Source organism: Sinohyriopsis cumingii, chromosome 9, assembly GCF_028554795.1.
Source record: "Sinohyriopsis cumingii isolate HCF-2022 chromosome 9, ASM2855479v2, whole genome shotgun sequence".
NCBI classification, from domain to species: domain Eukaryota; kingdom Metazoa; phylum Mollusca; class Bivalvia; order Unionida; family Unionidae; genus Sinohyriopsis; species Sinohyriopsis cumingii.
The window spans coordinates 85898456-85970544 of record NC_142969.1 but is presented as its reverse complement, the minus strand read 5'-3'; the positions used below and the strand labels follow the sequence as shown (position 1 = coordinate 85970544).

General features: G+C 33.6%; 2 protein-coding genes across 2 annotated transcripts; both read left to right on the top strand.

Annotated features, from left to right (window-relative positions):
- Positions 1-38150: 38150 nt before the first annotated feature.
- LOC149792166 (uncharacterized) lies at positions 38151-44138 on the top strand. The gene is made up of 3 exons (XM_089970670.1): positions 38151-38698; positions 39091-39249; positions 41639-44138. Exons 1-3 carry the CDS (start codon positions 38186-38188, stop codon positions 41972-41974), a joined length of 1008 nt encoding a protein of 335 aa, XP_089826796.1. The 5' UTR covers positions 38151-38185; the 3' UTR covers positions 41975-44138.
- A 173-nt stretch (positions 44139-44311) lies between these two features.
- Positions 44312-56959, top strand: LOC149792165 (mitogen-activated protein kinase kinase kinase 3-like). The gene is made up of 6 exons (XM_089970671.1): positions 44312-46312; positions 46848-47002; positions 48561-48692; positions 49848-49980; positions 52516-52693; positions 52986-56959. Exons 2-6 carry the CDS (start codon positions 46952-46954, stop codon positions 53209-53211), a joined length of 720 nt encoding a protein of 239 aa, XP_089826797.1. The 5' UTR covers positions 44312-46312; positions 46848-46951; the 3' UTR covers positions 53212-56959.
- The last annotated feature ends 15130 nt before the right edge of the window (positions 56960-72089 follow it).

The following is a 72089-nucleotide window of genomic DNA, read 5'->3' as shown; positions in this document are numbered from 1 at the left end:
GCTGCCATCAACTGCATCACATACAATATTGACTGCGATTGTTAAAGTTATGTTTACAATTCCTGGTGAAATATGTCTGCCGCCACCGTATGGACATTGTTATGTCTGAGAAATGCTGGTGGGGCTATTTTTTTACACGATTCAGCAATTTTAGAAAAGTTTTTATTGATTAGCTAGTTAACTGATTTTTTTAGTTCGTCAGTTCTAAATTCTAGCATTACACATTTTGGTATCTCTTCTTCTGTTAATTTATAATGATCAGCAAATAGTTTTCTTAATCTAGTACGTATTGGTGTAGGCGAATAAGTATTAGGAGAATATCCCTCAATAAGATCTTCATTAAAAAATACTTCTTCAACAATAAGAGGGCTGACATAATCAAGGGCTGATACAATTTGATTTAAATGTTGTATTGTTTCAATGATCAGTTGTTTTATATCGCTGCTCTAATCTTGTATAATACTGGGAAATAAATGTTGTAGATTATTAAGTACTCATGCATGTTCAGGTTTGATTAAGAAAATTATCATCATAAATATAATGACGATTGGATTCTTTATTTAAATAATATATTTTTCTACGAAATCTTTTAAAATTTATACAATTAGTCGTAGTAAAAGTGTCTTCAGGATTTGTACCTGTAGCAGTTTTTCTTCCTCGTCCCACATAATACCAAGGAATACATATTTCTTTGTCTGTAAGGAATTCATTATACTTTAGTTCTGACGGCCCTTGATATTCAGGTGCTATCTTAGGCCAACCTAAAACAGATCTGATTGATGATTGATAAATATCAGCAACATAATCTTGCGAATATATTTATATCGCAGCTGATAAAGTCGGTTCGTGAACAGTTATAGCTGTTTCTACGCTAAAATTCATCATTGATTTGTTCGATTTGATAATTACCTGTTTGAATACTGACACCTTGAAAATCGGGATTTCAATCATGTTTTTTTTTATTTTCAAATACAAGCGAATTATTTGCTGGTAATCCACCGATTAATTTTGATCTAATATTTAGCGAACTATGATATACTCGTAATTGTGCTAGCCCTATTTCTGTCGCTGAAATTGCTCTTGGAAAGTGAACATTAATTTCAGGGTTAGTTGAGCTTACCGATATCATAGTAGTTTCGACAAAGTTGTATTAACGACAATATGTTGTAGTAATTCGTTCGGAGTTGACATTATTATTAGCATTATTATCTAACTCAGGCGGGGATTATACCACAGTCATTGCTTCTTTGTAGATCTTAATCATCTCGGTGAACTCAAAATCTGATATTTTTCCATCATTAAGACTTGTTGATAATAACGAGGATAATCTGGAGTATTCTAACGTCACTGTGTGCAATTTTATTATATAATCGTGCAATTTTGTGTTTGTACACGTACATATTTTATTTGCGATGATATTAAGAAGGCCAGCAATTGTTGCTGCAACTCAAACAAAGTGTTACAACTGCTGGTACCATCATTAGCGATGGTGTTATTGTTGATAATATACACCGGTTCCAGCAATAGCAGCAAACGCTGAATACACAATTATGTCAACATCAACTACACGTCTGCGAATTTTTTTAACACACTTACTGTATTCGTCAAGTATATTTTTTAGTTTTGCTTGCCATTCACGTGCTTGATTACATCTAAAACGTTGAACGTTGGTCGGAATACTCGTTTTATTTTAAGTAGGTGGGAATTTAGCTATTAATTCAAGACACCAATAATAAATCAAGCCAACTTCTTTTTCTTCGGGTTCCACAGTTAATGTTTCCTCGTTGTTTTGATCCAATATCACTAGCATAGACCCAGGAGATCCACCTGTCGGAGTCAGGACTGGATAACGCCGTGAAATTGTAGTAGATACTATAAATGTTATAACACGAAGTACTGAGAGCCTGTATGTACTGGTGACCTCAGCGCGATATTTAATCTTTTTATTTACTGGTAATCATAATGCTTGTCCAGACGCTACTGTATATATTACATTGTCGGTAATATTTTTGATTTCTGAGAGTTTAATACCAACACATTTCTGGTTTTTCAAATAACTCATCAATAATTCCATTTATTCTTTTACGATAAATCAAAAATGTGTTTAAATGAGTAGCATAATCAGTTTTAAACGAAGTCATATCATTATTAACCGAAACTAACGAGTTCATCATTGAAAGGTTTTAATTCCCGATATATTTCTTCGTTACAGCGTCACTGTCTGATTCTGGTTCTCCAAGACATGTAAGTTTTTATTAGACATATTGAGAGAACCAGACATTGTATAACCGGATCATTGTACTAGACCACGGATATTATCTGATATCGTTGACATAATAAAACCAGGCTTAATATTTCCATTACTATCAAACACAGCTACGATATTTTCATTTACTCAATTAATTCTAACGATAATATCTTTTAATGAAAGATTGCTCGTTTTTTATTTTCCTTTCTTATCTTGAAATACAACAACTTCGTTTGGATCTACATTTGCAAGATTTATTAATTTAGATATTTCATCAGTAATGTGTTTACTTATTTTTCTTGAGTTATTCCGTCAGTATTTTGTTTTTGTTTAGAAGAAGATCTTCCGTAAATATATATCATTATACTTTAAGATCTGTTTAAAACAATTAACGGCTACTTGTATAATCGTGCACGTATTTATGAGGTGGTAATGTTGATGAAGATATAGCATCGAGTGTAGCAATTGCAAAACGGGCGCATATTGGCGGATCGGTTATTGTTTGTGTTGGTAACGTTGAATACCAGACTAGAGATTTTATTGATTCCACGTTATTTAAAAATTCATTTGGTGGAGGCAACTCATACGAATCATAATTAGTACTTCCACATAGATCAGTCGCGTATGCAACCCAATGAGTACCAGGGCCTGAACTATTATCAAGACTGATGATACTGGTCTCAATATTGTTTGGCTGTTTTGGTAATGGATGATGCATAAAAACACCTCTAAACCTTTGGTTATATAAGTTTTATCAACATCAGGTAAATACAAATTGGACATTGGATATTGGACGGATTAACTAAGTGTTCTCGGAATTTTCACACCTTTTCCGTATCGATAAGGGGTTCCTGGAAGTCTTAGACCCCTCTTCACAATTTTCAAATCCTGGACCTGCTGCTTTCTTTAATGCCATCCCAAACAGCGGTTCCAACAGCAACAAGTGCAGCTGCTTTTTCTACAGCTTGAGCTGCAGCGACTATTAATGCTAGTATAGCTGCAAGATGTGGAAATATTCCACCTGTTTTAACTGAGTCTATAACCGCACCAGCAGAAAGATTGTGTTTAACTCCTGTTTTTGATTGTTTGGCGCTATTGAAATGTTGAAGTTGACGTTCTAACAATGATAGTTTATTTTGACCACTTGTGATCTGATCTATTCTATTCTTAGTGATATTTTTATTCCGCAATTCTTTGCTGAACTTGATTTTCTAATCTGACTCGGAACCAGACTGACACTATCATAATGATATGTCATTAAAACTATCGTGAGCGATTTAATTACATGTTTTATTCAATAAATCTCATTCGTCTATCAGTACCCTCAAGTAACATTTCTTTATCGCTTATTATAACTGTGATTGCTCTGTAACCACCAGCATGCAGTTCTGCTACACGGCTCAAAAATGAATATCAACGATAGATTGCCTGAATAAATGTAAATGTTCCAATGAAAAGTAATAGATTGGACATAATGTTGTGAAATCCCGTTGAGATGTCTGCAAACCAGTGTCAACATTTTGATCACGCCCAATAAATGTCATCAAGCGATGATAAGCACGTGTAACATTGATGATTTGGTAACCAGCTTTATTATCTTTGGTTTTATTCTTTCTCAGTGTAAGAAAGTTAAGTCACGGCAATACATGGACTACGTGGCAAATTGCAAGTATCAATTGTTACAAACTTCTATTTTTTCTAGAAGTTTGACTCTCATTTGGGAATCAATTTTGCGTCTTATTAGTATATTACTGTTGTTTACGGTATACGTGTGTTAGTCGGGCGTAAAATACTTGATATGTTAAGTTGTATTTGTTATGACCAATATGGGCTAATTATTTTATTTTCTTCAAATTATTTGAATACAAGTGATTTTTCCCCAGCAAACACATAAGTGACCCTACAGATTCTTGGATAAAACATTTATTTGAAGAAATAATGAATTTAAAACTGGAATAATATTTTCTGTGATTCAGCAAGAGACTGCTGACACTGCAGCACTTCGCCGACTAGTAGTGACGTCCATCTTGAATTTCATCAGGATTAGAACTAAGATTCACTTAGAACTTTTTATTGCCTGGACTTCTATTATATAATTCTTGAATTGTTTAATGGGTTTATATAGATAATGAAGCAATAATTGCTTCTTTAATTAATATAAATTGCCTCTGGATTTTATACCGCTTCGAAAATATATATAAGCACGTGTTGCTCTTAACAATACAAAACCACAACAAAACTAAGCTATTCATGGATTCATAGTACCAATGTCGTCTTATTACACATATAATAAATACAACACTGCTGCAATTAATCTGAGCTAACAGAAAAAACAAATAAAACGTGTAATGTCCTAAGACGAAATGTCACTAATGACGTCGTCCCTCAAAATCTTGAGCTGAAAAGGAACTGAAAGACAATTATAAAAGTTACTTAGATGTAACATAAAGCAGACATGAATATTTCCTAAGAAAAAACGATCCTTTAAACAGACTTTCATAAAGAAATATCGTAAAACCATTACGTTTCTTAAATGAACGTTTTGAATTTAAATCACATTTCTTTATATATATATATAAACGAATATATACAATCTGCACATCATAGGCCCATCTACGTTTTCCCTAAGAATAATGCTGATCTTTGAGCTATCGGTTTTACATATGTAGTAAATATGTGGCCCTAAATAAACTGCATAATGATAAATGTAGTGTTCAAAATGTACAGATTCGATTAGGAAACAGGCCTTTAAGTTTATGTTTTTCGTTGTTTGACATTAGCCATGTTTAGAATTTATTAGAAACTCTTCAATATTGTTAGTCCTTTTATAAACAAGTGTGGGTTTGCTTTGGTGTAGCAATTTAACACTTACATTTCAGCATAATTTATAAGAAATCTTTAAAATGTTTGATAATCTTACCTATATTAGGTAAACTTGGATTATGTTCAATAACAAAATGAATGCTATCTCCGATTCATTTTTTATTTTACAGTGTAGTGACTCAAGCTGTGTAAGGGAAGATACATTTTGAAAAATAGCATTAATGATGTCAGTAGGATAATTTCAATTTAAATAATGTCGACCAGTTATGTCAAAGAGATTTAATATAGTCTCGTCCTAAATAATTATTCTATATATTTTCGCTTGACTATATAGTATTCCGTCTTAACATGATTTCAGATGACAAGAAGAACCATCAACATATTGATAGATATTTGTGTTTCAAGCAGGAAATTAATTTTTTTGTACAATTAGACTAATAGCAAATCATTCTTGAATAATCGTTCAAGGGCACATGCATCAAATTACACGCCATCATTTAACGTAGTTTACAGAACATAAAACATTTCGCAGTTACTAATTAACTACTGAAAAATAAATCGAAATGTTAAAAAAAAACTTTGAAATTTGAAATATAATTTACAATCTTCAATACTTTTATCAAGTCAAAGTATATTACAAATAATACATTATGCATAAAAAATGAATGAACTTGTTTATATTGTTTATTCATAAAATTCGAGTATGGTTATCAATAGATGATATTTATATCTTTATGATACAGTTTCTGTATTTTTACGAATCAAAATGTTATTTATCCATACTGTATGTGCATTTTCAATGTCAATTATTCATTTAGGATCATAACAATTTAATGATTGCTGTTTAGTCCTGGTGATTTATCATAATCCATCAATTTCTTTTCTAAATGTTTTAAAGGGTGGGCATCTGAAATACAATTGGTACAGTCATGAATATACTGTACTATTTTTACTTCCTTTTTGAGGTTGGTGAGTTGAATATCCTTAATATTTTTATTCATATATATTTTCATGCGGGGGTGGGGTGGGCTTATAATGCCATTACATATAAAATCATCTATAAGGGACAATCAGGCCTCGGTGTTACGTTCAATATGAAATATCTTAGTGTGTGCACCATTTATTTGTACAATCAGAATTAATATTTATATACAATTGCTTCACCCGATAACAACATATTTAACCAAAATCATATTTTAAAATTTTAAAAACTATATATATATATATATATATATATATATATATATATATATATATATATATATATATATATATATATATATGCTATATTCTATCAAAGCTCTGTTGTTGGTGCAATAAGAGTAAGCAAAGTTCCTTACTGTCCTTTAATTACCAAAAATTAAATTATTGTTTAAATGGTTACAATTATGTTTTGAATACTCCTACCCTCCTCTTCACAGCTTTGATCAATGTTAATTATTTTCCTTTAGCCTTCTTCTGTTTTTGTTTGACTTGATACTACGTTTTAGTCATTCGTTTAATTTCCTTCTTAGTTCCCAAACTGTATGATATTATGTTGTAATATTCCATACTTAAATATGGTTTCTAATATTACTGTAATTATATCCTTGTATTCCGCGTTTTCTTTAACTTTGTTTGATTTCCATAGGTCCAGACACCATCGTGCAAGGTTGCACTTTGTTAAAGGAATCAAGTAACTATTTATCTGTATAATATTTCATTTTCTTGTATTTCTTTGCAATTTTGAAAGTGGTATGAAATCTATATGAAATGCATGACATCACTTCACAAACTGATGGTTTTGAAATTCAAAGTTACCCTTATTATGGTGCAATTTTGTAACATCTGACACGAGAGTATGGTAATGACTACATATGATGCTATCGAAGTCAGGCAAGTCTAAAACTTTCATGAAACTTAAAAAGTAATATTTGTCATTAAATACTGTAAAGATAGTATGTATCGTTTGGGTCGTTCCGTTGGTGCAGAACTTTGGAAATAATTCAGGGTTTTTCTAGGTTCCAAAATCTTGGATGTGAATAGGTGATGCTTACAAAATAAAGGTATGATTCTTAACTATAAGGGATATTTGCTTCTATTCAGCGAATAACGAACATATTTCATTCTTGTGGGTATAAAACTCAACTATTCTCTATAACTCGATGAAATATATCCATAATTATCTACATACAAGCCGGTTTTATTTGTATGTTAATGCTCAAACGTATTGACGTGCAAAATGTGTAACAAAAAGAAGCTGCAGATTTCTTATTGGATAATGTCAGCTGATTTTCTGCTGTGTTTTTCTTTACATTTGCATAAAAAATAATAGTAGTAACACGATTCACTGTCCTAGCTCAACGTTAAAAAGACATACACAAAAAATGAAAAGTAAGTTGCTGGAATCGAACATGTTACCCTTGCGTCATAAGCGGGAATACTTAACATTATATTATCAATATTACACATATAGTTTTCGAATTTCTTGTTCATAAAGGTATACATGTTTACTGTCCAGAGGGCAAAAAAGCAACATTTTAATTTGTTCGCTTGGTTGATTCTTATGTGTTTAAAACCATTGTGTTTGTTATTACATGGCGGCCAGTATGTTTGGTGAAGAAATGACCCGGACAGAAACACCGACCAACAGGAAGCTACTCTCAGGCTTTCGAACCCATGTGAACGGTGATTAGCGTCACTACGATGGTAAGCACCAGATACTATTCGGCCACCCGTGACCCAACTCATAATTTACTCCAGTTAATTATAAAAATATTTTTTAATGGAAAATCCACTGATTCACGGACTATATTATTCACATACCAACCCACTTGTTTGTACCCTCAAACCGATTTTAGAAACGATGAGCATCAGTGATATAACAAAATTCACAATATTTATTCATTTCGTCCATTGATTTATAATTTCTAACCTGATTGTCACCAAGCGGTCCCCAACACTATCGATTTGTTGGCTTTTCAACGAAGAAACGGTAATAGCTGGTGTAAACCAGCACACAGACTTCTCGAAGTTCATTTCTAGTTTTTAGAATAGTCTGTGTGGTCTGCATTCAATTTTTACAATGACTAGTTGTTATATTTATAAAGCAATGACCAAACAAAATACGACTAGTTCTTGTGTACATGTTTTCAAAGAGATAAACATCCAAAATTTAAGGAATTATTATGGTGTTTTAAAAACGATGAGCAACATAACATATGATGCTTCAAAACATAAACTGGCCCCAGCAAGTATGGCGACCGTGTTGCTAAAGAAAAGTCCTTATTGATTCTAAACGTCAACAAGTTGACAGTGTTAAGGACGCAATGGCAACATTCATGTTAGACCTTGAAAATAAATGAATGAAATGACTAAGTTATGTGCATGTCTATATCATTGATGCCGACTGTTTTAAAAGTAGATGTATGGGTACAAACAAACGGGCTGGTGTGAGAATGACATATAGCATGTAATAAAAATATACTTATCTAAAAGTCATGTACATTAAGAATGCCGTATACAGTACAAAAATAGCAAAGCACCCGTCTCTCGTACAAACATATACTATAGTTATCTATGTAAAGCGAACCACATTTATCTTCAAGATAAAAGCTGTATACAGTCCGAATTAAAACCACAACGATGCTCCAGATTAGGGCCAGTTAAACCAGTCCCGTGTAATAATTGTACATTACACCGCTATTACAATCCTGTGATTGCATGAAGTGATCACATAAACAACTACTTAATGGATACCGACAGCAGAAACCCCTATATTTAGACTGCCCACTTATGCAGCCATTGTGTTTCAGTCTCTCTGGTAGTCGTAGGCCTAATGGCAAAATTTAATTTTATATAATATCATTAGGTGACACATATAAATTATATATGGGCTACACATTAACTGTTGTCGGCCGGTCGCCCAAAAGTTAGTTTTATGCATGAACGTATACCGTTTAACCTTCAGGTGACATTAAATGGGAGACAAAGTTATATAACTGCCATTTATTTCATTTTACCACTGTTTCGTGTCTTTTCAGATACCTTTCAGTATTTGCTACAGATATCACTATACAGGCAAAATCGTCACTCATACATATCCACATATATTCACTATAAAACCATTTTATACATATAATGTCACCTAACAGTGAAATAGGATTTTCTATTTTTTCTGTCAAAATAAATGTTCATTAGCCACATCATAATTATGAATGAAATAGTAATACGGTTAAAGCTTATTTTTTAAAGGATGAGTTGATGTTTAATTTTTGAGATTCGTATATCCTCGTTCCAATTTTTCAGCTTCTTCGGGTGATAGCGTATATATTTATATTACAAACGAAGGTTTTGAAATACATTATCTTCATCATCATTGTTACATATCAAAACGTTATCACATGCGTGAAATGTTTTAATCCCACATGATAGCTAGAAGTTCACCCAACTTCAATGTTTAAAACAAGGAGTCAAATTGTCTAATATGTTTGCTTGCTTCCTATGCTCTCCGCGTTGCATTTCGCTATATGATAATAATAAAAATAATAATGAGGACTTTGTATAGCGCCTAATCTTTAGAAGCTCTAAGCGCTTTACAACATTAGACAACACCTATAAGATAAAAAACATATAATGATATGATTACAAAAACAAACACCATGAAATTAGGAAACATTAAAAACCATGCTGAGAATATTTAAGGTAGGAAACATTATTAGGTCTTTAAGTTTGTTCTTGTAGCCGAAATAAGTGCGTTTTGAGAGCCTAGTTGAATGTGATCACTGTGTAAATGTGTCTAAGTTCAGTGGGCAATTCATTGCACGTTGTTGGGCCCTGGTATGCAAAAGAACGTTGTCCATATGACTTTGTTTTCATAGCTGGAATAATGAGTATACGATTGTCAGAAGAGGAGCGAAATTATCTTGCTGGTGTGTACACATGGGTGAGGTCGGATAGGTATGTTGGACTAGAGTCCGACAGTGAAACGTAGCACAGAGAACAACTTTTGTGTTTGATTCTGGATCGAATGGATAGCCAGTGTAGGGTACAGAGCAGAGGGGAGGAGTGCTCTGATCGTGGTACTCTAAGTTTGATCCGAGCAGCTGTGTTTTGAACTTTTTGAAGTTTCTGGAGCAGATACTGAGTTGAACCAGACAGAATTGAGTTACAATAGTCCAGTCTTGAAAGTACTAATGAACATACAAGTGTTTTAGTGGCATCAACTGAAAGATATTTGCGAATTGAGCTGGTGCATCTCAGTTCAAGATATGCAGCCTTGCCTATGTTCATTACATGTTGGTGCAATGTGAGAGTACTGTCCAGAGTAGCACCTAGATTTCGTACTGATTGTGTGAATTTAATGTTGGTGCTGCTGATATTTATTGTTTGAGGTAAAGGATATGAATGAGAAAGTCTTTGTGCTGTGATCAGAATGGCCTCAGTTTTATCGTCATTCATCTGCAGCTTGTTACATGTCATTCATTATTTCACTTCAAAAATGCAACTCTCTACACCTTGGATGGTAGCATCAACTTCAGTTGGGTGGCTAGATTTGTATATTTGGGTGTCATCAGCGTACAATTGTTGAGACACTGGATGATGATATATGACATTTAAGAGCGACTGAGTGTACCGAATGAAGAGAACAGGTCCAAGAACAGACCCCTGTGGAATGCCACAACATATATCATCTGGGCTGGAGTGTATTCCGTTTGCAGATACAATTTGTGTCCTGTTGACCAAGTAGGACTTGAACCACAGTAAGGCTGTATCATGAATGCCAAGTACATGCTGGAGACGGTGAGGTAATATATAATGGTCTATTGTGTCAAATGCTGCAGACAAATCAAGGAGGATGAGGACTGTAATCTTTTTGCTATCCAACGCAGAGATAATGTCATTAACTACATTTAGAAGTGTAGTTTCAGTAATGTGGCAAGGGCGATATGCAGATTGTACATTGCAAGCTGCGAAAGAACAACCTTTTTTAAGGTGTTTGATATGAATGGGAGATTAGAAACTGTGCGGTAGTTCTTTAAATCGTTATGGTCTAGTGTTGGTTTCCTCAGCAGAGGCTTTACAATGGCAGTTTGGAAAAATGATGGGAATTCCCCGGATGAGAGAGAGGTATTTATAACATCAGCTAGTGAAGGCAATACTGGATCTAAGCACTCAAGCAGCAGTGATGTTGGAATTGGATCAAATTCACATGACTTTGGTGCACTCTTCATCACGATTGTACGTACGAAATCCATAGAGACAGGATCAAATGCTGCTAATGGTTGCCGCTCAAATTATGTATCCCAGCTGTATGGTGTCGACGAGTCAATTGAAATTGTATTGTCAAGCTTATCTCTAACGGTTTGTACTTTGTCACGGAAGCAATTTGCAAACATGTCCGGAAGGTCGACTGGAGAGAAGGTAGTTGGAAGTGGTGTAGATATGTTCATTGATATTAGCTTGTTAGTAATCTCGAAGAGCTCTTTGCAGCTGGAACTTTCCATGATCTTAGTAGTGTAGTGGGCTGATTTCGCTGCATGGACTATATATAGATACAGCAGTTCAACGTAGCAAGAATACAAAGCAGGGAACCAGGATATCATTGTCTTTCATACTCGGTTATATTTGCTTACAATAACGCTTTCTCCATCTTCATTTCGTTGGTCTTGCGTCCTCTTTGGTTCATTTAAATGATTTCAGCCTTTTAGCTGCTGGTATACAAGTGTTTTTTTTTTTAAATAAAAAAAATCTAAATAAAATTTTATTACTCGCAAAAAAATCAAATCAAATTGATATTACGTATTTGATTTTGTATGTAACTATATATACATTGTGATGTTTTTATATGTTATTATATATACAAATGTAGTTTGCAGTTGTATTTATATACATAGACAGTTGTTAATTATAAATTTAGAATGCTGTCTTTTCATGTAATTATATTTACATAATGCTGTTTTCATGTATGTGGTTATATGTATAGAGGATCTCAAATGGGTAACTATTTAATATTGAATTATGAAACGAGTGTCCAGGTTTTGCGAGCCATGGTGAGCATAAGCTGGACATTATTTAACGAATTTTATAAATCTGATATTAAATCATTATCCATCTGATATTTTTTTGTCACATAGTTTCATTCAGTAGATATTATTTAAAAAGAAAGGAGAATGAATAATTTCGTTCATTCTGACAAACGCAAAAATAGTCCCCCAAAAAGCTAAAGCAGTAAACGTATATTATACAGTTTTGCTAACTATAAATCAACGAAGAAGCATCCGTCCAAATAAACATAACATTTTGCAAGAGATACAATATTTGTCAACATAAGCAGTCCAATGATTTTGACTTTAGATTCTTTGATATCACATGTATGAGTTGGCACACACAACACAGTGCCAGTTTATACGTAGAAATTCTACATCACAACTAAACATTACATTGTTGGGAAATGTTAGTGAAACGAAAGTTACTGGATGCAGAAATGCACATGTTTAATATAATATATTTATGACCGGATATTTGCAGTATTTGATTAAGAACATTACATTGTACCCTTGACGTAAACAAATCTCTTTTTGAGTTGGACTTGCATAACATATTTACCACGTACATATTATGTGGTTGGATAAAGTTCTCTCAGCTTGGGAGTCCGGTTTATGTTTACCTTGTTCTGTGAAATAGGTAAGTTTATTTACTCCAGTAAATTCATATTTAAACCATGCGACATCGAACCCTAACACCTCTCGCATTCCCATAAACATCTCACATCCTATTCAGTTCCTCCCTTATCAAGCAAACAGCTTACGAAACTGTGACGTGGATAAAGTCAACGCATCCTCATTAACCCTTTGAACTGGGGAGTTTCGGCGAGAAAAAAAAATGTTTCTTTTTGCAATCATAATGATTAAAAAACTTCTATGAAGAGTTTTGCAACAATGTTACTTTTGTTACTGCTATTTCTACTAATTTTGCAATTACATCTTCTACTACTACTTCTAATAATAATAATAATGTTACTACTAATATTGCTAGTACTACTACTACTATTACTACTACTACTGTTTGCTACTCATACTTATACCACTAACAACACTAATACAACTGTTAATAGTGCTACCAATCTTGCTACTGCTAATAACACACGTATTACCACTACTTACGTTGCTTCTAATGATGCTGCTACTAGTTATACTAATATTATTTATATTTACTTTGTTACTAATAATGTTATTACTAATAATACTCATGTTACTAATACTTATGTTTCTATTAATAATGCCACTACTACTAATACTCATACTAATACTACTTATGTTTCTACTAATAATGCTGCTACCAATAACACTCATATTACTACTACTTACGTTTCTACTAGTAATGCTACTACTACTAATACTCATATTGCTACTACTTATGTTTCTACTAATAATGCTACTACTAATAATAATGACAATAATACTACTTATGTTTCTACTAATAATGCTACTACTAATAATAATCATAATAATACTACTTACCTTGCTACTAATAATGCTACTACTAATAATAATGATAATAATACTACTTATGTTTCTACTAATAATGCTACTACTAATAATAATGATAATAATACTACTTATGTTTCTACTAATAATGCTACTACTAATAATAATCATAATAATACTACTTGCCATGCTACTAATAATGCTACTACTAATAATATTCATATTAATATTACTTCTGTTGATACTAATAATGTTACTACAAATAATTTTATTATTACTACCAATGTTACTACTAACAATGATGCTAATAATAATACAAATACTACTTATGTTGCTACTACTGCTTCTACCACTACCACTACTACTGTTTATGCTAATTTTATGTATCGTGAAACGTATGGAACAGGCATGTAAGTTTGTGTTCCTGCAGTTCTGATTTGTAAAGAAGAAAATATTTTTTTCTATGGGTGTAAATTCTATTTTAAGATTCTGAGCTATGAATAGGTGTTTAGAATTTATATCCAACTCTATATTGGACAGCTTGCCAGGTTTCGAGCAATTTATCAATGGCTAGTATGGTTGCGTGGTTTCGTGGACAAATTAACATATTTCGCATAGCAATGTTTGATCAGGTGGTTTCTTTTATGTCCTCGGATGTTGTGAGATGTCACGTATCTAGTAGGATATAAAATTGAGTTTCAGAGCTCTGTGAGTGCATATATATAAATTTGGTATCGATGTTTCATTCTTTATTCGTCTGAGAAACAAATACGATTAGTATTTAGCATCATCGTAGCGTGTACATTCGCTATTTACACAGGTTTAATACACACCCAGATCCGTAGATATATAACGAAGTGCAAGACAATGGTATATAATTTCGTTGCAATAAGAAATGCGCGCAAAGTGCACAAATCCTGGCTTAAACACGTGCAGCCACTGTAGATACAGGTTCAATGCGTCACGTTAAGTTTTGTTTTGGATTGTTTTTCTTGTTTTGTTTTGCTTTTTTAAGTGATATAAACGGTGTTTTGACGACCTGTAGTAACGCAGATTCGTCGTGAAACAGAATTGTCCTAAATATGCCGTTAATTCCAGTGCATAAGTTGCCGTACACAGCGTAGCCTCAGATGTGCGTTGTATAATCGACCACTGTAATCAAACCTATTAGAAATTATTTGTAGAACGAAAAGAGTAAAGCATGATGTGCAGAGGCAAAATGATCTGGTCTTGTTAGAATTTTGATGGAAGGGTACACAATTACCTACACGAACATTTCAGGCGGGAACGTATGCACGGTTTGACCTGAGTTTTAACTTATTATACCTAATAATATAAACACTTGTTTCTATTTTTGACATAGTTCCTGGCCTTGATTGAGGGTCAAGTAAACAACTCTTTTCTAGGAGTAAAATGATTGGTTCTTATCAAGGACATACAGGAGAGATGTGACGTTTGATTGCAAACATGATCACGGCATCCTCTATTTCATAATATATTTCGCAATTAGGCAGTTCCGAAATGGCGAAATGCTTAGCATTAATAGCGATGTTTGGAGAGAGAGAGAGAGAGAGAGAGAGAGAGAGAGAGAGAGAGAGATCTGAGAGTCCAGGGCTTTTTAACACTTGATGTCAAGTTGTTTTCTTCTGTTGTGACCAGAAATTAATATTTGAGTTTTTGAGTTATTTGTTAAGTTTGTTCAGATTATTTGGACTCTAGAAGATTAATTTGTTTCTCTGGAAATATTATTGTATTCATAAAAAAAGTTTGAGCAAAGACTTTACTTGAAATTGTTATTGAGATTTCCAAGACAGGAGGATCTATTAGGTTTCTACAAGGAACTGTATACTCAACACAGTACAAGCTACATCATACCTCATTGCCTTCCATCTTGGAATTAACGTCGGGACCCAACCTTGGAATCATTAGAACATTTCAATATTAGGACTTAACAAATTTTATTCGTGGATTATGCTTGTATTATTTTTGGATTGTATTATGGAAACCGTAAGTCCTCACATTTTTTCTTTTCTACAGTATGTTTTTTCCAGGGAAACTAATGTTTGTTATATTTTTTTAAAGTTTGTTATATTCACTATTTCTCGTGGTACTGTTTATTCGAGCCTAAACACGTAAAATAAAATTGTACAATGGGACTGTAAGTGAGCATACGTTCTAAAGATTATATATATATATATATATATATATATATATATATATATATATATATATATATATATATATATATATATATATATATATATAAGATGATGAGGAAGGGCCTTTACAATTTTAATATATGCTGAAGAGAAAACAATATCGTTTTTCCTATCTGCTCAGGAAAAAACTGGAAATTCGCATGATATTTTCGTCGACGGCTGCTGGAGAATTACATTTGTGTTTTGATTTCTAGCGTAGCTTTAACACTTTTATTTATATGCTACAATGTCTGCAGTATGGCACTTTATAATAATGTCTACCTTAGAAACGTGGCATGATATCCTACCCTGTCACATTATCCTGATACAAAGCCGATCAGTCCTAACACTTATCTCATAATGCTGAGCGCCAATATTTTTCCAAGATGACCATACATTTTCGCAGCCATTTCTCTATTCCTCAGGTACCAAAACCACGTTTGATTAGAACCTTACAAAAGCGATGACCCCCAGGTGATACGATCTATTTTAAAGTTCAACTATCTGGAACACAATACTATACTTATGCCAATCTATTGCTGGTGCCAATGGTGTAACTGTTGGTCGATGATCTTAGGCAAAAGTTTAAACGTTCTCAAGTTCTGGTTAAGATTTTGTAACACGTGAGTATCACTATATCTATTCGCCTTTATTTATTTATTTATTTATTTAAATGAAACTGAGTGACCTTTGATGAAATGCCATTAAGCATTTTTCCTTGATCAACGTTTTATATTGACAAAAAATAGAAGATATGTTACATTTACAATTCTCAATAGATATATACTACAATGAAAAGTATCCAAACATACTGAACACTTTTGTTTCTCGTTTCTAGCTCGTTATCTAGGAATCAATGTCTTTTTATGGGAAACACCGGCCTGGAAATTTCCTGGTGTTCTTTTCGTATTCAACGATGGAGATTATCGACATGTAAAATTCATTATTATGTTGTCAAACACACTATTATAAATCTCATGGAAATAGTTTTACAATAATATATTGGAATTCAAAAGTAAAAAGAGTGACGAACATTCTGCTCTCAAAATTTTGAAACAATGAGCGCATCAAAAGTATTGCCACGAAGACAGAGTTAGGTGGGTTACTAGATACTGAGATTTTAATAGGCAAAAAATATTCTTTAACGCCATAACAAAATGCTGTATAGAAGCAGGTTTATACAGCCCGCACCACCTAAGTCCAGACACATGTAAAGATTTATCATTTCTAGTGCCTGAATTTGAAGTCAAATTGCAAAAGCATTGAAACATTTTTGTCAACATAGTTTCTAGAGTATATTGATTAAATATCCCATCTTTGATTATATTGAATAATGTTCTACTCCAAAATGATATTTTCTTTACAGCGAATATACATTTATCGTGCCAATTAATTGGTATTATGCTTATTAATTGGCAATACATTGATGGGAATTTTTATGTAGAATAAATCATATTCCGTTTAATTATTCACAAACATTAAACATACACTCAGTCATTGTCTATATGTAGACAATTTTCATTATGAATCTAAACATACATTTTCGACTGGATAATGTTTAAAATAAGGAGATATAAAAATGTATTCCTATGGAATACGACTAAAATTGTGCACTGACACCCACCTCTCGCCTGATCTCTTCTCTTTTGTAATTGCTGAGAATAATTGTCAATGAAATTTCCTTAAAAGATACTACATGTGAATATACTAACAGATAGGAAACATAGAAGACCAGTGCATATCATCAGTTAATTTATTTGCATTGAATTTTCAGATCTTAATACTACTGATTATATTTCATATTTCTCATTGTTTTAATTCGTTTTAAGGATAATAAGTACACTTGCATAGACCAATAACTTTCAAGAAAGGCAGGGCCATGATAAGCATGCATTCGTTATGTAGTAAAGCCACCATCTTTTGTCGACATAGGTACTATATAACAAGCAATAATGTTTCAAGAATAAATAAAGTATATCCGACAGTTCGCCTTTTTGAGAATTTTAAGATTGTTTATAAATCAATCTAACTGGACATGTAGTGGTGAAAACAATAATGCTGGCAACGTTGCAAGTATGATTATAATTCACGTTAGCTTACTTTAACATACAACAATCCAAACATACTAAAACCCTTGGCGTGCACATAGCCCTATGACAGGCACGTTGAGAAATTAAAGATACATTTCTTATTTGGGGGAAAGTGTTTGATTTGTCGTAGATAAACAACTGAATTTCATCAATCATACAATAATAAATTCGTTCTTTTAAATACTGGATAAGACAATTAAAATATATTTCTAAAGTACGTTGAGTCTACTATAACACAATTAGAGATCTGCATCACTTTGCCTCCTAAAATCAGATTAGCCATTATTCACATATTGAATAACCTTTGCCTATATTGTGTGCAGTTTGATATTTATGTTATTAGAACATATTAACATATCACTTTATATCATTCTGATTGGTCCAAATAAGACCATGACATCTTTTTGCAGTATTCCCTTTAGTAATTGGCTGAGGTAGTGAGAAAACGTGTTTAATCACGCCTTCTGGAATTATTTGATTTCAAAGAACATTTTGACGACCATTTTTAGATTCCAGGCACAAAAAGAATTACGGAAAAATGATCTCGTCTGTCAGATTATGACCAATTTACGCCCACAGGAGCTTGGCATGTCATGTGTAACATCTCATAACCTGAAAAATGGCTAAACCCTAAACCAAGGACAAGAATAAATAAATATAAAGCTATTACTCCGTTAAGATAGTGTGTGGCGGTGGAGTGGAGGTGGAGGCCAGTACACCGGTAGCATGGAATCCATCCTATATACAATCAAGGTTTAAATGTTCACTTAATAACCTCGCCTTTGTTCACAGAAGAATGTGGACAATAACCGGTCTCGCAGCTGATAGATGAGAACCCAACCAAAGCATATCTACGTGATAAATATGAAATACAATACCGACTAAAACCCAAATCTGTTTACATCGTCCGTAGTCTCTGTTCAAAATCAAATTCTGCAAATATCCGGTCACAGATACATTACAGCAAGTATCGGAATTTCTGCATCAAGGGGTCTTTTTTCACATGAATATCACAATAATGCATTGTTTAGTTTTGAAAGCGAAACTTTGGGTTACGTAATCATGGATCGTCAACTGTACTCTAACGTGTACTGCATCAAACCGAGTGACATCACATGCATGTGACATTCTGTGTCGAACAATTATCTTTTCTGTGTAAAATGTTGTTTATTCGGAATGACTCGTGTTTGTTGATTTACAGCTTGCGCCACATCCGTGATATAGTATCAGGACTAATAAATTTTGTATGACCCATGATCTCCATTTAGCAGCCTAAATACATGAACTACTCAATATATATATATATAATAAGTGAAGTAATATCAATAATAGAGAACAATAGTCATGTAATTCTGGATATAAATCCTCGAATTATACTACACACATTAATTTCTACTTTTAGTGGACAGTTAACAAATGGCTTTCTTCATTTCATCAAACGGGCGTTAATGTAAGAGAGTATCTTTCAGAATGTTGTTCCTTGTACTGATCTTTATTCGTTTTCTCTTCTGTTCTCTCTTCTTCTGTCCTACACTTTCCTGCGCGGCTATTTGGACTATTTCTCCTTTTTTGCGCCCTTCCTGAGCTAATTCTTGTACTTAATCCTATATTAGGAGTTCATAGCCTTCTCGTACGTGCATCATGTGAAAGCTTTTCATTTCTTTCTGAATTCAGCTAGTCTTTACCTTTTAATGAGTCTCGTTTGCTCCGAGTGGTCTTTTCTTTCATAGGATATTGATAAGTAAAATCTTACATTGATATGATCACCCATTAAAGAGAAGTAGTAAAAGCAAGATTTATAAGCTATACAATGTTGTGTCAGTATTGGGTATCAGATCAACAAGTTTTCCATTTCAATCCTGCTATAGATCATAACGCGTGTTGTGGTTAAAATAGGATTAGCAAGAACAAGATTTTTCAGATGTTTACCGCAGTTTCTATATCAGAGGTCAGATCGGCACCATTTTGATTTGGGAGCATTTCGACATCACAAGAAGTCTTCTGGTGAAAACCACATGGGAATATTAAGTTTTATGCAGAGATGTTGTTTTAATTGACGTGCGCATTACGAAAGCTATAGTCCGTTGTTATTTTTTTCAAGGTTTTTCCGAACCATAAAGGATGTTAGATTTTAAAAGAAAAAACAAATGAGTTTGACACCTTTTCAATTAGAATAAAGTTCCTCCGGATTGTATCCGATCTGTTCGATACAAAGTAGAACATGATTAGATTCTGTTCTTTCATTTGCCTCTTAGATTTCAAACCAAATCAGCAACACGTATTATTGTGTTAGTCACAGTACATATCAGTGAAAAAAGAACGAAAGAAAAGACAACAAAAGAGTGTTTTACCCCTTCATTTACCACCCGCAGACACATACCCTAAGTGGCCATCACTAAGATTATCATCATGCATATCATCTACAATCAGGGTTACGATTTGCGAATATCGGCCAAAACATGGTAAGTGGTGGAATCCGGTTGGAGGGAGGCAAATGCCCTCACCAGCCCCGACCATTATGTGCGGGCTCCATGGCTTCAATGGTGATAGCGATTATTATTATTATTATAATTATTATTATTATTATTATTATTATTATTATTATTATTATTTACATAAATGGCAGTCGAAAATATAAATGTGCTAGGTGATGGGTTTCTTTTGTTTCGCTTTGTTTTTCTTCTTATTACTAGCAGAGTTATTTTAACGGATTCATCTCGAGGGAAAGCACAGACAGTGGAAATACACAAACATTTGAAATAATTAATGAAAGAACTTTCTTTGCAAACAAATGGTAACATGTAAGTTTGTAAAACATAAAATTGCGAATACTCACTGTAGCATTCCCGTTGTCTAACTCGCCAATTTCAGAAATAAATAGTTCTTGCAGGTTAACCAACTCTTCACTTTCGGAGGTAATTATTCCCTGTAAATAGTTCACAAATCCTAAATCGATGTGATCTATGTTTTAAAAAGGTCTAACATTTAAATACTGGTTGCTGAATATAAATGTAAATAGTAATCCTCGAATAATTAGAATGGCATCCATCTTGAATGGTTTATATTGCTACTTTGGAATAAATGGTTGAGGTGTTTAGTTGTTATTTTGTTACTAAATTTCACTATGGAGTTGTTTTAAATGGACAATGTTCTGTTATGGCAACGAACACGCTGCCATCTTAAAAAGCTTAAGCTTTCTGATCAAATTTTGTCTGTAAGAACATGACATCTATTTATTTATTTAATCTGCACAAATATTATTAGTTAGAGAGTCAAAACAACACGGTTTCAATAATTGGAGATTTGCTAAGACATTTTTGTCCTAAGGTTACTAATTTAGATTCCTGATACTCACAGTAACATACATAAGGAAATAATTTAATTAAATGTATAAGAAAAATACCTTTGTCTACTTCGGCTGTGTTTTTAAAAAAATCTTGCAGATTATATAATTACAAGAGGAATCGAACACTAATTTTAACAACCTCTTGATCCTATCATGAAACGGTATATTTAATACAAACGCATGTGAATGTTTCGTGGGGTATGCGATGGTGTGTTATTCTTGCAGACCAAGATACTATTTGATATTATCCAACCCTAGAGTGAATGTCACTTTTATTTTTGAGTATGTTCCAAAATATCCATTGCTAATATTGTATGGTGCTTGTTTGTCTTGGTTCACTTTCTTCCCAAGGGACTGTTTTGTTGCTCAAGATTTCATATGCTTATTAAATGATAACTGTTTAACTTGATATGTAATTACTGTACACTTATGTTGTAAAATGTATTCATCTCATTCATTATCAAACCAATTCAAGATCCTGAAGATATATGGATGTGTTTCATTTGTGATGAAAATTGGTTACAAAATAAATCCAGCCAATCAGAAAGATTACCTCTTCAATATATGTTGATCCAACTCTTTGCTGAATTTGAACTTAACCAGGGGCAAATCATTGTCAAACAGAAGTAAACAAAATAACAGCTATGTTTCCAAGAGTCAGTTTAGTTTCCTTGCAGTTAGTTGAAATATATGCCAAAGACATGTGTCACCCCATTTTCTCCTACTATTATTACCATGTAACAAATATAATGCCTGTCAGTGTATGCTCCTCTATAATAATTGTTATGCATCTGGCTCTCCCCACGACTAAGATCTTAATAAGTAAAGCATATTGTTATGACGACATAGTTTTAATCTAGGTAACATGAAGGAGCAAAAACCAACAAATTTTGTAACATTTAGCAAATAATTTATTTCCTATAAAACGAAGTCAAAATTTAAAGCTACTTACAATATTGTTAACTAAATTTCAGTTAGTTCAAAAGTGTTATCACATCTCTTGATCCATAACAATTAAATTAAAATACGGTTACTTTAAAAATTAGATCTTTGCTGAAAGTTTTGATGTGCCTGCAGTCTCGAATTTACTGATGTACATAAGCTATACGTCTGATGATATGCTAATAATGAAATACAAGCAGTCTTTGTCTGAATTCACTATAACTCAAAATTAATTTTCTGTACAATAATAATATTGAGCACCTTCTACTCCCAGAGAATAATTATTTGAACAAATAATTATAATCAAATACAAAACTGAACACAACAATAAGCATAATTATACTGTAAAATATTAAGGCAATACTGAGTATTTTTCTACTAAACAATACTTAATAACTCTCTATTTGACCTAAGTCGCAATTACTATTTTCAGGAAAAGTCTGTCAACGTAGTTGAATTTTCTATTCTAGAAGTCTATAAGATCAGAATCAAGACTAAATATGCTCACCATTAATAATGATCTGAATATTTAATCCACAATCATTGGGGCTATTTAACAATGTATTATGTTGTTTGCATGAAAGATCTTCCTGGTCACATGTACAACTTGAACTTGATTTTGAGCAATGTCATGTGCAAAACACAATTACCCATAACACAAAATCATTAAACAGAGCCAACAAATAATACAAATTAAATATACATAACAAGCTTATCAAAGTCAGAGCTGAAATGTAGCCGCAAGAGTGGTACAATTGTTAGGTTATTGGCTGTACAATTGCATGAAAACCAAGATTCCAAGTTTTACTGAATTGAACCCAAATATGGTCTCCACATAGGTTACAAGCAATTGTTCACACATTGACAAATTGATGCACGAAATTACCAATCAAATGCTAGATCATCTTATTTATATGCACAGATCTTGCTCATATCTACATTTTCTGAGAGAGTTATACTGTTATTGGCTATTCTAAGATTAATCTAAATTCGATTAAACACAGGACTTCTGGAGAGGTGAAATACATTCATGTTGACTTAAAACTTGCATAATGGACACAATGCCATATTATAAGTTTACTAGACCTTACAATCATGTAACGTAGCGAAGCCTCTAAGATGCAACTGCCACCAAAACAGATACTGCTATGTATAACATCCCAGTAACAAAAAATGTATTATAGATTCACTTAACAATAGTATTGTATATCCCTTTATTAAAAACTTAATTCTCAATTAAAAGGAACACTTACTGCCTCGAAAAAGCACACGATCTACATTCACAATATGCCAAATTTGTAATTTCTAAAACATCTTTATAAATGTTATATTTTACAATGAATGTCAGAATGTCAGCATTAGTAACAACGAGACATCATAAACAGTTTAGTAAAACCCATGTGTGAGTGACCATCAAATCGAGGGAGAAGTGATACTTTATTTAAATTGGCTAATGTATTGTCCATACGTGACATCAGTTTGCCACCATTTTCATTGTGGACCACATAGACAGTGTCAAATGTCTTCTGATGACTACTCTTCATTTAGAAGGATCAGGAATAAAACGATTTTGAAACAGGCCATTGTTGAAGCCATTATATACATTAGATCAGTAGCCTTTCATTAAAGACAAATTAGACATCATAAGAAATCATCTGCTATGAACCTCATGACAATATTAGTTTTCAGTTCGGATGATTAGCAAAACACATTTCCAAGCTGGACAATATCTACCATATTCGACATCGGACCTGTGTCACTGTCAGTTAGAACCAACTGGATGTCTAATTATTCTTCCTGTAGAATTCATATGTTGAAGGACCATCCATTCACGAAGGTTACACGATCTTCAAGATGGTCTACACTACAGCCATGATGGACATCACATTGAACTCATTCAAGAAGAGTAGAAGCAAGAAAAGTTACAAAATCACCATAGTTGACATTATATCAGCACAATTTTCATTCAGGACCAACTAGACACCATAAACTAATTTCTGGTAAAACCCTATGGCACTATTACATTTCATTCGGGTGAAGCAAAGACCAATTTTTTTAAAAAATGGCTACTATGATAATTTTCATTTAAGACCAACTAGACATCATAAGAAGTCTTTTCATGACAAACCTATGTGATATAACCATCTATTTAGGAGTAGTAGATATAAACAAATTCTCTAAAGATGACCACCCTGGGAGATACATTGATCATCAGATCAGTACCGTTTTCATGTAACCAACTAGACATCATAGATGTTTTCTAGCAAAAATCAAATCTCAGTATTACTTCTGTTCAGGAGAAGTAGCTGTAAGATCTTTTCAAGATGGCTGCTGTCAAGGCTATAATAGACATCAGATAAACTCATTTTTTTATGTACCAAATAGGCACCATAACAAGTCTTTAGTGAAAACCCCATGTTGATATGATCAGCCTTTCAGAAGGAGTTGTGATAAAACGAGTAGAAAGATGGCGACCGTAGGCATATTGGATGCCTAAACTGCACCTTTTCTTTTCTAACCACTTAGACCATGGAAAAAATGTGAGTGCAGAGTATCATGGTAATCCTCCAAGAAGGTTAGGCGGAGTACCTATAACAATAATGTGCTAATGGATAGACGGTTGACGGGAAACATACATTTATTCTTCTAGCCTCTGACCAGTAGAACTAACAGCTCCAGCTTCAAGCGTGGGCTAACTTAAATGTAATATGTTCTGGGTGCTTCCCAATGATAACAACAAATGTATTTTAATGACGCCAGCAAAATGCTTGTCTTGTGTCGTATGCATGTTCTTCGTGTCTTCAGTGAATACTGAATATTTATTTACAATCACGACTTTGTTTAAGGAAAATATAGTTTTTGTTGCTTTCGTTCATTTTACTGTTTTAGAGTTTGCACTCTTAAATATTTACCTCACAGCTGATAACTAAATCTGTAACATTGTTTAGAATTGTGTAAAGTATTTTACAATAATGCATAATATATATGTATGGCGCCTGTAGAGTGAGTTATAGGCAGATTGTTCATCATGCGAGAACGCTCACAATAATCACTGGCGGACAGTTTAAAAAAATATAACTTCCGTGTCATTATATGCCACGAAACAAGTAACTTTAGCAAACAATGGGAGCTAACTCAAGGTAGGTTATACGATTCAACTCAATACTGAAAAATGCATAAATGAAACGGACAAACGCACCATGTGATGCAGATAAACGTTTATCAAACATTTAAGATTCAGCAGATTATATGTGTTTATTTTATCAATTATTTGTTGAAACATGTGCAGAACAATATGGCATGCTTCATGGGAAGGGTTCGATCTGCCCACCAATGTTTCATCTGTCGAAGGACAACAAAAATGACTACAGCCCACCCTTAATAGTACTATATAATAGTTAGTCAAAGTGAGCACAACCTAGTAAAATAACAGATATTAAGTCGCAAGTGCGAGATGACGCTTTATTATGATTAGGATTCATCGGAATTCGAGTCCTGTTAATGTCACAACAACTATATTGATATACTAACACTCAGTGATTCGTACTTACCGATAGCTGAAGAAATATGGCTGTGTCTTACTGAATATGCGTATGGTGCGTGAATTATTAATTTAGGTAGAATATCGTTATGTCTACACAACTTACACACCATGCTCATTGTATCATCCTGATGTATTGTAAGTGAGAAATTACGTAGTTTGGCGATGGTAACATCTGCCATATGTACGTAAGACTACTTCAGGTACAATGTTGGAAAGATCTGTTTATTTAATTGTGATACCGATGCCAAAATATCTTTGTTCAAACATCGTTGTTTTCGTTAGTTCCCTCTCTCACTTTCTTTATCTCTCTCCCTCTCAATCGGATGTGTTATTTATTTCCACTCATACAGTTATTTTGAGTTATTTATGAACCGTGTATGTAGTACGTAATGGTCCAGTTTTGTTAGTCCGAGTTCGTCGTGGGCCGAGAACGTTAGTTGACCGACTTTGATATGGTCCGACTTGTCTAGCAGTCACGGTGTTGTGCACTAGTGGCCAATTTTAAGCAATATATAAAATACTTGTGAGCCCATATTAACGCTGCTGCGTATGTCAAAGTCAAATTGCTTCAGTTGTATCAGTTACGGGTCTCGTCACACTCTGTTCAGCTAGAAGTCTCAAATTTGAAAACGTTGTTGGAGTGCTAGCATCCAGCAACACTTCTGCTTCTGTTGTTTTCTTTATGTCTACGATGTTGTTTATCCTGTGTCCGCATCCATATACGTTACGAAATTTGTTTTGGCACACTAATTTTGACAACATATAGTAGAGCAATATTTTCTAATTAAAAGACAAAAATGTTGTTTGGTTTGCTTTTGAGGAAGAACATAATACAGTGCCGATACAGGGTCAATCGAGACGTTTTGTTGTTTGAAAAACAAATGGATTTGCAACTGTGTTTGGTAGTTATGGCTAGTGTGTTTGTTAGGTTGCCCTTATCTTGTTCTGGCTCGTATAATAACGATTATCAAAATGTATTTAGTAGGTATCGACTATAAATAATTAGTACGTCGGAGATCATTATTTTTTGGCATCAATGGATAATACAGACAACTCCCAGCTACGTGGTGGTACAAACACTAAATGTCGATTTTTGTTTCTTTGTTTGTTCGTTTGTTTGTTTTGTTGTTTGTTTGTTCGTTTGTTTTGTTTTGTTTTTAAAGTATGATACGAGGTGCACACTTTTGCCATTAGCGTGGTCCTAAACGTCGAGAAAAAATCTTCACATACTTTGATTATTAATCCACATGTTGTACATAGTATGTGGCTTTTATCCTAAAATGACCCAGTGTTGAGGGGAATAGAAGTTGTAACTAAATTCAAGCATAAAGAGACATAATAGATCTAATAATACCACTGAGATCTACCATGTAATGTACGCGGGGGGTTGGGGGGGGGGGGCGGGCGGGGAGAGCACATGGTAAGACGGAACGATTGAATGTTGAGTGAATGCTACGTGTCATAATGTTTATCCGAATGGGTTCAAGTTTATGTATTTGTTGGCAATTATTGTAATATGTGTTTTTTAATGGAGACGTAAAATCACTTTTGATACTTCAGAATCATTTTGACAAGGACCGAAATGTAGAATAGGAATGTGTGCGCAAGTTTCATGCCCTATGAGGAGACATCCTGTTTCGTTATCTCAATAGCCAGCCTCCGTTTTTCATATGATCTTACACTCGAGTTTCCATAGTTTGTCTGATTCACAATAATGACTCAAACATGCAACGAAACCAAAACCATTCGATGTAATAGGCTGTTGACATATATAGGTCAAGTGGTAATAGGAGACACGTGTCGCCACAAAATTTGTCATTCTGGATGCGCAAGGGAAGGACCAAACTTAAACAGCGGGCACTCAGCGGGCACTCAGTTAAATCAATCGGAATTTTTTTAAAGCCACTTGGTCGATGTGCTCATATATGATTAAGATTATGAGATAGTACATTGCAACAAAGTTCAATTACACTAGGATACAATGAAACAAAAAGTAAAACCAAACATAATACATAAATAAATCATAGATTAGAAATACAAATAACTCGGATGTGTTGATATTTTTGCATTTCACTTGCTTGCATAATTTTTTACTGTCGTTGACATGAAATTTCTAGCTGCATAACATTATATGTACCACCATTTAAAAGTTCACTTAACAATCAATGTTTATTTTCTCAACGTATTTAGACAGTGCTCAATGGGATAATATGTTAGCCACTTGCATTATCTGAGTGTGCTAAGTCACTTATTGGAAGAAACTCGGCAAACTATATAACAATCGTGCTTAATCTAGCTATATATCCAAAATCTTATTAAATTGCTAATACACTGTAAGTTGGTTGGAATTATTAAAACTGTATTTGTTTAAATATTTAGAATTAATTGATGTTTTTAAACCAGATGGCGGCAAAATCTTTGTATTAAAACAAATTTCATATAATCGCACTGATTCGACATCATATAAATGAATCTTTATAGATTAGTATAGTCCAAACCGGTACTGCTGGAGTATTTTATAGATTATCCCGTTTTTCATCAATCATGACCCAATATACTTAAAAGAGTTTCTGTTTCCTATACGAAAACAACCAACAAAAGTCATTATATGTAGCTTTATTATTTTAATTTATTTAATGTACTTCTTTGTAGAGAAACAAAAGGCACAATGTTGATATCAAATTGAATTCTGTTCTTAATCAGCGATATTTACGTATCTTGTATTGGGAATATGTTACAAATAGCCAATATTCAAGTAAGTTTTAAATAGGATTGCTTTTCATGTCATATTTCTATAAACGGAATGTGATGTCATTATGTGGCGAACACAAGACAGGCAAACTAATTCCTATATTTATCCTATGATTAACGTGATCGTGTTTCAAACGATATTGTGCCATTGGAATCACGTGTGTCAAGCATGTCAGACACCACGTGATACGATTAGTTTAAGTTTGTCAAGTTGGATTCAAGTTTGTTTAGTTCGACATCGAAGTTAAGTACATGCGTCACTGACCAGGTAAGTCATATCTTAATAACACATGTACATCATTTTAAAAATCACCTTCATTCTGATGTTTATTAAGACACATTTAAAAAGGCAGTATTGATTAAAATGACACTGCTAGGTCAGGGCACTTTTTAAGTAATTTTACTTCCTCATTCTGAGGGCTTCTATATCAGGCATTGTATTATCTGTTTTGCAAATAAATACAGGTGGACGAATTTTATAATGAGATTATGCATCAGTTGTACTTAAACTTATGTAGTCATTATTTGCAGACGATTTGGAAAATTAACAATATGCGATATGATATTTCCATAGAGTCGTCATCTGGAAATGTAAAATCATGTATATTTCCCCCCTTTGAATGTGTAGTTGTCACACAATCTCTCTCTCTCTCTCTCTCTCTCTCTCATTTGGGTTGTCATGTATATAGAATATATGAATATGTTCCATATATACAGAATGATAGAAAAGACTTACAAGCATTTGATGTCTAACACAGGCATAGAGTAGACCATGTAAGCGAAAACAATCGATTGATTTAAATATGCGGATAAAGACAGGTCGCGGGCCGTTGGTTGTACTACCTGATCAAACATAAATGAATGTACGTGGTTATATATATATATATATATATATATATATATATATATATATATATATATATATATATATATATATATATATATATATTGATGCTATGTACGAGTTTGTGATTTAGATATGAAACTGTACGTCTTGTCTTTGTCGTTTTCGTATCTGTACCAATTATATATGTTATTATTCTCCGAAATGAGGAAATAAAGATGAAATTGTAAAATCTAAAATATTTAGTTCTTGTCGCATACCCAGAACCTGTTATCGGCAATTCGATTTCCAACTTTAGATATTTTTCCCAACGACATTCAAGACTTTTAATAATTTTTCCACCAGTGCCAACCTTATTTTAATCTCCATGTCTCTGTACTTCAACCATATAATGTTGTCTTATGACAAATGACGTGTTCAAAGTTCTCTGATATAAATTATTGATCAGAAATAGAGTGATGTGGGTTTAAATCATATTTGTAAGCTACAATAATAAAGGGTTTTAAATACAGCTGATACGTTGAATGCAAACGCACAAACTTAGTTAACATCGGGAATAGTAATAGGAAGCATAACATTTACTTGACAAGTTTAAAACATAGTTAAAACAACCTTAGCCAGACAACAAGTCTACCATTAACCAAATTAGACGACTAAACACTTGGGACGTAACCACTTACCGCTAAATGGGACTAATGTTTTCATTATCAATTTCATGAGCACATAATTTTCAAGCCTGGGAGGAACAGGTTGGTTAAAGCTGTGTGACAATAATTATTTCCATGGCATAAAGATAGTTTGCCAAAGTAACATCAGTGTCAAATTTACTTAATGATGAACTAACAAAACAATAGGGGAAACTAAGAATAGGCCTCTTTATGTAGCATGTATTTGGGTGAAGTGTACGTGTTTGAAGATATCAAGAAAACCTTAATAAATTAAATAGGTCTGAACACTTTTGTTCATCAAAACGATGACATTATATCAATGTGTCCGTTGATGTAGCATTGTTTGACATTCCTTACATTCATATTTTGAAAGAAAACATTTTTTTTACATTTGCTGCAGTATGCAAACTTTTAAAATCTACAATCATATTATAACTGAATTATGTCATATCAATTGAAATATTACAAAATGCTAATTAAGAGTTTTTTAAAATTCATTTGAAGAAAATTAAATCATTTAATTTGTTACAAGCCACGTACGTCTTCAAAGCACACATACTGCTTCTTGCCAGCTTTCTGAAATTTTTTATGACTTATTGTTTGTTGTCGTTTCATGATTGTACACTGTAAAACCATTAAGATATTTATTTCAACTGATCAATAGTACACTTTTCACTTCCTTTTAAAATGTACAATAAATAGTATCGCAATATATGATTTCTACAGGAAGACATGCCACTCGAAGCCCCGTTTCTTAAATGGCGAGGCATGTCTTTGGATTATTTCGGGTACGTTTTCCGCTGCAGATAATCTGTCTAAACGGCGTGAGTCTATATATCTGTCTAGCTATCTGATTGTGTTACTGATAGATAACATGTATTCAATGATGACATTCTTTTGTTGTGATTGGGGCTGGCGACGTTTATTTATATTGTTAGCACGAACATTGATTCTAACGTCCAATGTAGGTTTGTTTAAGTACTGCATCGCGTATATGTCGTACCTTTTCATTTGCATTGAAACAACCATGTATATGTATATGATCCATCTACCCTAAGGCAAGAAACAAGTATTGATGGAGCAGGGAGATCGTTTTCATAAGCTTTCTATTGAATCCCCAGTTATTTCAATGCTTTGTACTTTGACTGTAGATGATTATTTGATTAAATATTCTTAAAACTATAAGCCTACCAACCTTACAAGTTGTAATACATAAATTAATTATATGCTATCGTGATAATCTAAATCAAACTACTAACATCGATGCTGCTATACAGTCGGAGACAAATAAAGAAAATGGCTTTCTTAGAAAGAAAGACAGGGAAATGTTTTGAAGATATTTCATTGTAGACACTTTGGGCAAAGGAAATCATTACTGTTACTAACAGCTATACATACATACATACATACATACATACATACATATATATATATATATATATATATATATATATATATATATATATATATATATATATATATATATATATATATATATATATGATATCTATTATGTAGGGCTTATTTTCGATTATCGTTGAATACGATATAGCTGTTAGTAACAGTAATGATTTCCTTTGCCCAAAGTGTCTACATATATATATATATATATATATATATATATATATATATATATATATATATATATATATATATATATATATGTATAAGAGCATTGAAGAATGGGAAGGCAGCAGGAGTAGACAACATCCCAGCTGAACTTATCAAGAATGGGAGGGGGGAACCAGTGATAGAGCTACTAACACAAATCTACAACAAGATCTGGCAGACAGGTGAATGGCCAACTCAGTGGACCCAGTCACTGATTATAACACTCCCACAGAAAGGCAATCTCCAGCTCTGCCAAAATTACAGAACTATCAGTTTGGTCAGCCATGCTAGTAAGGTGATGCTGAAGATCATCTTGAACATACTGAAATCACATGCAGAAGAAATAATCGCTGAAGAACAGGCCGGGTTGTGGAAGAAGCACAACAGAACAAATATTCAACATCAGTGTTCTGTGTGAAAAGTACTCGCAACATCAACAAGACATCTATTATGTGTTCATAGATTTCAAAAAGGTTTTTGACAGAGTGTGACATGAGGTATTGTGGGCCACAATGAAGAAGTACCACATACGTCAATAGTTGACCAATATCATCAAGCAGCTGTACGCCAAGGCTACCAGTGCAGTAATTGCCCAAGGATCAGTGGGGGAATGGTTCCAGCCAACAGTCGGAGTACGTCAAGGCTGTCTCCTGCCATCTTTCTAACATGCTTTTTAACATCTACTTCGAGAGCATCATGAGCGAAGCCCTGAAAAACCACGGTGGGACTGTCAGCATTGGAGGGCGTAACATCACCAACCTCCGCTTTGCAGACGACATTGATGGGCTGGCAGGCAGTGAAGGCGAGCTTGCAACCTTAGTGAAGAACCAGGATGAAACATCTTCCAGATTTGACATGGAGTTAAGCGCTGAGAAGACAAAGCTGATAACAAATAGTGGCAAAAAAATCTCAGCCAAGATTAAAGTCAGAGGACAGGAACTGGAAACATTGAGCGAGTTCAAATATCTTGGTTCCATAATCACTGAAGAGGGATCAAGTGCAGACATTTTGTCAAGAGTAGCACAAACAACGGCAGCTATGTCAAAGCTAAGACCCATCTGGAGAGACACGAATATCTGTCTGAAAACTAAAATCAGACTATTGCGATCACTAGTCATCTCAATCTTTTTGTATTCATGTGAGGCCTGGACCCTGACAGGAGAATTATAACGAGGAATCCAGGCACTTGAAATGATGCTAGAGAACCATCCTTGGAATCTCCTACACGGACCACATCACAAATGAAGAACTGTATAATACCATCAGGCGCAAAGTAGGCCAATATGAATACCTCCTCACCACCGCCAAAAAGAGAAAGCTGAAATGGTATGGCCATGTCACTAGAGCGAACATTCTATATACAACAGTCTTGCAGGGCAGCGTCCAGGGTGGCAGAAGGAGAGGAAGACAGAGAAAAAAGTGCTCTGACAACATCACAGAATGGACCTTGAAACGTTTTGCAGAGACACAGGCATTGGCATATGATCGACACAAGTGGAGGGAACTGGTCAGATGTTCAGCAGCACAGCGCCTCGACGACAACTCTAGGTCAAGAGACTGATGATGATGATGATGGTTCTAATATGGGAATTATATTGATATTACTTTGCCAGTTCCTTTTCAAAATTGTGTACTTTTATATAGATCTTGTAAGTTTGAACTGAACATAGGAAAATGACAAACTATTCGATGGATAATTGGTTTGGTTTCAAGAAAAGAGATGCAATGACTGACGGTATTAGATTTTTACATTGTTTGAATAAAACATATTTAAGTCCAAGTAAAACGATGTACTAAACTGTTTTTTATTTTAACGTTTTAAAGGGGTATTTGATAGTTATTACATAAAAGTTGGTATCTGAGGGTATAAAGACAAATTGCAAATGCCAAAATGTTAAATGTATTTTGCTTTATCTACAGTGTAGATTAAACGTGCTTCACATTAGGGTACGTGCACCACATTATATATATATATATATATATATATATATATATATATATATATATATATATATATATATATTCATGTACATTTAGTGATTTTGATACAATGTGAATTATGTATCAGCGATAACACTTTCTTTACTTACGGGATATGAAGAACCATCATTGCAATAAGCTGGAGATAGTCTAGATAAACATATTACAATCTAGAGTCCTACGATTTGTCTTTAGCTTTCCAGCTGTTTGCTGAGAATTTGTGTTAGCTTCCGAAAAGCATAGGGTGTACAAAATAACTATTATATTTCATAGTATCTAAATATTAACTTTGATAAAACTAAGGTTGTGGTATTTATAAAGTGTATCCATTATTACAAAACGACATATAGATCAGGTTGAAAGTTTTAATTTTGTTTATCCTACTTTCTGGAAAATGCAGCAAAGCAGAGCAAACATTGGGTGATTAAACTGTGATATGCAATGACTGTGACTTTCTTTGAACTTTTACAAAGTCTTGCATAAATTATAATGAACGTTTGAAACTGTTTCGGATATAGGTTCTCTGTGTTTTGAACTACGCATCATAGGTATGTGTTTTTCGCAATGTTGACGCCATTGATTTATACGGAAAATGTGACGTAAGTACCTAACGATGGATACGTTACTTAGGTACTGGTTTAAAATTAAAATTTATGTAACTATTACACTGAGTACTTTCTATAGGCTGTATTTTTATAGTAATCAAATAAGAGTATTAACTGGGTTATTATAAAAAAAGTATAATTGAAATATATTAGGGTTTGGTGACTTGTTTAATTTGTTCGATTATGCACGTTGCTCCGAGTTAATACCAACTTTTGACAATACGGTTACGTATGATTTTCTATTAGACTGGACTAATACATTAAAATATTCTGACAAACTGACTATCGCAACATATCAAACTGACTGCGGCCGCAATATCAAACTCTTCTTTGACAGAACTTCTAGTTCTTTCTCATGATTTAATAATTGAAAATGGAAGATACCGAAGCAACCGAATCGATAGAAGGGAACGATATTTTATGCTATGTGTCAGCCATGTATGATATTAAACGTTTGTATCATTGTCTTTAATTAGGCACAGTAATGTTCTCACCTCCAAAGGTGGCAAATATAATGTTACTTGTATAATGTTGCGCCATTTAGTAAAACTTAAAAACTTAAATACTTACCGGTACTTTAAGCTTGTTCTGAATATTATTTACGATCTATATTATATAGTTCATTGTTTCATCTGGTCATTAGCTTATACAGTTAGTGATAAACAATAAACCGACTAAAATATTTTGGTTGAGTCAAGTATTTCAACGAATTGAATGTGTTTCAGTTTGCCTTAGAAATAGATAGGAGTACGAGTGGTGGCATTAGTATTCGATTAATTGTGCTGACACATAAGTAATTAATATTTTTTCAGAGAGCTAGATACGTAGCATAGCTGAGCATCGCTAAACATGCTGCAGATTTATTAATGACTCAATCCTAATTGTGTAATTCTTTCATAGCATACACAATGGTTTCACTTTAAGCACGAAGACCAAATCCGATAGCTCGGTTCTACCTTAGGCGCATTCCGTGCTTTATTATGGCGAATTCATGCATTATAATCTGTACCATTTGAGGAAAGGTCAGCCTTCTGCCTTTATTAAAGGACAACATTTAACAAAACGTAGACTACTCCTCAAATCAGTTATATACTCAAGCGAGTCCAAAATTAGTCTTGGTCACCAGGCTGCTTGTTACGCGAAGAAAAGCATGACAATGACCTGGAAAAATATACATGGGCCAATTCAAGCATATAAAGGTTCGTTTTCAATAACATAATCTAAGAAACTTGTAAGTTTCTAACATATATGACCATTTTTATTTATTTGAGCTGGGTCTCTACATGCGTGGAATGTTACATGCAATAATCATCCGCAAGTGCTAAATACGCGTATGTATTGCCTTAGATAAAATCTGGGTAAGCGCACGTTTTAAAATCAATGCAAATGAGATAAAATAGACTCCCTACAGGCAACATTCTCAATTAAAAATGTGATTATGCAATACAATCTGCGTGTCACTTGCATATATGTTGAGAGAGTGATTTATACAAAAAAATGTCACCAAACTCTCCAAGAACAATTTCTCTACCATTCTAGTTATTTGTCTCTAGTACATGATCAATTCCCTAGTTGCTTCTTGCACATTTTGTCGGGAGAGTTGTGTGACATGAAACGAAATAGAAAATAGTTTTGTCTGATCATTCTCAAAATCGGAATTGTTATTATTAATGTAATATAATTGTATTTGAATAATTCCAACACATCTGGTAGTTACAGCTTATTAATAGCTTTAGTAGAAAATCCTTTAATTGTTACACAATGTCGAGCCTCAATGGTATTAAATATCTTCTCTGTGCGGTAACTATAAGTGAGTAGCATTAACAACTTGCTTCATCCCATTTCGAGGATTATTGGGGATTTAATTCGAAAAACCTTCAGTTTCTTTTTGTTAAAATTTTCACTTTGTCTTCTAGGCAAAAAAAATATTTGTTGAATTTTACAAAACTTGTTGGTCATCGCTCTTTAATGTTACATATTTGCATACTAATGAGTCGAAATACTTGGTAAACCCTACAATTATAAACTAATTAATCAGCATGGGGGTATTTATAATTATTCATTCAGTCTGGTACCTTTCCTACCGCAAAATATTCATATTCTCTGGGCATTGCTATGTTGTGTAGCGGAACGGAACACGCGTTAAGTATTTAATGTAAATTATTTCATTCCCGAATTGATTAATTAAGGTTATACCACTCCACCTACGGAAGCATGCAAGCATAGTAACATACTTCAGAATAGGTATTACAGCTGAAGTTCTTCTAAGATTATAAAAGAAATGCTTACAATAAAACACTTAAATTTGTATCCGTTCCACAAAACAGCAATAGTCTTCTATAAAATAGCATATGAAAAGTAAGTGAGTGTGAAAAAGTTACCTATTAAACCAGAGTATTAGATACAAGTTCTAATAATTAGCGCCAAAATAGAGGTTTCTTTGCACCATTGCTAAAGACGTATGTGCTAAGAAAACTAAATTAGATCTGAATAAAATCGACACCCCACCCAACCCTAACCTATATAAAAATATTATTAACCTAGATAAGTTTACTCCGGCCACCACATATCCAACATCTGGGAACATAAATTGAATTTCAATGGAGTCAAGTTAATCAATATAACAATAATATCCTTCACATATTTATCTCCTTGCCAAAATGCCATTTTCATGACCATGTTCCATATACGCTTCTACCTGTCTTGAAAAGATTGTCTCATAGACTTGTTTTTGTTTCAAAACACATTTAGTTATAACGACATTTACGTCTAGTTTGTTCATTATTCATTCATTCACCAGTTTGTGTCCCCTCCTTTGCAAGAATGATCACCTATAAATATTATCATAGTTAGATATATCACTGTAGCATACATACATAACTACCTAACATATGCACGTACAAGCACACAAAGACACACAGTGCTTCAATACAGATTCATCATCTTGTGGGTGATATACTTTTCAGCATTACCCGATATTTTCCGTCATCGCGCCAGTCACTGCAAAAATATATGATCATCCTTCATTTAGGTATAACCCCGCGGATCAGAACAATTTTTATCGTCCTTACTAAAATGGGCATGACCATTTACAAATAATGACTTTTTATTGGTGTCCTTAAAGCAGTCTTTATAACAGATAGGTGATCATAATGCACATATGACAACTCTTCTCAAATACACGGTGTTTATGTGCTACCTATTGATCTGAAATAATTTTGGTGGTATGTAATTGCTCCTTAATAAAAAGTATTCATAGCTGACGAATATGAATGTCCTTACGGAGACCATCTTAAACAAAGCGCTATCCTTAGGCCTGACAACGGAATCGCCGTATAAATTATAATACAAATAACAGTACTCTTTGTGCTATGTAGTTGTTTCCAACATAACATCGGTGAAATTCTAATAACATTGCAAGTGATTGGTCAGACATATTGTATTGGTATAGTAATATTTCTAGACGGTTTGTCTAAAGAAATTTACACATAGCTGTACATTCAATGCAAAAAATCTGATATCCAACCTGGCTGCAATGTTCATTATGCCAAACCCATTCTAAACCCAAAGGCAACTCATATACATTTTGATTAGGTTAACAGAAACTATCGAGGTTTAATCTACATTTTCGTCTCTACTAAAAACGTGCAATTGCACGATTTAACATTTTTTATGTAAAATGTTACACCCATCACTGACGTATATCAAACCCACCTCGAGTTGTTCATAAAATTCCGTAATTGTTCCTGATATAAGGCCAAACCTGTCTGCTTCCAGTATGATACAGAAGCCATGCATAGACAATGCCCTTATGTATTTTGCCAAATATACAGGGGAACGACTTTCACGCTTTAGTAAAATAAATACTATATGGGAAAATATAAACTATCTTTGTTTGTCATATTCAGAAGTTTAATATTGTGTTTATCAATCAATGTACATTGTACTCTCTCTGTCTCTCTTGCAACGCATAACGCTGGCTTAATTCCCTACACTACGGCTAAACTTACATTTTCTTATTCAAGCAAAGAACGTGAACCCTCTCAGTGATTGCCAACTAAAAGAACATGGCAACAGGAGGACAAACGATAGTAAAGAGTAGTGGTTTCAAGAATTGGCTTAAAGTTGGTCTGGCCCTAAATTATATGAACGAAAGTCTTCATTCCTTCATCGAAGAAGAAGTGAATGCTTTACACCAATATCTGACAAATAAAGCCGTCAGTGGACCCCCCTGCGAAAACTGCAGTTCCAGAAATATTATAAGGAACAAAGAAACCGGAATATGGGATATATATCCACCTTGTCCATCTTTAATCTGTGATAGCTGGATGCGTTTGTTGCTGTCTCTTCACAAGCATCCCACGTCCGAAAACATATTCTGGGATAATTGTGATATCAAAGCATGGCCCTCAAGTCCGTGGGAGTGTGCTAAGATGTATATGTGTAGAGGCCAGCAACCTTCCAACAAAGGATCCGCCACAAGTGACCCGCAAGCCAACTTGACCTTAATGAGCCGCTGTACCTATTTTCAACAGAAGTATGGAAAAATGTCCATACAGGGTCCGTATCAGGCAGAGGTGGTAAGTGAGGAAGTCAGACATTTCTAAAGAAATAAACCTGATTTGCTAATACAGACAAAATTACAATAACACTTACTATTCGATATGATTGTGAGACAATATGTGATAGTCAGTGTGATCAAAAGGTTCAGAAAATATGCAATTATTGCTTACTGTAGCCGAGCACCAAAACAGTCAGGAAAATCACAACATTTATACTTACTTCTGAAACTTTAATTCAAGTAGATCTGATATTGTGCATCAAAATAATTATTTAATGAAATAACCAAAGTACCTCAAGATGTCCAAAGACTAAGAAAATGAAATGTACCGTTTCAGTGAGTGATGACAGTTGTACGTCTGTCCTCTTGTACAAGAATAAATGTGGTTTTATACCGTTTCTACTATTGTAGGTTTTAGGCATCAGGAACAGGTTTGCGCATGCCGAGCGCATGAGATTTACAGAGACAGAGATGAAGAATTCAATAAAGGAAATCATCCAGTTGCTGGAGGACCCAATCCATCTCTTCTACAGAAAGGAATGTGCAGCCGCCGTGAAAGACATACACAAGGTTGTTGTGATTTGAAAAACGTGTAACCTATTTGTACATTTTATTTGCGCTTACAACACATCCTCTACTTTGCAAAACTGGAAAAAAGATGCTCGAATTTAACTTCATGTAACTGGTTTATATGTGGAAATGGATGCCTTTTTTCCGTTTTAGCACACACTCTTCCAAATGACTTTTCTACTGTTATTGCCCCGTTACATGAACATCAGATGTGTCCAGTAGGTTGCTGTTTTGAATCTGAACATAGAACAATTTCGTCCCAAGCTCTGTTCAGGAAGAATATTTGAGTACCCTATTATATCTTAATTTAAATGATGTGCCAAATTTAATTTTTATTGCAATTTGGTAATTAGTTTCGTGTGCACAATCATTTTAGGCATAACTATATATGTAAATATTCGGTTATTTCCATGTAAGAATATCGTGAGCCTGAACGTCTGCTAGCTCCAGTTTAACATACTGTTTCGCCATTCCTCGCGATATATAATCTACCAATCAGATATTTATATAAGTAAAATGATAATAACAAATCAATGAAACATTCCAATTTAAAATATATAAACGTATATGCCTATTACAATAAACATTTGTTATATTTTTAATATTTGTGGTAATAAAATGATTGCCCAAATTAATTATAAAACACGTAAATTGGATATCGTTCCTTACCCATGTAACATTCATGTTTTAATGAGTTGTGGTTTAAGATAAATATTTAAATTATATTTATATTGTTAGTTTTGTATTGTTTTGACGAAATTTCAATTTCTGTTTCGAATATGTAATACAATATAAATGAAAATGAGTTTCTAGCATTGGTTTAAAGTCTAAGTTGGTTAGATGACATTGAGGAAGAAGAAGGGACAAATATGTCTCGCTGAGACACGATTAATAAAAATGATATCACATAGATTTTGAAATATGTTTGATTTTTAAAACTAAGCATATATATGGTAATCATGATGATGGTGCTGTCACAATATGAAATGTTATTTTGGTAACTCGAAGCTCAATAGTTTGAATATTCCTCAGTACTAGGGTGCTAGTCTCAGTCCCTGTGCAAAACACTCTCTTGCTTAGAACTTAAAAATTCGAACCTACCTTAACCTAAAACAAAACAATTGGGTCACATGGCTATCTGAACTTTCACTCTTAAGTTCTAATGTACATTATTTTTTCCAATACAGACAAATATGATGAGATAGAAGTATATTTTTCATTTTCTCCTTAAATATGGTACACGTGAGAAAGTAACTGTGCATGATCCAGTATCTATATTTAATTCGGCTTCAATTTCTTTTAGCTATTTTTAAGATTCAAATTACTGCATAGGAATTTAAATTAGACAATTGGCGTTAAAGACATGAATATGGCTACTTTAACATCACCCTGACACAACAGTCATATTTGGATGGCAAAAGCAAAGCTTATGGTAGCTTTGAAATGTTCATTTATATTAAATGTCCTTAAGACTTCGTATAGTGTGACCACAACAGTACCCTCAACACAGTGAGTCCTATATACCCCTCTCATAACTGAATAATATACATACAATATTTTCATAAAATAAGTTTTAGAAAAGAAATACACGGGACACTATATGGACACAAATTGGAAACGAGCGATATAAGAGAAAGTTATCAAGTAAATATCCATATGCTTGATGAATATAAATTCAGGATATGAGTAAATATGAAGATTCATTAAGTCACTGAGTGATTTGAAAACAATCGAAATAGAAATATCCAAATATCTAACCGAATCGAAAATTTAGAAATTACTAATCATATTGACTTTGATAAAATACATATGTATATATTTTGTAAACTGATACTTTTCATCAATTATATCAATAACATTTTAATTGTTGGCCAGTTTCAGAATGAAAACGTTTATAGAGTAATTGCGTCTTTTTTCACGCAAATGGCATGGAAAAAAATTCAAAACGTTTGAATGCATAGCGTTATGAAGCTCGAAATTATTTAATATGCCGTTTCTTTTATTACTTAGTCAAACAACTGAAGGGACGATTGTCGTAAACTTCGATCGGAAATATAAATATTTTGGTATACAAATTACGGAAATAAAGAGAACTTTCAAAACATAACAATCATGCAAAATAATGTGGTTAAAATGGAACGGATATATACACTGGCTGCTTTATGCTTATTTGAAAGAAGCAAATGAATTATTTGTTTCAAGATAAATATTTATTTGCTTTCAAAGTTAAGGATTAAATATGACAGAGCTGTTATAATATGCTAATTTGCAATTTGCTTGGGACAATTTTTTATTACGACGCTGTTTATGGATATAGTAACGGACCGGAAAGGACGGATAATAATGAATTACTAAAATCATCTAAATAATTCTAGAATATTCCTTGCAGGTATGCATTGACGAAATAGATATTTTTCTTAATCGGGACATAGAGACCAGGATCAAGGGTAAAATTCTTAATGACTTCAGACACGAACTCAGTGGTCGACAGAAGGATATGGGAAAAACCGCTCTGGAACAACTACGTTGTCAGATGCAAGATCAATACATGGATATCACTAGCCAAATTGGGATACTGAGTAAAGATTTGAAGAATGTTTCAAGATTGTTGGAGTCAAAGACAAGCAGAGATGTTAACCAAACTAAAGATATGGAAAAACAAGGTGCGACTGACCACACCTTTTGGAACGTATATCTTAATCCGATTCGTTATTTGCGTACATAATTAGTTTTGCTTTTCGTTATAATCCGAAACGTTATATCAGACGTTCGAAAGTATATGGTTCCGAATTAATTCAACCCTTGAATGTGATGATGTAGAAGTAGTCTTGAACGTGCCGATATACCAATAGTCTTGATGTATCACGTTGGTATAATCCGGGATATATTTAAATGAATTTTCAATATTCCAATAGGAGTACTTTAATCCAAATAGTTAATGAGCACTTTGTAATTTGAATGAATAATTTAAATGAAAGATTACTTTCAAAATAGGTCTGAATACAACTATCAACGACTATAAGGACTGGACTGAAGTAATAATGAATAATATTGTTGATCTAAAAGATATACATCCACACTTAAACCATATCGCAATAACAATTTCTGAAGAAGAAAAGAACTCATCTTATTAGTAATTTACTCCTAAGCTGTAATCAAGCTGATATTATAAAACGTCTAAGGCCATACTCAAGGCAAGGTCTTACAAAAAGTAGATACGCATTTTAAGTGTATCACTAAGCATGGACAATGGTCAAGCTGAATGCGAATAAAGGGTAGATCAAACGTAAGGGACAAATTGTAGAAATGAACTCAAATCTGAGTTGGTCTGTGAATTCAGCTCTAAATCCTTTTCGATTATTCGAATATCAAAGAAAAGAGCAGACTGGGAGTTTTTTACTCTTTGGGGATGGGGTGGACATTGCATTTATGATACCACAACACAAGCAGCTTATTTAGTACTGAGGGTAAAAGTGCCTTTCTCAACTACAGCAACATTTTCTTCTAACGAACAATGATGGCGAAACACGACAAAGCGAATACCAATATACAGTCTGCAGACTTTTTAGTTTCACTAGCATCATATCGATTTCAAAAAGAATATTTTGTAATATTTAACAACAAGAGCAACATATAAGCTGGATTTAACATGTTAGATTTCACTGTTGATTTTCAGTGAAAAAGACGGACATTTTGTGGCAAATGAGTGTTCGTCTTGATTAGCCAGTTTATTTTAGCAATTTAAACTAACTCACAATTTGGTCAAAACTAATTAACAAAATAATTTTGTTTTAACTGGATACATTTCCTAATATCTACTTAAGTTGCGTGGGAAACTCAATTTTTTTTTCAAGAAAAGCATCGCTTTTTACCATAAATGACAATTTTCATGAATTTATTCACCATACACTGGCCAAAAACTATTTTATTGGATATTTGATTACATGCAATGTGTCATTATGATCTCATTATTTTTGACGATTCGATCTCAAAGATAACTTTAAAATTAGTTATCAATCTCTTCATAACATATTTATTATATCAGCTTTAAGGCATGGGTCGTCCGCGCCAGCAATACTAAACTGTTATTTTATTACATCATTACAACATGACTGTTTAAAAATGACAATCTTTTTTTCTGAAGCGGATAATTTGTGTTTGTTTCCTTTCTTTGTTACTTCATATCATGTTAAAGTTTGATAATTAATCTACTTCTCACATATCCCATAATTTACATTTAAATTGTTCCTTTCAGGGCAAATTTATTCATGTTGTAATTTAATATTATAGGCAGAGACATAAATTATTGATATATAAGTTAGACAAACAGGGCCAGGAAACGTAAATGCCGGTAAACCATCCTTCATGTATATAATTATGACAGTTGGTAATTAATTAAAGAGGTTGCAATCAAATTTGAAAACGGATTGGCGCTTATATCTGCAAAAATGCAGTTTGTATGTACGAAATCATTGGGACTACATTACTTAGAAACTTTGTGTATGTGAATAATAGCAAACCTTTAAACACACGGCTCTATATTGATCAGACAGACATCTAAGCAACACCATTACATTCCCTAATTAGAAACCCATTCCCAGGAGGTATTAGCTAATTTCATTACTGTGCGGTAAGTTTAAAATGATAAAACTCGAGTATAACGAGAACAGTCATTCCTCTAGAACCTTACCTACTCTTACCTAAAGCGTATTGTATCCTTGCCTTCTACATCAAGAAGCAATAACATAGGTCAGCTATTGCTAGTGAATCTAAACATTATTTTACAATTATCTACAAAAGACAGGTACCAGCGAATGGAGGGAGAGCACAGTTGGAATGTGAGTAAAACACGCACTTTCAAAATGCTAATATATAAAACATTGTTCATATAAAAGCCTTTTCCAGCGAGTCAAATGTTAGTGTATGAAGATCTTACTTGTTTCAAGAATGTTATCATAATCTTAAATTACTTCCTAGAACACAGAAAAGAGTAGGAAAATCATCTATACTGAATGAAACAGAGCCTTCTGTTTCGAGACGTGTGTCTGAATCAATTGTATTTGCAGATTTTAGAGCTTTACATTATTTATTCGCATTATTTTATTTATATTTGATGCTAGTTAGGATCCGTGCAATTTGAGATTGGGGCGCGTTTTGAAAATAAACCTAAAAAAGATCCTAACCTAAAGGTATCAACGCTTTTTCTTCGAGTTTAACATCAAGTCTTAAGCACCGTGCAGCTTACTGAGGAGGAATCGCCATTTCCTTATATTTGCAGCGAGTGATTTTGGCAGCCTGTATCTTTATTACTGCTTGTCAGGTGCTTATTACAACACGTTTCAACCACTTACATAGCATATATAAGCCATTTCTTCAATATGGATACACTGTTATATTCTGTTATATTCCGATCATAAATTTCCCAATTGCACGAACCCTGGACCAAAGGACAAATATCTCTTCATCAGAAAATACGTGTTTTTAGCAGGTACGATGATGCTGCTATAGCAATAAAATAATCTTTGAAAGTTTATAATTACTGTGATGAATATAATTGACTTTAGCGTTACATAATTCAAACTCGATTTTTAGTTTTCAAGATCTTTGTTTATTCTTTTAATAGACCCGGGTACTACAGCTTTGGAAAAGGAGACATTGAACTGGCTTTGCATGGTTAGACTTATTAAAGAAGTTGGATCAGAGGTATTTCAGGAGCTCTTCTGCTTGCAAGTTCAGACATACTGCTTAAGGAAGTATTTCTCTCTTTCCAGCGACCTAATGAACCACCCTGGACAACAAGATTATTGCATGAATTTGTGGGAGGCTTTTCACGAGCAACTTCCTCTTGACATGAATAAAAGATCAAAAAAACAAATAGAACGGATGTTTACTTCTTGGACTAAAGGTCCTCGGCAGAAAATGACACTGCCTCAACAGATTGAAAGACTTGAGAAATTGGATTCTGATATTCAGTTGAATCTTTCAAATAGTCCGCAGAACGTTCTAAATATACTGACACGCTTGTCACGACAAATAAGAGATGAAATTAGCCTATTAAAACCACTGTGTAAGATTATGAAGGAGCTGTACAGGGATTTGCACAACCGAATGAAAGATGCCCAGTTAACTCTTTTTGATATCATCAACATTCATCATGATAATGCTCTGATACGTTTCAAACAGCGGCTTTCAACCGATGATGATTTGGTGAACCTTGCTAGAACTTGCGAGAGTGATGCTCGAGACGAATGTTCTCAATTCAGTCCAAAATGTGCTGAATTTTTTTCGTCATTGACATCGCAAATTCAGGAATGGTTGATCTCTCGGCAGAAACGACATGAGGACACTCCATATAATCGAGTTGTTACTGACATTGTTGCTTGCGTATGTAAGAGATACGAATCTCTAGGAAAAGAATGTCAAGAGCAGCTGGTGAATGTATGTAGCATGTGGTACACAGGTATTCAGAACATGTTCGCTAACTGGATTGTAAAAATTACTCACGAATCCAATCTTGATCGCAGGAGAGTCCTAGAAATTTGGAAAGAAAAAATGCAAAATTATCCCACCATTCGCGAATATCAACTTAAAGAATTTTTCATGGGTCCATTTGTGTCAGACGTCCCGTCACAGTTGGCTAAATTGTGCATTGATACAAGTGAGCAAGTGGATGTGCTAAATCGCTCGAACATACAATATTTTGACATTGGACAACTGGCAACTCTGTTACAATATCTTCCCTCCATATGTTCCCCAGAAAAAGGATGGAATGCATCTGACCATCTCGATTCGGACTAATCTGTTGGTGCGGATATTGCAAGAATTTTGAATTGGAGCAATGATCTTATAACTCATACCAGTACACATCGACTATCAGAACAAAGCTTTGATACTTTGTGGGTAAAGATTGATTGTGCCCTTTGCAGACTCACCTGCACTTGTGGTCATCGCTTCCTTGAAAACATAGAGACGAAAATTCATATCAGAAACCCTTCTTTTATTGATCAACAACAGGATAAGTGCAATCTCCTTTCACCGACACACACCTCTACCTTGAATACAGGTAATAATTTTCATAATAAAGTCTAAAATGTTACGTCTCAAGCGACACGTTATTACGATACTTACTGACTTTATCAAACAAATCTTACCCTAGCAGACTTTAATTTGACAGTTACGTAGTGTTACTGCATCCTAAGGACGCACCTCAAATAGACCTGAAGGAAACACGTTTGTGTTATGTGTATCGGTACAAATATATAAATAAAACTGGCATCATATTACCACCTATTGTATCCAGTTACCTCCATATTCTTTATCGCCCGAGACAAAAGATAAACTGGCAAAATTTGATTAATGCAATAGAGGAAAGAATATTTGAGACTGAGTTCTTCATTTCTCATGAAGTATTCCTTAGGCGGGGACAGTAAAGTAATTGTTAAGAAAGAATATAAAGTAATATATAATGAAATACTTTAGATGGACGTACGATATTGTATAGGAGTCATAAGTTCGCTTTTATATATATATATATATATATATATATATATATATATATATATATATATATATATATATATATATATATCCACCGGCAGTGAATGAAACACCTCTTCAGTACAAACGAGGCAAGAGACTGGGTCGAGGCGCCTATGGTATAGTATATGAATGCTTTGATATCAGACATCACAGGACCGTAGCCATGAAAACTGTGCCTCGTATAGGATCAGAAGAAGACAAAGAAGAACAAGAGGTAATAAACATACTTTCTTTAAGTTCATTTTCTGACATTGTGAAATCAATGCAATATATGCAGAATTCCTTTCTTAAATTTACAGTACACTTCTATGAAGACAGATTAGAATATGTCTCTAAAAATATATTGTGTTGTGTTAACTGAGAATTCCATAAATTTGCATATTTAGTGCAGATATAGGCAACTAAATCGTTTCAATGACTATATATGGAACGAAAATAAACAAATTAATTTTCGCCATCAATGAGGACAATGTACATGACAATAGATTTAAATTTTGTAAATTTCCTCAAACGTCGATATTAAAATGTCACAGTTATATGAAAGACACTAAAATGAACCGTATATTTGAAGAATCAATAAAGACGAATGTGGTCTAAATTAGTAGGTAGCATTACGAACAGCATGACAAGTGAGAAAATATACAATTAACCAAAATCTTATGCGTATCAAACAGCTTGATAGTATTGTTTCAATTTAGGGCGCATTTGATGTGAAAATCATAATAGTTACTTCATAAATGGAAACAATGATATAAATTCAGATATGCAACAGATTTTCACTGAGATCGAGTGATATTCTTTAAACGATTTGCATCGTTAACAGCGGTGTTTTGATGCACATTTGTACATTGTTTTAATTCATAAAAAAAATATTAACCTTTTTTATTTGGAGTCCACCCTCTTTTGAATTCATTCCATTGTGATCGAGACCGTGCCTCAAATTATTGTTTTTGAAGTGTGATTTGTTCTGTGGACTAACCAAATCACCTTCATCTGTCAGTTTGAATCTTTACCACTGTGCATGGCCAAATTCTACGAAATAATAGCAGCATCGCAAACATTTTTTTTGCTAAGTTTCTGAATCATAATCAGTGAAATACATCATAATTTAAATTACATTAATTGATATAAGCTTTTGATTTTATTCAGAGAATGTAATCTGATAGTGAATCATTTGTATGATTATGATTTTCTATCTATTCAGCTGGAAAGATAATAGTCAATTAATATTTCATAATATCTCCTTTTCTGAAAAAGATTTTATGGAAAATGTCTTCGCAATCTTATTAAAGCATCATTTATATAATTATGTAAAAGTGCAGTGATAATATCGACAATTCCTGCATAATCTATTTGCAAAATGTGCACAAGATTAGTTTGTCCGTTATTATACATATTTTATTCTATTTTCTAAGACTTGTTTTTGTTGCCCTTATACGCCTGCCTCATTTAGTGATATAATTCTTCTGTAACAATCAGTACTTATACAACAACAATTTTCTAATCTCCAACTTATTGTATTTTAATTTAGCACATTCAGTTATATGAGTTTATGTTGATGACCCTTAGACCTTTACTTAAACGACGTAGTGTCCCAATAGAAAGTCCAAAAAACATATTTTGAAACGTATCCATACAAATGTAATTGCCCGTTACATTTATTTTGAATGACAATCATAACTGTATTTATTCCCTTTTGTCTGTCCGAGTTTACTTTTTTTGGCGCGGTCTATGTGCCTGACTAAATCCCAACGAATTTTCCTTGTTTCCAGGCTGCAGAGAAGTTAGTAAATGAAATTCTCCTTCTTAGAAAATTGAGTCATGATCGAATTGTTCAATATTATAGCTGTCTGGAAATAAAAGAGGAAGGCATTCTATGTATCTTCATGGAATATATGCATAATGTAAGTATACGTTATTTTGAATATTGTTGAATATATTCATTTTCGCCTAACCTACTTAAACGTTTTCATTAATGTTTCATTAAACTTCTTCCACTATTTGTCAAAAATAAAACATATGCTAATAAATTTCGTGGTCAATTATTGCTTGAATGAGGATGTATAATATTCGGTTGTACAGTATATAGGTTACTCATGAAAATTATAGCTTAACAAACAACACTTGGCCAGTCATTACATGTATCGTCATGCGTGACAATCACACTTGAGTATAAATAGATGACATGATAGCTAATTGGTTCTGTTTTGCACAGATGCACTTGATGAAGCGTACTGGAACGACATTCCAAAACACGATGTACTTACTATACCGGTTATATTTGACCTGGCAAATAGATAAATTGTATTTTCAAATTACAAATAAATACATATTTTAACCTTGCATTAGAACAGAACTTAAATGATTTCATAACTGACTTAAAATGTATGCTTTTATATTCTTGGCTGTAAACATTAATAACGTTATAGATTAGGATTATGACGTCGTGTATATTGTACCAAGTCTAGAACATTCTTTGATTTTTTAACAGCTTACAGGTGCTACAGTCTAGAAGTAAAATGATATAAAAGATGTATTTGTTTCGGATATATTGAGCTAGTTGTTAATTGACATCTTATATCCACACAAAAAGAATGGTACCTGCACATTTATAAAAGCCAGATGTTGTTAATTTAAGGTTAAATGAGTATCAATAAAATAAACCCAGCATAAACAACAATATAATATTAGGTCATTTCTTCATCGGAAAACCAAGCTAATATTTAGGTATATTGAATCTATAGATATAATACACTACTGAAATGTTAACATTGTTCCCTGTTGAAACGCAAGCTCTCTCTTTGCTAAATTCAGCACAATATGCATTTTCGAGTGAAATTATTACCTACGTAAAAGTCATAGTTGTTTCTTTAAAAATGATGACAATCATACCTTTGACCTTCAAGTGGACCTGTACGGAGTTGGCGTTAATTCTTGAGAGAACATATATACCGTCAACATATATACAGAGAGACAGAGACAGAGAGAGAAAGTGAGAGATAGATGTTTCTTATTGTAATTGTTGATAATGAATGTTCTTTCTCTTGAAAATGTTCAAGGGTTCAGTACACGATTTTATGTCTAAACACCAGACACCATTGGAGCAGGATATTGCAGTCAAATTAACGCGGCAGGTGCTTGAAGGAACCGCTTATCTGCATGACAAAGATATTTTGCATAGGGACATAAAAGGTAATTTATATCAAATATGTCAATCATAATAAGCAACACAATTACAGTTTCTTAGATATAATACTGAAATGCATTCATCGATCCATATGTTACTTTTTCATGTTCAGATTACAAAATTTAAGCACAATATATAATTGTTTCATATAGTCGGTAAAGTTTTCCTATAGTATGTGCAGTTTCATATTTTTAATATTACAACACAATAAAATATCACTTTATGTGACTTCGATTGGTCCAAAAAAGGCCATGAAATTATTGTGTACCATCCTTTTTAGCGATTCGCTGCTATCCTGGAAAAATGTTTTTAACCCGCCTTCTGGAATTGTTTGTTTTGAATAAACATTTTTGGCTACCATTTTTTATTCGACTTACAAAAGGAAACTTGGGCAAAATGGTCTCATCTGTTTCAATATGGCTAATTTACCTCTATGTCTTTTAAATGTCAAGTATAATATATCATAATATAAAACATGGCTAAAACCCCAGGACAAGAAAAGTAAAAAGAAGTAAAACAACGGTGTTGCTCAGTTAATAGTGGTGGTGGCATTTATATTCAAGCTCGGTTAAAATGTGAACTTACAGAAGTAAATACATTCACGTTTGTTCACAGAGCAAATACGGACATAAACCGGTCTCCACAACTGACAGAAAGTTATCCAACCTTAGCATATTTACGCGGTAAATGTGCGTTGCAAGTAGGACCCAAAAAGAGATTTATTTACGTCTTCTGTACAGTCAAATGTTCCAAATCAAATACTGCAAATATCTGTCACAAATACACTACACAAAATATGGTTATTGTTGCATCCAGTAATCTTCCTTTTACAATGTAATGTTTACTTGTGATGTGGAGTTTCAAATTAAACACTAGTACTGTGTTGTGCATGTCAACTCAAAATGTTATTTTGCACGTATCAATCACACACATTGTACATTTTGTGTTGACAAATGATTTTTTCTCTATAAACGGTTATGTTTATGTGGATAGACGCTTATTCTTTGATTGATTTATTGTTAGCAAAATGTATAATCTACTTTTACTATTCCAACTTTGTTTGGGACTCTTTTATGCACAACAAATCAAAGGTACAGAGCCTATCGGAATGAACGGAATTGTTCATTCTTCTTCCTATCTAAATAATATCTACGGAAATAGCACTGTGTGATAAATATAAACTTAAATGGGCAATGATTTAATATTAAATTTATGAAACTCGTTAAATAATGTTCAGCTTTTGCTCGCCAAGACTCGCAAAAGCTGGAAATTATTCAACTCATTTCATAAATTCAATATTAAATCATGACCCTTTTGAGATCCTCAATTTATGAAACTTTGCAATGACATACATGATGCCAATAGTGAAGCCGCGTTCTAAGTTTAAATTCATGAGAAGAGTTATGTGATAATCTGATACGATTTTTAGATCTTCATGAAGTAAAGGTTCATTTTGTTTAGAATCAATATTGAAAGAACCGTCCTCTCTTTATACATGTGCATGCGCCCTCTCTCCGTGACGATATTTATCTTTCTTTACATTGGGTGGAAATTAACCTAACATTGTAGATAGGTAGCCAATGGTGTTCCTATTAGCCAAATAGTACATTTTTAGTCGTCTCTCCTCAAATTGATTTGAGTGAGAAATATAAATAAATAAAAAATTACTGATGGTTTTGATCATGCACTCGGAAACATCAAACTTAAAATATGAATACTTTTCTTCTCCTGGTAAATTTATCATACGCCATGCAAGTAATAATTGGAGACGCTAATATAATTTGGGACACTGGGCGCATGGTCAAGGTTACAATCTGATCTAATGTTATCATCTTCCCATCTCAAAGACACTGTACATGTGTTGTGGTCATGAATTTTATGTGGGTAATTTCTCATTAACACATAACTTTAACAAATATCCCTTTATTGTATTTGAATATATTCTTAACAGCAAAGTAGCAAACGAAAACTGTAAATAGCTTCTTCGACTACACTACAAATAGCAAAATACTAAATCATTGTTAAGCGGAAACTTGTATTAAGTCATATAAATCACCTCGTCATTATTAACATTTCAGTTATTATGTGTCCGAGTTAATATTGTAGTCTGACGTTCTCTTTCCATCAGTAATTTTTTCAATGCTGCTACTTTGCCTTAATCAAATTATTTTTACGTATAGAGCTGCGTGCGTATGGTAACGGTGCTGGTTGTTTTTGCAAGGTAATGTAAACACAAAGACATACAAGTAATATCCTACATTATAGGATCCAGAAACTAACCAGAAGAAATGAGTGATAAACCGAAAAGGCTATGAAGTGCTTCCAAACGATAGTAATAAAGTCCTTTTGTCTGAAAGACGCACTTGAAATAAAAAATGATTTTTGTATATTAACTTTGAATGTAAGTGTGTGAGGCTGGCGATGGAAAAATTATTAGGTTCGATTTCCACCCTTATGAACAAAGTATAGGTGTTTGAGAGAGAAAGAAAGATACAAAGGCAGAAAGAGAAAGAGAGTAAAACATGTATTGCATCTTTTAGCTTCCAATGTGCTCCTTGACTGTGACATGAATGCAAAGCTTGGAGATTTTGGGGTTTCAAAAGAACTTGAAACCATAACCCAAAAGAGAACATATTGTAAGACATACGTGGGTTCTCCGTATTGGATGTCACCAGAAAGGATCCAAGGGCACGAATACAGGAAAAGCGCTGACATATGGTAAATAGCTTCAATAGTCATATAAAATTGAATAATCTTCTTTCCTACAAATAATCGGTATTCCAAGTGTTTGAATTGTACCCTTGCTATTTGCAACACTATCATTAGCACTTACAGCTGCTTCATCGAATGTATGAATTTAAACCAAAGTCTTTTCAAGCGTTTACCGATCAGAACTTGATCTGTTTCAAGAACTTGAACAGCGATGATTCTACTAACGTTATACATTCGTCCTTTCTATTTTCTTTTTTCATACATTCTATCCTAATCACACTGTCATCGTGAATTGCAGGAGTGTTGGATGTACAGTTGTAGAAATGGTAACAATGAAACCACCATGGCATGAGTTTGACCAGATTCAAGTAGTATTCCAGATAGGATCTGGAAATGATCCAGTATACAAGTTACCACCGACAGTTTCCCCTCATCTCGAGGAATTTTTGTGTCAAACGTTTCGGCAGAATGCATCAGAAAGACCAAAAGCTAAAGCTTTGCTCAATCATCCTTTCCTAACATAACATTTTTGTCGAGGATTATCTAACAACTTTGTTCAAAGGATTAGTTACAATGTTTTCCATCTGACAGATATTTTAAACTAAACTTTCCTCATACATGCCTTACACAGATAAGCGACAGACCAGTGTCTGGAATAATTGTTGCGTACATAGACTTTACTGGGAAGAAAGACACATGAATGTATTTTGTTTTTTTTGCACCCTGGACGAGAAACGTAAAGTAATCCCAATTTTGGAAAGATATTCCAACAGTTGCCTTGAATATAAAGTGTTAAGATTCTTCACAAGAAGTCACTGAGGTAACAGGTACACATTTTCGTTTGAATCGTTCTGTGTGGAGAACAGAATAACTATGATTTATTCCATGAAAGTTTTCATATATAAGGGTTCGTAGTACATATACGAAAGCAATCGTCATTAAGCTTACCAATTTCTTATTTGCCCAGCCATATAGTTTACTTTGTCAAAAGAATCAATACTGATAATAGTCTGTAATTCCACATACAACGTGAAAACTTATGATGCTAATCTCTCTTTCTCTCTCTCTCTCTCGCTCTCTCTTTTCTCACTCTCAGATTAATTGTGATACGTCTTGAATTTCCAGACATGAGTACTCAAAGGGGTGGAATATACTCTAATCCAGGTGCTTAAAATTTGGTAGTCTTACCAAAAAACCTATGTGCAATTGGTCAAAAGCATGATTTTTAAATTATTATTTGAAAATGTATTGATGGCCAGAATTCAAATAGAATTTGACCCAAAACAAACTTTACATATCCTTAACAATGTGTAGTAAATAAGAATGCTGGAGCTATCTTTGCTGTATTGATCATTCAGTAACGTCTATCTGATGTGCTATCTAAACCATGACTCTAATTTATAAGCTGTTTTTCTGGAAAATAAAAGTATGTAGCCTGTAGCATAGCAAACTAGTGAAAAAAAATATTTGGTAATTAATGCGAATCTCTGGAGAATTCACCTCCCCAATATCCCATTTCTACAGACGGCCATGTGGTTGTTAACGCGTGTATCAAGTCGATTCTGTTAAAAAGGATATATTGCATAAATTAATGACTAATTGCGGTTTACTAATCGGTCAGATGAACATACACGGCATCCTTTAAGTAGATGATGATACTTTGTCCACGTTCTACGCTGAATGAATTGGAGATACTTGTGGACACAACTTATCATTATGAATTGATGTGGTAACTAGAATATGTTCCTAGTAAGAGTACTTGGATGATAATCAGTGCACACAAAGAACTGTATTCATCGAATGGCATAACTTTGGGACTACATGATATTCCATAAGAAAATGGTTGGCCGATAGGATCTATTGAAAGAATTATTGGGAATGATTTCACTGGAATCTCACATTGATAAGCGAACACTTGTATTTTCAGGTCATATGTGTATGATATTGGTACGCCTTATTGCCTTAAAGATTATTTAGGTTGATAGATCATTCCATCAAAAGTTTTGAACTGTTAGTATTTATTAATTATTCAGAACTTTGATAAGAGTGTATCAGAGCATTTTACGCAAATAAATTGTCCAAACCGCATAATGTAATGCATTCAATGTTGGTATAACGGTTTAATTTTGAAACACTTATTCCACGCTGACAGAGCAGTTCTATCGTAAACGCAATTAATATTTTTCTATGGAGTATTCCATCAGTATAATCTGAAAGGCATCTAATCTTCCACTATTTCAGTATGGCTATAGCAGGACTATCAAGTTGCTTCAACAAAGTTAGCCAAAATCAAACCCACATTCTGAAGTTATGTTATGTCTTACACCCAATATTAATACAGTCCAACCTCAAACTGCACAGACCCATATATGCTATCACACAATCCACAATCTGATCTGGGTTTATGCAGTTCTTTGAGCATTTTGAAGGATATACTAATGCAGCCACTGATCTGCACACGCATTATTCAACAATATATAAGGTCGATGTTGTTTCTACAGGCATTCAACTTATAAGAGGTTATATAGAGTAGTTACTGGAGTAAACCTTCATTTTAACAGAAAAGGTTTCAGCCAAAGTGAAATCTTTTTGCTATATCCAAACATCACAAAACAGAAATAATATCCTCATTTTTATCTCATTTTCTCACTTTACAATTCAAGAAATCATAAATCTTATAAAAACAAAGAGATGATAATAAAATCATGAGCAAGCAAAGTCCATGACGTTTTTTGTCCCCGGGCTACCAAGGAAAGGTGACATAATGTATACTAAAATGAAATCTGGCTGTCGATTTCACGATAGAGAGCTAGTACGAGAACATGAAAGTAACCAGATGCTATATCTCTATCTCAATGTATATTATATTAAAAGCTCAGAAAAGGAGATTGAGAGTCTAGTTTAAGAAGAATGTTGGTCCAACATGATTCACCTAGCTTACTTAACTTAATCGTACAGAATCTTAGGACAAAAACATGTATGTATGTATGTATTTATATATGCATGCATGGTCTATATTAACGATGGATTTTCTGGTGCTAAATTATAATTTTGAACATGATGCTGTAGATTGTTTGCCCAATTTATCTTTGGAATTCATTTAAAATTATTTATTTCCATAGCAGACAGGCAAGTCTCCAGTAAAATTACATTTTAAATGTATCATTACATCATTCCTTTAATAATGACCAGTTCTGCTAGTACCTAATCCAATCAAGTTACAATAAAACATTTTATATTGGCGCCAATATTTAGTTTTCGCATGGACAATTCAAAGAAGAAATACTGATCCCTAAGCACGCAATGACTGAGGATTATATTAGTCATGTCTAATACTCATATCGCTATCATTGGCATGTTATATTGCATGCATATGGTGTCTTGATTATTCCAACTCTAACTCTTAAGTAGAACTTCATTTTGTTGTCATAAGCATGATTTTATTTTGCATGCAGTTGGTGTCATGCTTATTCCATATCTCATAATACATTCAATAAGAAACATAATCTAATACATGTGCGATTCTAAATACACCTTTTTGATGTTCAAACTAGCATAATGAGCAAGTGCAGATGCACCGAATATTGTGCAGGATCCAGTTCATGATTATTCATACATACATTTCTCACCTCGTTGAAAAGATCAAATTATATTTCAGTTTCTTTCTTTATATCGAAGGCAGGTAGGTCTCCTGGAATATTTAGTTTGAAATCTTTCAAAACATCATTAACATATCGAAAAGCAGCTTTCCTGGGCCACTAAGGTTAAAATATAAAATATTTTCAATTGGTAATAATTATTAAATTTTTCAGACAAATATATGCTTTGTGTGTTTTTTGGACGTTTGTTCAACCATTGATTACATTTATCATGATTGTAGGTTTACATTTCGTATGGATATTTTTCTTTCGGTGGTTTATAGTATAGGCATACAGATGTGCTGTTTACAGTTTGAAAATATAATTTTTATCACTTCTGGTAAGTATAGGAACTAATCTCCTACTATTGACCGTTTAGCCGTACGTGTGTATCATGGCGTATTTTCTGACCGAATTTGTTTATCTGCTATATTAAATATGTTTATGGCTAGGTTTCCAATTCATTTGTACCCACTAAGTTTACAACCAATGTTTTATGAAACCACGCTATATTATGAAATATGTTATTTTGTCAATACCTGTTCAACTGAGAAACCTATTCGGACTTTAACTAGACCCACACTTTTAATTTCCTAACTTATTATTTTCCATACGTATGATTAAACTTCGTAAACAAATATCCTGATTAAGTTCGTGTTCTCATTTTTTAAATACATACTCGTTTAAACGTTTCCGTAAGTCACCATAAAAGACGATATGATTCCAACGGGTTCTATCTTCTATATTGATAGAAGATGATAAGAATCAATTTCCTTTCTTGGCTACTGTTTCCTGTTACTTTTTACTGTATTTTGCTTTTTTTTTTGGTTTGTTTTCTTATGTTGATTTTTTTTGTCTTTAAAGAACATAAAAATACATACCCCTTTTCTCAAACTATGTTTTCCTGTTTACGTGATTTCAAGGCTGCTAGGTCTTTGTCATTTGTGCTCCGCCTGAAATTGAGAATTGTTCACACGCTTCTAACTAATCGAGGCTTATTTAATGTCCGGCTGGTGTATTATCGAGCATGATATATTGGATTTCATCAGATGGTACATGCGAAAGTTTAGTGACTAACCTGAGTCTATATATCTATCCGGACAACAAGAAAAATATAAGTACACAAAGTCCAAGTGCACGACTGTCTGTAGTTGTAAATCAACAATTATCATAATATTCAAAGGCTACATCAAATATCCCAGGGCTTAACAGTCAAGACTGTGATCTTGGGATACAATTGACCTACAGCATATAATTACACTTTATAATTTTAATCGCGTAATAAACAAGAACAGCTAGGTTGTAAATATTTCTAAAATTACCATGATTCAATTTGCTTTGTAAACTGTGGCCACCTTTATGCAAAGAGAGTGGATGTACACTGGCGCCAAAGCTCTCTTGACACCTTGATATTCTTTAACAGTGAACACCTCTATCATAAACACATATTTGAAGCTGGTGATATTCCTAAGCCGTCTTATGTACTGACCTAGTGACCCACGATGCTCATTGCAATAAGCACACATAACGCAAAGTGCAAAATAGTAGTTAGCAGAATATGTTTCTCCTGTACATCTGTACATAAGACTTTATGGTCAATTGCGAGTTTCAGAATCTATTCTAAGAAAGAAAAAAAGGACATATGAGTACAATCAAATAGTGTAATTCCGATTGAGAGTGATGTCATATTTTGACCAACGTACTATACATTTTTTGTAAGAAACCATGCTAACACTGTATGAATAATCAATATAGGAGGAATAATTGCAAAACAAGAAATTGATATAATGTTAAGTTCCTTCCTGAAGGAATTAATTCCTGCTTTGTACCCGCAAACACGTCTGGCAAAGAGAGATATCGTCATTAACATCTGAATTAAACTTTGCGGTGACATCAATAAAATGAAAGTCAATCATTACCTCGGCTCCTAGAAATTGGCTAATTACTTGGGCTAAGAAACACATTGCCAACACCGACTCACCATAATCGACAAATAGTCACAAAAGCTGACAGAGCTGTAAATGAAGACATGCATATACAAAGCAATATACGGAGTCATAAATGCCAACAGCAAATACCCTAGGTTCATTACAAAATAAATCATTCCAAAATTGTGCTCTTTGGTATTAACTACTCCCCAAGTCAAATCAATTTTTTTCTTTCTTTAACATCATAGCCAATTGATAAATTAGAGACGCACGACAAAACAATTAACATATATTACGTCATAACCATTATAGCCTCCACATGCGTCTATGATTAGGTTTTACTTCCGTTTTTCTAATATCTTGAATATAGCATAGGTACCGGACGAATTGTATGGAATCTGCCTGTATCTTATCACCAAAAAATGTCTGACGTTCGCAAATATTCACCCAGTGTGACAATTGTGACCTAAATTAATTTTGAATACGTTCACCGTGTCATTCTGATTTATCTTAATGAATCTCTTTTTCATGAAATAATTAAGATCAGTATAAAAGTAGATAATTCAAAAGTACATTGTTGCTTCATTTATATAAGTGCATATCAATGGTTACTGACGGTAAACTAATTTCTAGTAATTATTTAGTGCCTTTACGAAAGTCAAACAAGGGAAAATATTAAATATTATTGGATAAGTTAAAGTAATGAAAATCTTATCTAATTATAAGAGCTGGAAGACGAAATCAAATAATCAGATAATTATAATTAAATGAGATGATGTATAATAATGACCACAAAACATAAATGAACAAAGTAATTTTATACATGTGAAAGTGCACTTGCAATAGGATTATTTTTACCTTGCTGTGCCTAATGTCAGTATTCTATTTCCAAATCAGAAAACTACACTTAATAATCCCTGATTTAAATTTTTCATTTAGTTAATGAACGTAAGGCATTTTTGGTCATTGGATACAATAATCACTCAAATAGTTGAACTATCATACACTGCACATCGATACAAAGCCGATATCAAGGACAAATATATTTTTCATAATTGTGGAGTAATTTCGCAGGTGTTTGTTTAGATGTTTAGGGAAATTGCATACAGGATGATTTACACCTTTTGCGCCTCTAGAATAATTAAGATGTATGTTGCATAATGTATCAAAATGCGCAAGATAGTAAGTAAACGCATCAACAATAACATTTCTGCTTGTCCCCATACAGTTCCAACCTTACATGTCATCATCTTAAACTCACGCTAGTGGCCAGTTTCTGCCATACATTTTCTTATGTCAAAATACAATTGACATGCAGGTTTGCGCTCTCGTATTAAATTCTTGCACACACTCTGAATGGCGCTCTAATGTTGAATTCCCAGACAATACGATGTCATGTTAGGACAATGTCATCCTATATTATATAAACTGCTATATTTTATCCATAAACGTCACGGAGAATGAGCATTCAAAACTGCTGTCATTCCCGAACACGACATTAAAATAATGAAGTATATAAAAATTGAAATATTATATTGCACGTATAATCCATATCAGACTGCAGCTTTTACAATATGATACTGAAAGTCTTAACCAACCAAATTTGATGTTGTAAGTATATTATAAATTTGTACTAATAAACATAAGGTATACATTCTACAAAACCGGGTAATGTTTCGGGATGTTTTAGATTGTTCTAAACGTATCATGAAATCTTAGGAAAGATTCATTCGGAAGCAAATACGTTAATTGCGAATAAAATTGTAAACAATGATCCAGGCTATTGGATGGTCCAACCAAATATAATGATATAAGTGTCGTTTAAACTTGCATTATATTACATAAGGAATATATACTTCAAAACATAGTCATTCTTCAAATCTGATTAGATTGTTCATAAATTATCACTGTATGTTAAGAAAGGTCAAATCATAACACAGATTATTTGTGCAAAGTTTCCGTGGGTTGTCAAAGCTGCAACGTAACTTTAAATATCATCGGTGTAGTATATTTGCGACTTGAGGAATTCAGTGTGTTACAAATGGGTTTATACTAAATTTAAAATAATATAATAATATTAAATGTCATTTACTCTACCAATACAGCTCCGTTATTGATCAATCAAGAAACCAACAGTTAAATTTACATCCTGATAGAAGTCCAATAGTGTAATAATATCCAAGCAAACAAATGACATCATTTATTAAGAATTTGGACGATCCCTTTCAGATTAAAATTAACGGTTGTGAACTAAAAAAAACCCAACAATATATTAAGCAATATATTCAAAAGAAATAAGCAGATAAAAAAAATACACTGCCAATAATATTCCACAGATACCATTTTCGGTTTTACATAAATGTAAATCATATTACAAAATGCTTACATTGTCTTTTTTAAGAGGCGTTCGTTCTAAATAAACTTTCATGGCTGCATTGCTGCATTGTTAACTGGATCATCGTGATCCTGACCATAGCTTAATTTATGTTCTTGCAAAATAGTTTACGAATATAACTAACAAGAGACGGGCGAATTGAGCACGATCGTAATCTGATATTATTTAAAGTTAACTTAGTTCGCTAATAAATAAGATTTGTGTGAGCCACAAATTAACAATTAGGGTTTCTTTAAAAGACATGTGCTATATGGTAAAGTTCCTGGGATGCTTTTATGAAAACCTCTGCAAAATTTCAAAACATAATGTTATCGTAGACAAGGAAACAACTGTTACATCCTCAACATTTAATGTACAATCACGTATGAACAGTGGATCACGCTGTAGATAAGTCAGCCACGTGTGCCCATTGTAAAAAATAATGGACACGTTATTTCTGATTGCTAGAAATGGAAAAATGAGAAACATAGCAAGACAGACCTATTATAAAGGCTCTTATTTTCTAAGTGGTCAAGATCACGGTCATGTATTGAAAGCAATACATTTGTCAAGTTTTAAATATAGTAACTTTCATTTATTAGGAAACTTAAGGCGTTTAGATTCGTGGCCAACACATTAACAAATGTAAAATATAGGAAGTTTAAGTATAATATTCGAACGTAAGGGCTGGAAGCAAAATCGTTTTCCCTTTCCCGACCTAAACATACAAATATTTATACTAAGTGCTCGAACCAAACTTTTTTCTGTTTTAACCCATTGAGCTTTTTTCTACAATATTGAGGTATTTGTTATTGAGATTGTTTATGCTAATTTAACTTCAGTTTTCACATTACAAGTTGCTTCCGAATTATAATGAAGTTGATCAAAGGTGCCTGTTACCTTCCAACAGTAATACTAGTGTTAAAAATGTAAATCTTAAATAGCAGCGAGGAGGGTGAACAGACCATTGGTTCGAAAAGTCCATTAAAAAAAAGCTCCTTACGAAAATGAAAAATACAAGGTCAATAACACCAAACCGACCGACAGTTCTTTTATTGGGTTACTTTATTTTTAACGCTTGTGCTTTTGTGTGTTTGTTTTCCTACCCGGACACTCATTGTTGGTCGTCACCCTCCCAGCTGCTGTAGTGTGTGAATAATTAAATCATTACTATATCAATAATGGAATCTCACACAATTAGAATAGCTCGAGAGCGACTAGAGTCAATTAAGAAATATCTCCCCGTCCATTATTCTCTCACACAAGAACTACAAGAGCATCAGTAGTCCCGGGTTGAATTTGCAGAGGGTGCAGAACAATTATTTGAATCTGTTACAAAGACTACGAAGGTTCATCTTCCTACGGTGGAGCAAACCGCTAAAGCAACTGGAAAAATAGCAGAAAAAAACTAAAAATACAAAAACGATTCTGCGAGAACATCCAGGTGAAATAGCTGCTGCTCAACCAATGCGGACATTACTTGATGGCATTGACCAAGCTTGCGCTGAAATAGGTGATATAAAGTATCGTGTACTAGAACCATAACCAAAACAAATACAAGATACAATTGAAGTCATTAATAAATTTCGAGACGAAAGTATTGCCATCATAAGTGGTATTAAAAGCCTGGATCAATTATCTGAAATTTCAGCGGCAAGTTTTGATAAAAGAGAGATGTTTTTAGAACCTGAGTACGTTAATAAGCCTGTGGATCAAAAAATGTGGTACACATGGATATTTCCAATATACTATGACGTCGATCAGGCCAGATATAGTGATATAAGATGTAATTCATGTATCGATGGAATAAATAAATATTGTTCATGGTTGCAGAAAAACCACACACCCACAACCACCAGAACTGCCTCCTTAGCCACAGGCTCCTCAGCCTCAGCCTCAATCTAAAATTAATTTTATGGATACATTTACGCCTGAAGATATTAGCGCTATCAGGGATCCGGAACAAATAGTAAATATTGCCGCGTTTGGATACGATGAAAGAAAAAAATCCGTAAACCCAAATATGTTAAATATCTGAAACGAGAAAATTGGATTAAATATGTTTTTATTATCGCTATTAATCTTCATTCTATCAAAAAGGATGATAACATATTTTCTGAATTTTAACAGGAAGTAGAACAGAAAACAAGATAATCAGAAGCAGCATCAGGTAATAAAGAAGAATTTTCTGATATCGATCCTGGTCCCAGTGTCACTAGAAGTGCTAATGCGATCTTAATACTCCATGCCCCAGCAACGTCCTTGCCGATTAAGACAGGCTAGAAATCCTCATTGGCTGAAAACGACCAGGTAATAATTCTTCAGAAATCATTATTGAAGCAGCCTAGAGAGATCATTTACAGCCGGCATCATGGATATTAATATTTATCGGTCCCTCATTGATGAAATCATTGATGATTATTGTATTTATTGAGGGTATGTAATTAGATCAGTGACAATAAAATAAGATGATCATACATAATGCTCAACTTGGATCTGTACAGGTCAGGGTAGTAAATCGCGATTACAAACATATAAAGCGATATACGGTGACGGACATGGCGATGTTGTTCGGGGTCTTTTTTGAAGGATAGCCACAAAAGCATTACCGATTGCAAAGCAACTAGAAATCAAAGTTATTGTCGTTGTTCGTGATATAGGTATTGGCGTTGTTGGTTATGTTGCCAGCTAAGCATTCTCAGCAATCAATAATATAATTGCACGATTAATACGACGACAGCCACAGCCAATAAATTTACCCAGCACTGAAGTTATGCCTTCAAATGTCAGCAAAATAATAAATAAAAATGCATTTGTTTTAGCAGAGTTCGCTGGTGTACTCCTGTTTGGAAACGAAAAATATATTACCGCTAGTCTGATTGCAGGAAATTGTCTTCATTTCAGACGATAGCAATTATAGTAAATGTTTAAACGTGTATCTGATCCAGCATTTGACATGGATGCTCCAATTTTCAAAGATAAATGTTTGCGTGGTTATCAATATTATTCTTATAATGCACAAAAGCCAAATCAGCGTGGGCGAATTGAGCTGCAACTTCAGTATAGAAGCAGATATTACTTACCCGCTAAAGCATTTATTGAGGTAGAAGGTGAACTTTAAAACAACAGATCCCAATGAATATGGAGTGTTAGTTTTGTTAATAATGGCAGCATGGCGTTGTTTAATAGTGCTACCCATATCATCGACGGAAGAAATATTGAATTAAGTCAGAAAGACGTCGACGTTGCCACGACGATATTGGGAATAGCAAGATATTAGGATGATTATTCAAGATCCGCTGGCCAATCAATGATTTCTGTGAAAGATACGTCTGACCTAATAGCATGCAGTACAATATAAGACGACCAAGAAACAATGCCGATAACGCTGAGGCTGATGTGTGACTGATGGCTCATGGTGCTAACCAAATTTCAACTTACGATTATCAGCATGTCAATCAATGTTGAAATATGGAAGTAGAAGATTTTCAGGTGCAATTTCACTGTCCACATCTTTGGATTTTGCAGTAATGTCAAAAAGGTTATTTTCGGAGCCAGTCATACAGTTGTACTTGTAAAAAAGGCTACTGACGATGATGCAATCTGGCGCCCTGATGGTACTGCTGGTGATGTTGGTAAATTAATACAGACAAAACTTTCATTGTGGATGCCGATAATGATACCATCGCTCACTGAAGAGCAACGGCTGCTCTCTTTTATGAACTCAGGTGGTAAATCAACATTATCATGGTTTACGATTACCACAGATAGTATTCAGATTACCAATAATGGTTTATTCACATGGCATATAGCATCACAAAAGGTGTTTCACAAAAAGGAGTATAATGATATTTGACGTATTACTGAAGATTCACTGAAAATAAATGAGCATGAACTACCATCCGAAGATATATTATTGAATTTTGAGAATAAGTATTTAGCACGTGTATATCATAGTTTGATGACATTCGTGGGACGTAATCAAAATGTTGATTTTTTTTTCTGCAAATTTCACAGGTAGATTTTAAAACGGTGCATTTTATTAATTACTTCTCACTGGAACACTTGGATTTATTTAGACCATCAGTCGTTGAAATACATGTTCGAGCTCGTATGAACAGAGGATTTCTTGCTAATTACAGAATAATCGCCGTTATACTCTCAGATAAAATAATGCTACTTGAAGGTGCTGGTAGACGAATGAGAGTTATTGATCCCCCATTAAAGAATATGTAATTAAATCGCTCATGATATTATAATGTCATATAATCATGTTAGTGTCAGTCTGACTCCTGGTCAGATTAAAAAGCTACAATCATTATCAAAGAGAACAGTGAAATAAAAATATCACTAAACAAAGATCAAATCAAAGGTGGTCCGAATAAACTATCATTGTCAGAACGTCAACCCATGCATTTCAATGACGCCAAACGATTAAAGACCGGCGTATGAATTAATCTTTCTGCTACTGCCATTCAAAACGTCGCTAACAAGGGTGGTATATTTCAACTTCTTGCAGCCATACCAGCGTTAACATTCGCTGCAGCCCAAGCTGTCTCAATATAATCTGCATTTGGTGCTGTTAGAACTGTTGCTGCGATGGTGCTAAAGAAAGCAACAGGACACAGAATAAAAACTTCCAAAAGAAAGGGAAAGGGTCTGGGACTACCAAAAACCTTCCCACTCTCCCGGGACACTTCGCGGATTCTTTCTATGTCCGATTTCGATTTACTCAATGCTGATAAACGTTTAAATATAAACAACTTCAGTCGTGTTCTATGCGTGTTTAATTGCCCAAACAACCAAACAATGTTGAAATCGATATCCTGATCTCGATTAGAACTCGAGAAAAGGTACTCATTGGGTTGCGTACGCGATTGATCCAAGTGGGATTGCTTGCTTCGATTAGTTTGGGTTTTCGCCACCAAATGAAAATTTAAAATATGTAGACGAACTGAAAAACACTCCCGTCTGGTACTCAACATTACCAACACTTGCTGTACACAACGATGTGTCGAGGTTGCTGACACCATCTCAGAAAGTCGTGTACGACTAAAGAAGTAGACGGCATAGCTGTCCGCCGTTGTTTTAAACAGATCTTAAATTAGAATGGTAGATATTTCGGAAAATCAGAACTGAGATCAATGATCGTTTAATAACCGCAAGTGATATAATTACTTTTTATATCAATATCGCTAATAATAAAACTACTGGTCTTGGACAACAAGACTCAAGAAGAAATACGTCGATGACAGTAACATTCCGATGAGGAGCTCGTTAATGACAATCAATGATGGAATGACCACATTTAGATCTGAATACTCTAATCATCTACAATCGTTTATTCATTTTCGCAAACAAATAAATGGAATTTTGTGATGCTTTCTTTGGAACGTAAACATTCATCGGTATTGAACTCTCTGACTTCAAAACAGGTCCCCGACAGTGTAATAAATACAGTAGCGTCTGGATCAGCATTTTGAACATCACTTATTACATCCATCATATATCGCGCTGAGGTTACCGGCATATACAGATTTTCAGTGCTTGGCACTACGCCAATTACTATATCTATGTCCTCTGAATACATGTTAGTGATGTTGGAGCCAAACGATGTTGAAATAACTGTTGTGGAACCCGAAGAAAAAAATAGGTTTATTGTACTATTGGTGTCTTAAATTAGTCGTTAAATTACCACATACTTACAACATAACGAGCTCCCAAATCAACGTTCAACAATACAGATACAATCAAGTATGTGAGTGGCAAACCAAACTGAAAAAATGTCGTTGACGTGCATACAGTAAAAGAATGGGAAAAAAATATCGCAGACGTGTAGTTGTCGTTGACATAATTGTGTATTCGGCGTCCGCTGTTATGGCTGGAACCGGCGTATTGCTATAAACAATAACAATGGCATCATCAGGAGTTGTAACAATTTGCTTTTCAGCTGCAACACCAATAGCTGGTATTCTTAATAGTATCGCAACAAATATATACGTATAACGAAAATGAACTCCATGAGTATACAATAAAGTTCCATACAGCGACGCTATCCTGCTCCAAATTATCTTCGTTGATATCATCAGGTCTCAGTGATGGAATAATATCAGATTCTGAGTTCACATAAACGAAGAAGATTTGCCACAAAAGTACAAATGACTTTGTCAGAATCTACGTCCGATTCATAAAATCGGGATATAGAATCCTGATTTAATGTCACGGGTTATAAATAATGTCGACATCGCAGTAATTACTACAACAGATTTTCGCTAATACAACTACGTCACAAAACAGCGATGATATCAGCAAGGTCAACAAATCCTGAGTTCAGCGTTTATCTTTCAACTGAGATTTCATCAAAAGAAATAGCACTAGTACAAGTACTAATACGATTAAGTATATCATAGTTAGGCAAATATTAAATTAAATTCATCCGGTGGCTTGCATGCAAATTATTCACTGGTATTTTCGTATAAAAATAAAAAGATGGAATACCATTCTTGAATGTTTAGAGTATACCTACAGGCAAATCGAACAAATCAACGATGAATTATAGCTATCAATGTTCACGAACCAACATTATCAGCCGCGATATAATTAAATTCGCTACATTACACCGTAGATATATTTATATATATAAATCGTCAATCCGTGTGTTACGATGGCCAGATATAGCATCTGTCTAGCACCTGTCTGCCAAGTACCACCAGGACAACAACGTGTCGATTTCTCCACGGACAATACAATATTTTTAGAACTTCCAGAATATCGAAAATGGGAACCAAGTAGTCCTATAGAATCTATTTTCGTTGCGTCTGATCTTACTATGCATCCTATAATTAGACCCAGATTTTATTACGATAATAATACTATTAAAGACAAATTAGTAGAAGACAATGCTAATGGATTTTCCTACGACATCAAAATCAAAACACAAACGTGTGCTCGATTAACTGCAAAATTTATTTTCAAGCATCATACAATATTACAGCGACGATAGAAAGCGGCTGATCATCTCAACGATACAAGATTTAAGCCAGGTTAATATATCAACAGTTAAACAATCATTCCTAGACGTATACGTAATTACAGAAGAACAATTAATGGCAGCTATCAAGTAGATCTTGCAAAATCCAGTCAGACCCAACAAGGGTATATTTTATATACATTTACACCTCAAGCACCCCCTGTATTTTTTTTATTGTGTTAGAACCCATTAATCAAGTTTTTTTCTACGATGTCACAATCCACTATTGTCACGGATACATTTCAACCTTACTGACCAGAACCGACATTAGCTTGATTGGCGATATGCAGTTTTAATATAAATTTGTATTGGCGTTCGTATAGGATTTTGTAAAATCTGTTTCTGAGCCTAATAATTCACAAACAATTATTCCTTGATTTAATCAATGGGTATTATATAATGTATCAACACGTGAGAGTTTTTGTATATAACAAAGGTATACTCGAAAATGCCGTCAGAACAATATTGACACCTCCACACACATAACAATTTGGTACTGATATAATTATTGATGAATACTTCGATGAAAAGTTTCTGCTTACGCAGGAACAGTCAAAGAAGCTTCAGCGAGAACATATTATTACGATTGTGTGCGATATAGATCAAATTCTGAATTATACATATTCTTGTATTGGATTCGATCAGTTTAAAACAAATATTATTATCTGATTCTGAATAAATATTATCATCAGAATAAAAATAAATATCAATGATAAATCATTGAATCTGATTCAGAATAAAAATCTAATTTAATCAATTGATTGGTATATTACCCATAATTTTTCAGATTATCAAACAATTTCTTTAATGATTTTATATTCAATCATTTTAGCGTTATTAATATTATTTCAGATAAATGGTTTACTTCTCTGATTTGACTGGTATATTGCCCATAACATTTCAGATTATCAAACAATTTCATCAAATTGACGGGAATATTACAAATAATTGTCCAGATTATCAAAACATGTGATCAAATTGATGGGTATATTACACATAATTTTTAAGATTGATGGGGTAAATGTTACTCAAAACAATAAGTCATCCAAAACAGACAAAATTAAAATGTACATACTAATAATTTCACAAATAGCAAATGATTATATTATAAAATCATATTTTTGTGATTCTGGTCCAGATTTCATAACTTGCTGGGGTAAATCGTACTCAAAATCGTAATTATCAGTCAGATTTCATAATTTCCTGGAGAAAATGGTGCTCAAAATCGTAGCAATCAGTCAGATTTCATTACTTGCTTGAGTAAATAGTACTCAAATAAGACATCTCTCATAGAAAAACAGAAAAAAATAAACATTGCATAATAATATTTTCACAAATAACAAAATATATGATCTGAATAAAAAAACATTACACGCGTGATTATTCGATGTTAACACTTTCATTTTTGAATCTGTTATTGCTGTCACTTTGTTTTTTGTGTTACTGACAGTGCTTTCACAATCGCTACAGTCACTGGTAACAACGCTTTCATTTTCACTTTCACCAGTAACTGAGTTACCTGAAGACATTATCATTTTCAATTGTCTTGTACGCGTATTCACAATCTTCATTGTTTCGTATTCGTGATATAATTCTGATCTAATTTTTTCAAACGCGCGTTCGAGTGATACGAATTGTTCAATTTCTGTATCTTTGACTGTCGCCAAGGAATATAACATAGATTGTTGAATAAGCTTAATGAATCTTTATTCTGAAAGTAGTATTTATTTATATTTAAATGTTCGTTATTGTAATGATTCAAAGTCACAAATAATTTTCTCAGGATCAGAAATGTTTATACCACTTTTATGTAATATTTTATTTCATAAATAATAGTATTAATATTTTCGAAATTCATTATATAATAAATATCTCTTTAAAATCTTTAAAAAATATTGACACAGCACATTATATTATATTCGCAGTATTATATCAAGCTATTTACAGCATTATATACAAGCTTAACTATAGTAGTATAATCAAAGCATTATATACAATCTTAGTTCTAAGGACGGAACAACACATATTATTAACTATAGTAGCATATTTACAGCATTATATACAATATTAGATCTAAGGACGGCACAACCCAGTGTGAAACCTTGGAATGCCCAACGAAATTCTAGCAGGTCCTGAAGGCGATACGAAATATTTACAGTATACTAAATCTTAGCTCTAAGGACGGCACAGTATGTATTAAGATATTCACAGCATTATATACAATCTTAGTTCTAAGGACGGCACAAATATATCAAACTATTTACATCATTTTATACAATCTTAGTTCTAAGGGTGGCACAGTACATATAGTAGCATATTTACAGCTTTATGTCAAGCTATTTACAACAATCTTTGCTATAAGGCCAGAACAACAAATTGGGCCTTCCTTACATTTAACAAAGTGCACACACACCCCGTTAAGGAACAAAGCAAGAAAATAATTCGGCTTTTCATTAAACGACGATAATGTATATTTGACTTTGTCGACGCGTACAGCGTTAACTAGAGTAGCTTGTTTTATAACCATGACATATAGTTACTGAATGAGTACATCCCTTTGTAGGTCGCTCCCAGTGTGATGTCCATGTTTCTTGGTTCTTGAACGTCTTGTTTTTTATACATGGTATAAATAGTTACTACAACCGGTACATCATCGCTTGGATCTTGTCATAGAGTGTCAGTATGGAACCACAAAACTACAACCATAGGGGTTATTGTTGTTGTTGTTATAGGGTTTAACACCATTTTTCAGCACAAGATAGGCTATACATGGCGGCCAGTATTAATGGTGGAGGATGAACCCGGGAAAACCCCGGAAAGAACCACCGACCCACGAGAAGCTACCGGCAAGCTTTCTCACATATCCACATTGGCCGAGCCCTAGACTCGAACCCACGCAGACAGAGGTGAGATGGCAGTGATCCGTGACGGAGAGCGCTTTAGACCACTCGGCCACTCGGGGCCCCACAACCATAGGGGTAAGTGGCGACTGTTAAATAATTTTGATTCCCTTGTACATTTATGCGTTCGTGGCATATTTATTTTATTATTATCGTCAATTTGATAAAGCTTCGATGCATAAAATAACCACGTTTGATAGACAAGTTGCTGTGGTGGAAGGTGTTGTTACGCCAGACTGAAATTGGTGGGATGTGTTGTTGTGGCAGGCTGAAACTGGTGGACAGTTTAGATAAGCCAGACTGAAACTACTGGAGAGTAAAGTTGAGCCAGACTCAAACTGGTGGAGGGTGTAGTTGATCCAGACTGAAAATGGTTAAGGGAGAGGTTGAGCCAGTATGAATCTGGGAAGTTGAGCCAAAGTGGAATTGTAATATTTTGTGTTTTCTTTTTTTCATTCAAAATGGGAAGTTGAACTAGAGTGCACCCGGCGTGGGTCGGAACTATGAAATTTTCTTTTCTTTCATTTTATATAGCATATCGGTTATCTGAACCGTCGTCATAATTATCATTGGTAGTTTTAGCACTGTGTCTTCATCATCTCAATCCCTGTCATTATCATTATATATATATATATATATATATATATATATATATATATATATATATATATTAAATATATAATGTATTTCTTTCTTGTGTGAATGTGTGTAGGGTGTTTGCGAGAGTCGGGTATTGCATAGATTGTTTCATCTATTACTTTTGTGCCATCATCTTATCTTACAATTCGGAAGTCTCGTCATTCACACACATTGTGTTTTTTTATTAATTTAGTCCAAAACCCACTTGGTTTCAATTATGTTGCACCCCCATAATCAACCCCTGGCAGTGCAATAGAGTATCCACGACGTCGTGAGATGGCAGGATGGTCCACTTGTTTGTTGAAGCTAGAGTATGGGGCGGACCCCAATGCTAAAAGGGGTCATATTCTATATAAGCTAACCAATAGTTAGAAATCCAAAAGTAGCTCACGCAACCGGCGTGGCTTGTTTACTGTTTGTATATGTTTTTTAATTATTATCGCTGACAAAATCTAGAGCAAGCAAGAAACCTGACAGATTCAGAAAATAAGGATAATGTTTCTTAAAGAAAAACAACAAATAAACATTATTCGTCAGTAAAATAAAATTGTTTGTAAGATACAGGTCATATCTTTATCTGACAGACTTATATATATTGACTTAGTCCAATGATAAAGTCATTGGCGTTGAATATCTGTCTTACAATAGTTATACTTCAGAAGTAAGATACCTTTGTATTCTTTGAAAATACCGATTTGCATAGATTATTTGCGATAGGATGAGAAAAAATAAAAATTTCTTTTATTTATAAGCGATTACTATTGTAAAATACAGGCTAGACAACTTTTTAATCGCTCTTTTTAAGAGGACAGAGTTATCTCCCTTCATTGGGAGTGCTTGTATCTAATACAATCGGGCGATATTGAAATATTATTTTTGTTTACATTTTGTAG

Coding starts and splice junctions, on each gene's coding strand:
- LOC149792166 (XM_089970670.1), top strand. CDS start 38,186: ATGGCAACAGGAGGACAAACGATAGTAAAGAGTAGTGGTTTCAAGAAT. Junction 38,699..39,090: donor GTCCGTATCAGGCAGAGGTG/GTAAGTGAGGAA, acceptor CTACTATTGTAG/GTTTTAGGCATCAGGAACAG. Junction 39,250..41,638: donor CCGTGAAAGACATACACAAG/GTTGTTGTGATT, acceptor TATTCCTTGCAG/GTATGCATTGACGAAATAGA.
- LOC149792165 (XM_089970671.1), top strand. CDS start 46,952: ATGAAAACTGTGCCTCGTATAGGATCAGAAGAAGACAAAGAAGAACAA. Junction 49,981..52,515: donor TTTGCATAGGGACATAAAAG/GTAATTTATATC, acceptor TGCATCTTTTAG/CTTCCAATGTGCTCCTTGAC. Junction 52,694..52,985: donor AGGAAAAGCGCTGACATATG/GTAAATAGCTTC, acceptor CGTGAATTGCAG/GAGTGTTGGATGTACAGTTG.